Source organism: Pseudorasbora parva, chromosome 15, assembly GCF_024679245.1.
Source record: "Pseudorasbora parva isolate DD20220531a chromosome 15, ASM2467924v1, whole genome shotgun sequence".
Classification (NCBI taxonomy): Eukaryota; Metazoa; Chordata; class Actinopteri; order Cypriniformes; family Gobionidae; genus Pseudorasbora; species Pseudorasbora parva.
The window spans coordinates 42916658-42988746 of record NC_090186.1 but is presented as its reverse complement, the minus strand read 5'-3'; the positions used below and the strand labels follow the sequence as shown (position 1 = coordinate 42988746).

Genomic DNA, 72089 nt, shown 5'->3' with positions numbered 1-72089 from the left:
GACATTTGCTGTTCTCAACTGATCAAAATATATAACACTGGCCTAGTGGTTTGTGGATGTTGTGACTATGTAAAATGTTACATAGTGCACCTTTTAAAATGCCAATTCTTTATATCAGGAATTCAATTTCTACTAACAAAAGGGATTTTTTATATCAGGAATGACATTTCCACACTGTAAAAAAACATTTTTAAATACAATCAACTTGAATGTTTAAGTCATTTCAACTTAAAGTACATTAAACAGACTTAAAACATGTATTGAATCTTATATAACATTAAAAAAAGTAGTAAAAAAATTAAAGCAATGTAAAAGCATGTCATAAGTTATGCCATGGTTTTACATTGCTTTAATTTTTTTACTTAATGTTAATTATATAATTTTTACAGTGCACTAGTAAAAATATGAATTATTGATATCAACAATGACATCACTCGCAGAAATACGAATTATTGATTTCTGTAATTGTATTTTTATTGTTAAATGCCATAAGCTGCCATTCAAATTCAATTGCTAATACAAAGTATTGATTTCTTAGTTGAAATTCCAATATATCAAAAATACAGTTTTTTATAACAATAATTATTTACTTTAAAAAATCCTGTTATCAAAAACTAAATTTTCACAAGTTGAAATGTTAATTCTTGATATCTGTAATTTCAACATGTTACATTTATTTATTTGATATAATGGCTAACTAGTAACAATCACATTTGTGATATCAGAAATTAACACTAGCTGCGTTTCCATTACAGATTTGCGAAAAACTTTTGCGATATTTCTTAAATGTCGATAAAAAACTGTTGCGAAATGACAGCGTTTCCATAGCTGCAGTTATGCGACTAAAACATATTACTTTCCTCTCGCGATAGGTCAGTCCAAAATGATGGCACTTGGTAGGTTTTTATATCCCATCCATCACACTAGCCATTATTTTTATTGGAAGGAGACGTGTGTGTTATCCAAGCATTAATGGCAAGGAAAGCCCCTTAGGTTACTTAAGCGGCACGGATATGAGGTGTGTGTGTGTGTGTGTGTGTCAGATCTGCTTCAAGGTCTTCATGATAATGTAGCATTTCTGTGTTTAGAATCCAGTATTACTGTAATCCTATATTGTCTTTTATGAGTTTAATAAAGAACTCCATCTCGTCTTCTCTCCAAACCGAACCGTCATCTGTAAAGAATGATCGCCTTTTAAGCGCGGCAGGTTGACGCATATAGAGAAGAGCGAAATGTTTGAATTTGCATGTTAACTCAAATGTTTTATTTTTATTTTCACCACTTTCGTTATTTTGGCTAGATATTTCGTTTGATTGGCATTTGAACTGAATTTAGAAATGCTTTGGAAAAGAAAAAAATGGCATTTAATAAACAAAATAATTTTTTTGAAATGGAGACCGCGTTTGGAGTGAGTGCATGCAAAATAATTAGTTCCCCGAGTCCACAAATAAAAATAGACAGTTTATAGTATATAATTATGTCTTGAACTCATCTGTATAGCTAAAAATGACAAGAGTAATGTAAATTGTTTCATCTCTCTTAAAGGAAGAAGGAAAAATTAGAACGGTGGCGCTTTTATCGGCCGTGGGTTAAAGAAAACATAGCCTAACTACGAAACTAAATAGGCTGCGTTTAGGCCTAAACATTAGCCTGTAATATTATTATTTTAATGTATATGTTGGTTATGAAAAGTGAGCAGCATGAGTAAGAATCGCAATATGTTTGAGACCTGGGGAGTCACATGATTTTGATCACTTTGAGTTTTATTTTCTAGAAAGTCTTTCTTAAAAAATACATTTAGTTTTGTATAAATTGTATTTTTATTTTGATCGATGTTTCATCAAGTAAATGCCTGTTTATTAGATAAGAAGCAAACTAAGATCGTCTGGAATGGATTGACGTGCGTAACTGGCCTGTTTCCTCGGCCTTTGAGTAAGGCTGAAAATACAGGCTGCCTCTTTCTGCTTTAATACATTTCTTGAATATATGTCTTAATTACAGTATATATAGCCTGTAGTGCTTATTAGGAGAAAATATATGTCCTTTTAACTACATTATCTTGTTATTACGACACAATTGAGTGGAAAATATAATATATAGGCCCTATGTTGCAGCAATGCGTCATCGCAACAGGTGACATGTAAATGCGAAAAAAACGTTTCCATTGCAGTTTTGCGAAAATGTCCTTTTTCGAATCGCCTGAAAAACCACCTCATGAGAGCGTAAAAACTTTTTTGCGATATATGGGAGTTTTTGCGAAATTGCCGCGTTTCCATTGGGCGTATTTTCAATTCGCAATTTCAATTTGCGCAATTTGAAGGGTAATGGAAACGCGCTTACTGTCACTAGTGGCAATCAAATGATGGATATCATATGTTTTACTAGTATTGTAGCCATTCAAGAATTGAGAATTTTATTTCTGATATGTGAAACTGGAACTTTAAATGGTAACAAATCAATTCTTGATATCAGCAATTGAATTTGAATGGCAGCCTGTGGTGACATTTCACTGGTAAAAATACAATATCCGAAATGATAGTTTTTGATATTAATGCCACCTTCACATGCTATCGTAAATTTGATAATTTCCATCTCTGAAGTCGTGATTACTAGCTCATTGCATTCAAACTTTGAAATGGGAGGGCATTCATGTGCAGTTTTTACCTAGGAAACTCGTATTTAAGATTATTCCGAGAGCACTTGAAGGCAGCACAATAATTCGTAATTTTTTGCAAGTGATGACGTCATTTCTTATAACAAAAATTAACATTTTTATGCAATTTCTCATATCAAAAATAGCCATTGTTACTAGTACAAATTTAATTCCTGATATCAATAACGAGCATTTTAAAGTAAAAATGTAGGCGAAATGTTAATATCAAAAATTCATATTCTGGGAATGAATAAATGTAAAAACAGCTTGCCATATTACTACAAAGTTGATAACCGAGCAATAATTTAGCCAGCGGCTTACCTGGTTCGGTCCCTAATCCATACACAGTTTCCTCAAGTCGACTTAAACAATCAGAGCGTTTCAATAACGCGGTATCTCAGCGTCGAATAAAGAGCTGAACGTCCTCTCGCTTGAGTTCCGGCGATAATGAGTTCTCCCTCAGTTCTCTCTGCCTTCATTTCATCTGTGTTTCTCAACATTTCTGAAATAGGAAATAACTTTCTGACCCAATGATTCGTTTTCCGGTGAGGAGTTCTTCACGTTTGAGTACTGTAACTCTGGAAAAAAAATTCCAGTATTGATTTCACTTATTTCAGCTTCATTCATAAATACGGAACTTTTCAACGGTAGCCTAGCATATTTTAACAACAACAACACAACACGGTTTGTAATTTCGAAGCAGTTTCAGAATCGTCGTTCATTTATTTACAAAAAAATACAAATAAATACAATTGTACAATACAGGAATGATGAAGGATCAGCCGACAGAAATGACTGAACATTAACTCTTTAGTTGCCACTCGAAGATAAGACACGAGTCTTTACATGAGCGTTGTACGAGGATGAACTATGAACTTTATTCCATGAAGTAACCAAACTGCACTTGAACCAGTTGTTCCCATAAACTGCCCACTAGAGAGCGGTATTTTCCAACATTAACCAGGTGCAGAACATTGGCATATACTGGAAATATAACGTTTCGAACAACTGTACATTAATTTTGCATTGTGCAACTTTTTCCAGTCTATCGTAAAATTTTGCGTAAAAAGCTTTTGTATTGTATTTGCTACACGTTATCCTTCAGGGACCCAGGAATAGATTTTTTCTACTGTATAGTTTATAGCCTACATTATATTTTAGTGAATTTCATTGGTTGGTTACATGTCACAGATTTATGTACATTTCAGCATTCAGGGCTTTTCAGAAATATTTGGAGGTTTCACCAGGACAACAACTTCTCCTTTGTCTTTAAAAATCTCTGAATGATCAAATATAGCGCTCTTAAGATAATATTTTGTGATTATCATTATAATCTGACTCGTTTTCAAATTGTCGCAAATCAACATCTCAGGAAAATGTTATGAGGGACTAATTAAAATATGTTACAAAACCGGGCATTTAGTTCATGCATATCACTGTAGTGTAGAGGATGCTAAAATCATGTTTATCCAGCATTTTAGATAGAAATGATCAATATTCCTATGACATATTAGATATTATTATAAGTGTTGCCAATTGTTACTCCAATTACTACACTTTAATACATGTTGCCCCAAGAACACAAATGCAAATTAGATAAAGTATATAGATACCATTAATGTTAATTTCACCCTAATTGCATCAAGTAAAATGGTATATAATTTCATTCACATCTTCCATAACAGTTAAAGTCCCCCTGTGCATGGTGAACATAATTAAATGTTGTTTAAATGTCTATGTTGTGTTTTTATTATCCTTTAAAACAAATGTGTAAGTTCATGCCAACAGTATTGCTGAGTATTTTCTCTTTAAAACTTCAGTGAATCAAAGACTTTGAAATCTATTCTATGATGCACTGGGTCTCAGGAAAAGACCAGTTATTCTGGTATATTCTGCTGATGATATGAAAAATCGGGTAGATAGCAGGTGAATTATGAATGGTGTTACATTGTTATGATTAACAATATGTGATTTGTGTAACATTAACAACACATTATAAGCTATTTAATAAAGTAGTCAAGCAAAAGCCTGATTACCGGTGTCTCCAACATTGTAAAGAGTGCCATTGTGCCGCTACTTCAGTAAGTTGGCCGTATTTCTGAGCTCCTGCGAGTGAGTGGAGGCGGGGATTATTTGCATTTTCATGAATCTGCCTATAATAAACTAAGCAAGGATGTTGAGTTACGTGTAAGCTATTTCACAGGGGATAAAAAAACACGTTTAAACGTCATTTAGGTGAATTTTAGTACAATTGTTGACTACTTTAAGAATCATCTTTATATACAAAGATTTGGTAAAAAAAAAATCCTGAAACCTAAAATGTGATTGTTGACTAAAAAAAAAAAATCCATTGTTTTTGCTTATACATGTCATTTCATGTTCTGGTGTCCACTACAGAGGACATTTAAATAGGCTATATTTCTCAAAAATGCTTGTTTCTTATGCTAACAACCCGATCACACATAAATGCCTATAAATAGTACGAGTGTGCAATGTCGTGGAATGTATACGCCAAAACTCATTTTGGCGTGCATATGATACGCACTTTATGGCGTATATATGGCACGCGCTATAGGTTTAGGGTGGTGGGGTGGGGGGTTCCCCAAAACTTTTTTCTGGGTCTCGGGAGAATATCTGGATGTAGCAAAAATATAGAGAGTGATAACGAAATACTTTAAATTAAATTTGCTAGACGTTATAGGCTAATAAAATATAGCATTTATTCTCTTCCAACAGGAAAACTGACCTCCGTCCGACTTTAAGTGTCTCTTTTAAAATACCTATTAGGTAATGACAGTTCTGTGCTGTTTTTGTCAATGATCACCTGTTGAAAATCGCAGATTTCATCTTGGCCCTTGTGCACATTATAATTGTGCATCTGACAAAAACGTCTCATTGTGCAGTGCGCGAGGAAGACCAGTAGAAGAATGCAAACCACAATGCAAACCATTATTGCCAAAAGACTGCCCGATGAGATTGACATTGGCTTGTTGGTTGGCGGTCTGCTCGTAGGTTTAAGGATATCAAAAGGTGTTGTGCTGCCTGAACCCTCATAATCTTCTCCCACACAGATGCCATTGTCCAAAAGCACGAATCCTTCTATGCAGAAACATGTATATCCTCCAGCTGTATTGGTACAGTTATGGTCACATCTATCATCGAAGCATTCATCAATGTCAACGCACTTGTTTTCTTCAAGTAGGAAACCATCGGGGCAGGTGCAATGGTAGTTGATGTTGGGGTCACATTCAGGTGGGCACTCTAAGTCTGCACAGTGCATTTCACATTTGTTCATGTCCTTTTTCGACTGTATGTATCCCTCATAGCATTCGCATCGATAACTCCCTTCCGTGTTGATGCATTCATGCTCGCATGGTCCAGACTGGCATTCGTCCAAATCAACGCAAACGTTATTTTCTTTTCGAAAGCCGGGCTTGCAGTCGTCGGAAGACTTTTCAGATGCAACCTCTATCATCATCTCCGGCTCGTCCTGTTTGCTGCATGTGACTCGATTGCTGTCGAGTTTAAATCCAGGCTGACAGATGCATGCGTGGTTAACGCACTTATATTCACATCCTCCACCAAAAACCTCACAGCTCCAAGGTGCTTGAAGCCACGCGCCGTCGTAACAAATATGTCTGGTCCTCAGCGGCTGCACGGTCGCATTGGTGCCTTGAGGGATTTCTTGGAGGAGTTCGTTTGCCTTAAACCCAAAAGGAGTTTCATATTCGACTGCTGAATCGTTGCTCAGGGGCTGACAGTAACCGAGGTTGTTATATTCACACATATAACCCTCGAGTATGTCATCGCAAGGTCTTTCAGCCCATTTCTGAACTTTTTGTGATATCGAGGCACATAGAGGAGAACACACGGCTCGCTCGCTTTCCCAGTTGGTGTAGTGGCTTGTGTTGTCGCCAGTGACCCATTTGTATCCCTTTAACCCATCGGTTAAGTTTGAACACTGATATCTCAGCCCAAGCCAAAAGTTTCCAGAAGTGCCCTTCAATAACTTAGCAAGAATTTCGGCTGATTTTGTGGTGCGCACGGTCATCAGATGTCCTTCTTTCTTCTGACAGGCTCCCTGTGCCGCGTCAAAACTGGCTCTCTCGGTTTGGACGGCGAAACATTTCCCGTCCGCACAGTTACCGGCACTGATGTTTTCCCCGTGAACCTTCAGAACAACGAGAGCCAGCGCCATTCCCAAAATCTCTCTCATCTCTGCTGACACGGTATGTACCGATATTACAAGTTATGGAGAAGTGGCCGGCCTGCTGTGGAGTCCGAGAAGTGCCGTTCAGCATTTATAATGACATCCATGTCTCCAAAAATTAAAGGAAGTCCGTGTTATCTGGCAGAGATCCCGGAGCGCCACTAACTCCCCCTTATCCCTCTCTCTCTCTCTCTCTCTCTCTCTCTCTCTCTCTCTCTCTCTCTCTCTCTCTCTCTCTCTCTCTCTCTCTCTCTCTCTCTCTCTCTCTCTCTCTCTCTGTCTTAAAATGTAGTGGGCTGCCTACATAGACAGCCGTTGTGCTTTGTGCAGTCTAAATGCACATTACTGATTTAATCTTTCATTGTTTCATGGAGTGTTCAAGGTTGGTTTATTTGTTTGATTTTCTTAAATTGTTGTTTAACAAGTTAAATGAAAATTTTACTGTTCAGAGTTTTATTCTTGGCTACCGGTATGTAGCAAAAAACAGAATAAAATGTCAACTTTTAAATTTCATTGTAGGTGAAGCAAAAATGGCGATATATTTAAGCAGGAAGAACGAAATTGAAGGGTTAGAAGGATGTGAAGTTGTGTCTATTTTAAAAAACAAGATAAAATCAAGAGTGTGGATTGATTTTAATTTTTATATGATGAAGAATTTGACAGAAAGAAATCAGTGGTGAAAGAAAGAAATCAGTGGTGTTACAATGATGCAGTTTGTTTGGTTGTAGATGATGTTTTAACTTTTTCTTTTGTGTTACAATAAGTATCACTAATGTGATGTGTATTGTTGTTGGAAATGTGTTGTAATTAATAGGAATTGTAAAATAAATGTTTTGTTAAAATTCAAAAAAAAAATCTCTCTCTCTCTCTCTCTCTCTCTCTCTCTCTCTCTCTCTCTCTCTCTCTCTCTCTCTCTCTCTCTCTCTCTCTCTCTCTCTCTCTCTCTCTCTCTCTCTCTCTGCGCGCATGTGTTTGGATATATGATATCCATCCTGGGGCTTTAATTTCCAAATGAGTCACTAAGAATAGATGTCACCTTTTCGCCTAATATGTTTTGAAAGCTATACTCTTATTAAAATAGATAGATAGATAGATAGATAGATAGATAGATAGATAGATAGATAGGTGAATTAATCGGATGGATGGATGGATGGATGGATGGATGGATGGATGGATGGATAGATAGATAGAGAGAGAGAGAGAGAGAGAGAGAGATATAGATAGATAGATAGATAGATAGATAGATAGATAGATTTGAAACGTCAAATAGTGCTATTTTCATGATTTATCAATTTTTTTATGTGGTTCAGATACATTTCTATATTTATTAAACAAATTTCCTTCATTGTATCAACTCAAATTTTTAATTTCAATAAACTCAAAATTTTAAGGCAACCAGGTTACTTACTTTTTTAAGTTAAACCAACAAAAACAACCAACATTTTTTATATTCAGCAAGAGAGATCACAGTTTGATTAGTACTGGTATGTTTTGTACGAGTAGTCATTAAATTGTGTAATTAGGGTTTTGTGTTGAGGGATGTCAGTAAGGAAAACGCCAGCATGATGAATTTAATACATCTAAGTATAGATTGAAACAATTTCCAAGCGTTTTCCAAGTATATGCACAGTGAGTAAGTACCAAAGGGTGGAAACGGACACTTTATTTATCAGTGTCCCACAGTGCCATTGACGCTTATCACCGCTTCCATGACTTCAATGAGAATGGGTGGATAGCGGCGCCCTTAACAAAAGGAGTTTATTTTGATGTTGATACTACTGAAGGTGTGTAGGTGTGTGCATGATGACTGATTAAGAGTTGGTCAAAGGAAAAATACATCGCACCCTGACCCACCCTGAACTAGACTTCTCCTCATTTCCTTTCGCAGTCTGCCACTCCTTATACAATCATAGGAAGTTTTCTTAGATCGCCCCTCCAGAACAATCCATGAAAGGAAGTTAAGACTAGGACTGAAAACAGAAATGAAGTGAAGGATGCCCTGATTGAATACCACGAAAATCCAGATCTTGGTTAAAGACAGGACATTCTTAAAATGGTGTTCACGAGATGCTCCTGGTCTTATTTTGGCCTTTCCATGGCGGGAAATTGGAGGGAAATGTCTGAGACAGTCATTTAGTCCGTCACCACTTTTCCATTTTTTTAATCGGTGAGTCATCTCATCAAAATGTAAGCATGTAGTCAAATTCAGAAATCCTTCCTAAACGTGTATTAGTTTAAGTTATATTAAGTAGGGTGAGGTCCAATCCTTCCCGCTCAGGTATTGTCATTGCATGCTTTCTTTCCAGTCATATCCTCAGCAAGAAAGGAAGGATGTCGTTATTCTTTTTTTTACAGAGTAGTAAAATCTTTTGCACCTAAAAGAACCGAAGGGCTCAGGATCGGGATCTTAAAGGGGGGTGAAATGCTGTTTCATGCATACTGAGCTTTTTACACTGTACTTGGATTCTTGGATTCCCATCCTAAACATAGACAAAGTTTCAAAAACTAATGTTGGACGTTTGATGGAGTATTTCTGTGTTAAAAATACTCCTTCCGGTTTCTCACAAGTTTCGGAGAGTTTTTTTCGAGTATGGGTCGGCTTGACGTTAATAGATCGGAAGGTCCTTGTATGGGCCGTACGGGCTCTTCTCCCGGTAGGGTGCGCGCGCGCATGACTAGAGCGAGAGAGGAAATGCACGCCGTAAACAGTCTCTCAGATGCAGATCCAGTCGTCCGTGAACACTTATGTGGCGCCGCGCTTCTCTTTATTCCTATGGGTGACGTCGAGCGACTTCAACGCTTCAGCACAGCATTCCGGGAAGGCAGCGCTGCATTTGAACCGATTTGAACGCAGAAATGACGGGAAGCTTCACAACATCGCTTCAGTCGCGTCACAATAGTGGATCTCCACCGTTCTCTGCTGTCAGGACTTCACCAAATCATACCAAAGAAGTGTGTTTTTGACGGAGCAGTCCCAGCGATAAAGGTTCGGTCCTGCTTTGGAAGCAGCCGGTGAGTTAACTTAAACTGCTTCAAATGTCTGTGCTGTCGGCTCGTCGCGTGAGTAAACTTCAGTAAACGACACGATCGCGTGCTTCGTCATTCAAATGCGCTAACGGTTACTCCATTGTTGTTCTGTATAACGTTACAGTATTCTGACGTGCAAAACCGTTTTGCTTGCTACTTCTAAGGTCTAACGTTAGTCGCATACAATAGTCCATAAACCGAATCTTGTCCTCATACACTGCGAGTAAAGACACAGAAATGTGGAGAGGCCATTAAATACAGTAACTTACATACCACAGAGACGGACGTCCTGCTGCTGCCGTTTCTCCTGTTCAATTTATTTCTCCCTCAAATTTGATTCTGGATCATTATCTGTATTAGCTGAGATAGATGGGTTTCTCCACGCTTGAGGACGTCACCGCTTTGTTTGCGCTCTTGTCATTCTTTAGCTCCGCCCACACGATACGCCTCCAGGCGCTCGGTTTTTTCCGGAAAGACTCGGTACAGCCTATATTTCTTTTATAAATATGATAAAACTAAAGACTTTTCGGAGATATGAAGGATACAATACTACTCTATAGGTACTCAAGATTGACACGAGATTGACTGAAACTGAGTGTTTCACCCCCCCTTTAATGAAACAGTAAGATAGTCATTTGATAATGCTATCTTTTGTTCCACAGGGAAAGCATCACAGGTAAATGTTCTCTGATATATGACGTGTATGGAAAAACTCTATCAGGACGTGAGACAAATCAGACTTCAACTTTTCATTAATAATCACAATTATTTGAAGGTACTTTTTGTCATGCACTGAAAGTATCTAAAATGTAAAATATTTGAATTGCGAAAGCAACCAGGAAAATGGCCTTTATGTCATCTTTGCAAAAACACCTTTCTGGAATGTATATTTTTTTATTCTTTTTTACTCTTTTTTATTCTTTTTTTATTCTATAATTTTCCTGCTTTCCATGTTTTTACTGTTATAAGGTAGAGGCACTATCACACATCTTCTATTATAACATAGAAAATCTCCAGAACAAAACAGGCAACAAAAAAAACTGCAGAAACAAGCGATGAAAGCATTGCATGTTGAAGTGAAGACATTGATTGGTTCAGCTATCTGTCCAAATGTTGCTGTTTTTATGAAACGTACCCACATTCGAGTGTTGATTAAAAAAATAAATAATGCATGAAGCTAGAATAAAACCGGTGCTTCTTTCTCAATTTGCTTCAGCAACTCTTCACCAATGAGGGTGAAATATGAACTAACAATAACACGGATCTGATTAATTTCTCTTACAGCAGATGAGTTTTGGGCACAGAATGCCTTTCTTCATCACCTGAAAAATAAATAAAAGGGTCCTAGAAATATAAACATAAACAGGACTTCAATAAAGAGTTAAATCTCAAGCATCCATCTCTTCATAACCCTATCACACCACATGCCAGAGATACTGTATATTCAGTGAAAAATAAGACTTGACCCACAGATTCAGTTGATGTGGGAGGAATGCTGGGATATCCCAATACACATAACACACACAAAATTAGTTAATGGGACAATATTGTAGGCAATACTTATACTACACCCTAAAAGTATGAACTCCTTTTTGTGAAGAAAAAGTACATACTTTTGAGTGTGTAGCGATCTTTAGGAAACACTACTTCATCATCTTTAACAGATTCTTTTGCTAGTAAAAAGTATGACATTATATATTATGCTTAGGAATAGTGAAGTAAAAGTTTTCCAAAGAAAAACACTGATAAACAAGTATATATTTGAAAAATGTACTTGAGTAGAAAGTAAAAAATACTCCACTACTGTCCGCCTCTGGATTTGAGATGTACTCATTTTATTTTCAAAAATACTATTTAGGACAGATAATATGTGAATTGGGACGCACCGAGGGTTTATAAGCAGAGGCTCTGCTCTTTTTTTTGATATAGGCCTATTAAATGTTCAGGTATTCATACTAAAATATGATGGGGGCCATAAAAGTTTTGTGAAATGTTGAAAAAAAAACGCTGCCTGCTACTTCCCAAAAACAAAAAACAAAAAAATACAATGGTAAGGAAAGTGTTAAGGGGGTAAAAATATTTATACAAAAACGTATTGTTGTATTTTTTTATTGGTCTTCTCTTCACTCCATGTTTCTCTTGGATGATGGTACAGTACTTTCAGTAACAGTTCCAACAACAATCCCTTTAAAACAGCATCTAAATCACAGCTTCACTCGCCGGTACACTTATCACGCTGTGTGCAATGTGCACGTGGAGCCTGCATATTTTAGGAAGAAGTCATTCATCCACCCCCCAAAAAAATAAATGAACATCCTAAGTGAGGTCTGAGTGTTGCCTTCTACCCCAGATCTCTCCCGAGCCGTAAAACACATCCTCCCTTTCCGATCCTCTTGTTTTTGGAGCCTCCTGACTCCTGACATGGGCTTTATGGCTTTGACGCTCACAGATGAATGTTTGAGCTGCCAACATTATATGGCATCACTTTTGACGCAAATGCTTATCCTAAAGGTAGGCGACTCCGAAAATACCTTGTTGCAAAATAAACTCTTTTGCAGAGATTATAAAGAAATCCAATATTGTCCCATTAACTAATTTTGTGTGTGTTATGTGTATTGGGATATCCCAGCATTCCTCCCACATCAACCGAATCTGTGGGTCAAGTCTTATTTTTCACTGAATATACAGTATCTCTGGCATGTGGTGTGATAGGGTTATGAAGAGATGGATGCTTGAGATTTACCTTTTTATTGAAGTCCTGTTTATATTTCTAGGATCCTTTTATTTATTTTTCAGGGTGATGAAGAAAGGCATTCTGTGCCCAAAACTCATCTGCTGTAAGAGAAATTAATCGGATCCGTTTTATTGGTAGGTCATTTTTTTGCCCTTATTGGTTAAGAGTAAATTAAATGTACAAGTGAGCTGTACACTCTTACTGTAAACTTCTAAGTTTTAAAAAATACAATAAAGATTATTGAAGTACAGAAAAATACAACTTTAGTTTATCTACTTATTCTTAATTTAGGCCAATTCAATTTGTTACTTCTTTGTATTCTTTGTGAGATTTACTAGGAATTTCTGACAGTGGAAACTTAACACCAGTTTTTTTCTTCTCAGGGCTGAAAAACGACAAGGTTTGGTGGGGTGAAAAGCCAAATTAAAGGGGTCATGAACTGTATTGTTTTATGGTTTTATAATGTTTCCTTGGGTGCACTTCAAATGTGATATTAAAATTAATAATTTAGAAATAAACGGCATTTTTCCTGACCTGGTTTTAGCCTCTGAAACTCAACTGAAGAACTGGCAAGAAAGGAGAGAAACATTTAGAAATGAAACCATTAGAATATTCGGTAGACTTTATCCATTTTTGCTTAGTCTTTTTATTCTCTGAAATTTTCTGGGGACCCCTTAGAACCTTCTGGAGGACCCCTGGGGGTCCCCGGACCCCAGTTTGAAAACCCCTGCACTAACACACTCCAGTGGGCAGAGCCATAGTTACAACGATGAAGTATACGTTGATCTTCTTCAGCAGAGGCGATCTTCCACCGATCTACATTGTTATTTGTGGGGGATTGGTTACAATAAAAGCTGTTTTTTGTAATAATAAGAACGTTTTCAGTTCTGAAACTTATATTCTTATATAGTGTGATAAGCTCTTATATGTCAACAGCTCATGGGAAGTTTGATTTCTCAGTTCATGACCCCTTTAATGTTCTTTAGCTTTAATGTTCTGGACTGTGGTTGACAGACGGTTTGGCTCCAGGCTAGAAACTATTTCTGTGGCTTTTTGTTATGCAATTTTAAGAGTGTGAGATAAAATTATGTGATAAAAACAAGCATCCTACCCATGCAGTGACGACAGAGCGGCATAATTCACTCTAAATGCATCAATTGTAAAGCAGGCTGTTGCTCAATCTGACGCGTAACACATTCTTCAACGATACTGTTTTCTTTTGATGGATTGGATGGATTTTGATTCTTAATTTTAAATCTATTATCCAAAAGGATAAGATAATGCAGAATCTGATTCATGACTATAAATCATTTTTACACTCAGTACGGTCAGGCCAGACTTTTGTGATCATGTCTTGATAATGTGCCATTTTTCAAGCACAAGCTTTAGTAAATAATATGCATCACTTTTTCTTACACATATCTTACAGAGAAAGTGTTTTTGTCCATTTCTACCACATACAAACTTAAGGTTGATCTTCTAAAGCAGTGATTCTCAACCTTTTTTCAGTGATATAAATATTTTTTCAGTCAAGTACCCCTAACCAGAAAAGCAAAGCAAAGCTTTTTTGGTTGGAAAAAAAGACTTAAAACAGAGCACTGTGCCATCAGTGTCTGATTTATTAATCGTTGGAACAGATAAACACGTACAAAATTCAAACATTTGAAGAAAAAAAACTATTTAGAACATTTTAAATGATAATCATCCATAACTAAATGTATTGCAAATATTTCTCATCACTAAAATGTAGTGATTCAATCTCATGTAGTGAAATCAGTGACCATATAACCATTTAAACCTATAAAAAATAACCATTTAAAACTCCATAAATGTGCAAAACACTACTCATTTGTAGTGGTCTCACTTGAACCATTTGGAAATAAAAAATATAAAAAAAAAAACTTAATTATAAATAAAGATTTGTGCACATAAAAATAATTATCAACATAATGTGTCTTCTTTTGAGATCATAGTAAAAAAGATCTGGTCTCAGAAAGAAATCAATAACTTAATTTGAAATAAAAACAGAAATTGCTAAAAAATAAAAATAAAATATCCATCTTAAAATATATTTCATATTTTTAAGAATCAAATATAAAATTAATTTTATGACCTTATACTTATATTTTCCTGAAATATTTATTAAACAATTATTTTAAAGGGTTTTTGCATAGATGCTACTTTTTAAATATATGTATATTTTAAAATCCCACGTACCCCCTGGAGTGCCTTCACGTACCCCTATTTGAGAACCGCTGCTTTAAAGAATGCATGACCAGAGTTTCCCCGTGCATGCATAATGTGTTGCGAGAGCAGTTTTTGGGGTTATCTGAGGAGGATTTAATGCATTGCAGCACAATAGTAATAGTGGTGATTGCCTTCAGCATGCACTCTTCGACTATAAGAGAAACATGACTGTAACTGACCACATCATTTCACTGCTCTCTTCACTGTAAACACTGAGGCCCGACTGGGTTAAAAAGCCCTCGAGTCCACTGATGTTTTGGAGCACATCCAGTCTGGAGCTCTGCCAAACATCCTGGCTGAGCAGCCCACCTTCTGCTAGCATGATTTCGAAACCAGACAGCAGTAATATAGCATGTCATTTTGATATAAGACATATGCATGAGTGTTTACATTGGCAGTGTGCCTCAGAGTAAGGTGTTAATCACATGATCCTTAAAGAGATAGTTCACCCAAAAATGAAAATGTGATGTTTATCTGCTGGCCCCCAGTGCATCCCAGATGTGTGTGTTTCTTCAGTAGAACACAAATGAAGATTTTTAACTCAACCGTTGCTCGTATAACGGTTTGAACATCTGAACATATAATTATTTGAACATATAATCGGTGTGAACATCTCCGAGGACCTGACCTGGACTGCACATATCCAGTCTCAGGTGAAAAAGGCAGTTACCGGGTCTCACCAGCTATCCTGAAAACGTTCTATTCAGGGGCGATAGAAAGTTTACTGACTCAGTGCATCACAGCGTGGTATGGTAACAGTACCAGTCACGACTGCAAAGCCCTGCAAAGAGTGGTGCGCTTGTCCGAGCGCATCTCAGGGTCAGCTCTCCCGTCTCTGCAGGACATCTACATCAAACGATGCAGAGGTAGAGCTATAAAAATCATCAAGGACATTAATCACCCGGCCAACCCACACTTCACCCGACTGCCTTCTGGTTAGCGCTTCCATAGCCTGATGGCCAAAACTGAGAGACTCAGGAGGAGTTTCTTCCCACAGGCCATCAGACTCCTGAACGCTGTCACTTAACTACATGTGACTTCACCTCACTTCAGTATTAACAAACTCACATACTGATATTGCACTGCACTTTATTCTTGTGTTCATGTAACTACTCATTATAATGCTGTTTGCACATTACACTCCCGCACTTCTGTTATCCACAGATTTATTTTTATAGTCTCCAGTTTACTTTATCTCACTTATTTTATTCCACATCTCTTATTTCTTTTACTTGATTTATTCATAATTCTACATATGTATTTGTATATGTATATAGCACCTTATCCTATTCCTATTTTATAATTTATTGTGCTTTTTTTGTTAATTGTTATTTGCTGTCCATGGAGCGGACCTGTTTACATTTCACTGCCGGTTGTATTCTGTATAACTGTGTATGTGACAAATAAACTCTTGAACTTGAACTATAATGCATGTCAATGGAGTTTTTTTTTTCTATGAGAGCCACTATGAGAGTAAAAAACACAGATGAATCCATATTAAACTCTGCTGCTCATGACGACACTGATGTCTTAAGGCATGAAACGATTGGTTTCTGTGAGAAACCCAACAGTATTTGTTTTGTGTTTTTTCACCTCATAGCAGGCGAATCTCATCTAGTGTTCCCATCTGCTATTACTTCCGACTGGCAAGGTCAAACCAGCACAATCATAGATGTATATTATATAGATGCCTCATTCGGTCGATCCACATAGGGACTAATGAGGCATATATGTTAATATATTAGGGGTTGAACGACTTCAAATTTTTTTAAGTCGACATTTATGTGATGAAAGTCGAGTCGACGTCGACTAGTCGCTGATGACGTCATTAATAAACATATAAGCCTGAGCCTCGATCTGAGACGCGAACGCAGGTCTTCTTGAGCGCAGGACAGCTACGGCACATGACACAGCACAGCTCATAAGGTTATTGGTCCTACATAACAGCTTTTGTATCAGTTCTTTTGTCTTATGGTCGTAATATTTCTCACAGATTTCTGCTCTTTCTGAATAAAGTAGCACAATAAAGATCACATATATGAATGCATTAGTGAGTGATTGCGTGTGAATTCATTCTACCTGCCAGCGTCTCTACTAATAGGGAAGCTGTGAGTTTTAGTTATCAAGAAATATATGCTAGAACTTTTCAGTTTCTAAGATATTTTATTGATAAACCACAGAACAGTGTTGACAATACATTTCTGCGCTCCTGAATGGTTTTGAGCGAGGCGCGCGCGATCTATGTGTGTGCGTTGCAATGCAGCACGCAATAGTTTACCGCGATGATTAACTTGAACTTAACGTGAACAAGAAGCCTCCATTCTCCCGATCAATTTTGAGCATCCAGATGGTAATCAAACATGTCTCGTGGAGAGCTCACCGAGTATGCATTTATTTGTCATTTTTAACTGTTGAAGACAGAGCCTGCGTGTCAGAAGTTTGCTTATCCTGTTTCGCCCTCTATAGGCCAGCGACTAGTCGACGTCAAGCTTAAAGCGTCATGACGGCATTAAGGTCGACTTGTCGATTAGTTGACTAGTTGGTGCAACCCCTAATATATATATATGATCGTGCCGGTATTTTGACCTTCTCCAGCATAAGTAATGAGGTTGTAATACTAGTAATACTAGATGAGATTCGCCTGCTATGAGGTAAAAAAAACATAAATACTGTTCGGTTTCTCGCGGAGACCAATCGTTTCGTGTTTTAAGACATCAATGTGTCGTCACGAGCAGTAGAGTTTAATAGAAATACACTCCATTGACATGCATTATACGAGCAACGGTTGAGTTAAAAATCTTCATTTGTGTTCTCCTGAAGAAACACACACACCTCTGAGATGTCAGCAGATAAACATCACATTCTCATTTTTGGGAGAACTATCCCTATAAAGGAACAGTTTCTGTTAGTGAAAGAATGCTTGCATATAACTTGAGAAGCAGATATAAAGCTGCATTTCTCCAGGAACTAGGGGGGCTTGGGGGTGGTACTCGGTGTGTTTCGACCACAGGAGAGTGAGTACACGGCTGAACTTTTCCTTTAATTCCTGCAACATCCTGTGTCTTTGGGAAGAGCTCCCCAACTGTGCTTATCGGATCATAAATAAGGACAGCACAGCTCTCTCAGTATAGAGGATTTTTCCATGGCTTTTTATAATGGGGCTTTTCAATAAGGTCTATGCTGAACATTACTGGCGATTCATTTTATTCGACAACCTAAACTGCACACGCTCACAGCACAAACTGTCCAATAGTTACTTATTAGAAACTGCGTAAAAAAAAAACACAAAAAAACATAACAGCTTTAAAATTCGTGTTTTAAAAATAGATGTGTGTAATTTAGTCGACTCTGAACAAAACGTCCAAATATCAAGTTATGTTTACTACAGACATTATTTTACTAATAAATAAAAAAAAAAAACATAGGAACATCTTGAGGGAACCAGTGTTAGGCGAATTAGTCGTCATGTCTGAAGCTCTCTGTGAAGTTCAGGAAGTAATACGGCTTTAATATGCATGACTCAGAGCGTGTTTTATTAATGGATTTACCACACATTACAGGATTCCAGTAAGAGTCGAGAGAGAGGCAACAAAAACATTACAGATTATATAAAGTTAATTCATTCGAAATTCTAATTTAGACTAAAGTTTGAAATAATTATGTCTCTTCTGCTCACCAAGACTGCATTTATTTGATTAAAAATGCTGTAAAAACAGTAAAATATTATAATTTTAAATAACTGTGCTCTATGTGAATATATCGTAAAGTGTAATTTATTCCTGTGATCAAAGCTGAATTTATCATCATTACTCCAGTCTTCAGTCTCACTGATCCTTCTCTAATCATTGAGGATTTCTGCTCAAGAATCATTTATGATTATTATAATGTCATTATTCACACAGCCGCATGAAACACCAGTGGAGTGTTAAATGTAACACTGAAGCAGTGTTAATTAAGATCATTAAGTGATTAGTTGAATGATGATTGGGGATTATTGAAGACACATGATGATAACAAGCAGAATCCCTGAAGGAAAGAGAAACACAAGCATTACAACTGCCTTCCAGCCACACACAGCCTGATGAGATAACTGAAGATAAAAGACATTAGGGCCCCGTCCTCACGAGCCTGAAGCTGCTGCTTATCAAAGACCGGGTCCCTGAGTGGATAAATCTGAAAATAACACACTTGCGTTTTTGTGTTTACAGCCAATCACCATGAGCTGATAACTCACAAATATCGTTTTCCCTGTTTACATGCAAACCAGTATACTGACAACACAAGGGTTATTTCCTTGTAGTGATGTCAAAATTAATAATGTCTGTATCTGACTCTGAGTTTTCCAAATGTTATGTCAGCTTTGATGTTAAATAAAGCGTGTCAGCGGGAGATTTACGGCTCATATTATCCCTCATCAGTTATGCAGCATTTAGACTGAACCTCTTCTATATCTGCTGCGTGAGATGAGAACACATCTTTACACTGTTCTGGTTTTTAAAAGAGTCTGTGTTTGTGATATATGTCCTTATTTCATGCAAAACGCTCGCTCTGCTGGATGTGTTTAAAGGTGCACTATGTAGTATTTTTGCAGTAAAATATCAAAAAACCACTAGGCCAGTGTTATATATTTTGTTCAGTTGAGTACTTACAATATCCCAGATGTTTCCAACTATTTGTAAATTGTGAGAAAATTTCTATTTTAACTAAGGATCGGGACATTTCAGCATTGCATTTGAGGAAGTCGCCTGTCAATCGCATCATATCTGCGCTACCCTCGGTTTCGCCTTTTATTTGGCAGGAGCGCTTTACTCTTAGCAGTGTGAACAAGTGAACGCACGGAGTAACGTCATAACATCATTTTTAACACATTTAAATGTATGTAATATGATAAACAGAGCTGTGTTACCTCATCATAACCGGAAGAGCAGATCAGTGCAGGCGCCCGGCGACTGTGTCCCATCCCGTCATAAAAAAAGTCCCGGTATTCGCGAGGCGGGTGTTTATTTAACAATCGCTCCAGCAGCTGTGCTCAGCTCCACAACACTCGGTCCTGCTCTGCTTTACACTACAGTAACGTTAATAACCGCATCCATGAACGTGATTTCTGCCCGAGTCCCACCGGCTGTGAGGTGAAGACCACATCTCCAAAGATGCTGCACTCAAACTTTGCGTCATCAAACTACACATTTGTTTAGAATAGGCGCCCTCTAGTGGACGGAAAGTTGCATAGTGCACCACAAAATCTGCTCCGTTTGCGCTTTTGTCACCTATCACACATGCGCACCTTAATAAGCCGACAGAAAGCAGGTTAAAGCGTTTACAGGCCATGAAAAATCAAGGTAAGAGGCAAAAAACTAAGTCGACCGGTTTATGCTTACACTGTTTATGACCTTACTCCGATAAAAGAAAACAGGTTACCGCGTTTACATGACCATTCATTGTCGGCTTATTAGGTATAATCGGCTTAAGACCGTCCCTGTAAACGCACACACCCATGTCTTGTGCATGCTCCAGGTCGTCTTTTTAGTGTATCTCTGTGGCAGAATTATGCCACATCATTTTGAGTCAGTATCAGTGGTTTCGTGATACGCAGGTATTTCTGGAGACGAGAAACAAAGAAGAAGATTAGATAGGGAAAGCTCTGGCTTTGTGTGGATGTGGCCTAAATCTCTCAAGATCTCACCAGAGGAGGATTAAACAACTCCTCAAACTGCATAACCAGCCTTACCTATTAGGAATTATTGAGAATTAACAGAGGTTTGTATGTTAATGTTTTCTTGAGAATAATAGTTTGGTTTATGGTGATCAGTGTTTGCTTTCGATGGGCAGTTAAACTCCCTATATTTTAAGATATTATAAGATGATGTTGGCTATTTATTGGTGATACAGATGTAATCATCATGTAATAGTCACATTCACTGACCTCATTCAGAGTCTAATCTGGTGTTTTATGAATATAACTTTTTTGCTGAGATTAGCACTGATATTGCAGATATTGTTGAAGTTCGCATGCCGATTTATTGATGTCTGTTTGTGTCCACATGATGCAGCATTTCTTTAAAAAAAAAACTGAAACAAAACTGTTTAACATCCAGATGTGCAGCCACAGTGCTCCTCAATAAGGGTGAGAGATGTTTGAGGACATAAATCTAACGCTCATTTTATTTGTTGTTATTAAAGTGACTCTAGTGGCTCTTGTGCATCAGAAAACCAGACAGCGATCTAATTGCTTCCAAGACGTCAGGAAATTTCCCTTTCCCTTTCGCAATATGCAGAGAGTCTTGTTTTACTAAAATGATTTTGAGTGCTGTGTCTTTAGTGAGTAACTGTCTGTCGTCGTGACTAAACCACACACAGATCTGGAGTCATTACTCATTATTAAAACATATGGACCTTTCATAGTTTCAATCGTCTGTACGTAGATTGTAACTGATAACAGCTGTCTGGATAGAAAAGTCCCACCGTTTCTGCAGAATACGGGTGTTGTCTTAAAATAATTACAGTAACAGGAAGTCACAGAACGAGGGATATTTGAGCATTATTATAGTATCTATTCATATTTTGAATTAGCGTTTTATTTTTCATTTTAAGTTTTAGACGTTTTGTTTTGGATTTAGTTCGATTATTATAATTTTTATATTTTTACCTTTATTTTTTATTACAGATAAAAAAAGTGTAAGTACATCAGAGGTCTTGTCAGACTCATTGTCTCATTTTCCATAATTTATTTTTATTAAATTTCATGTGTATTTAAAATCTGCATAACTAAATTACGTAATATTTACAAAGAAAATAAGTAATTTTAACCTGGCCAGTAAAAGATTGATGAGTAATTTCTACTTAGTTGAAGATTTGTTTGCTATACATTTTACTCAAACAATACAATATAACCCTGATTTAAATCACACTTTTAAAGCGTAAGTTTAAGTAAATATATATTGTGTTGACACCATATCTATGTAATTCGCCACCATGATGTTAATCCCCCCAAAAAACCCAACATAACAGAAACTCTTATAAAACATGCATTAAACACTAAATCTCCCATTCATCCTGCACACGCGGAAAAAAACATTAACTCATATTTGCTCACTCTTTCTAGTTTGTCATGGCAAAGCATCCAGAAATAGAAATCCCAGCCCTGATTCGATTACAATTAAATCTAACTAAATTAAAAGAAAGAAGTCCATAAAACTCAAAACAATGAAAAAAAATCGAATTATTTAAAATCTGTCGGTTTTGTGACCTCTAAAGTAAAATAAAGTTCTAAAAAGCTCATAAAAGTGAATTTGTTTAATTTATGTTTACCTTACTCAAACCAAAATAATTATTTTGAATGTTAGATTTACAGTGTATAGAAGCACTTCAATTGAACACAGATATCTCAATATCCTCTACGTGATACACAGAGACCGTAACGTTACACTGTAAAATTTTGTAGTTTTTTGTTGGTTTAACTTAAAAAAGTAAGTAACCTGGTTGCCTTAAAATTTTGAGTTTATTGAAATTAAAAATGTGAGTTGATACAATGAAGGAAATTTGTTTAATAAATAGAAACTCAAAATATTATTGTATCTGAACCACATAAAAAAATGTGATAAATCATGAAAATAGCTCTATTTGGCATGTTTCACTGCATCATCAGAAATAAAACACACAATTACCCAATATGCTTACAAAATCTTTTAATAATATTTTAATAAAGGTTGTCGAATCTCAAAAAATGTTCATTGTATTAACTCAAAATTTTATTTTCAATGAACTCAATTTTAAGGTAACTTTTTTTCTAAATAATTTTTTTACAGTGTAGATGTATCGTTTTTGTGTAGAAAATGAACTCCAAATGTCACAGAATGGCAAGTTACTAATCCAACAACAAAAGCAATGATAAAGCTGGAAAACAGTGAGAAATCAACCTCCTTAATTATTCAATCCCCAGTGCATGATGGGACAACGTTATCAGGAAAGTTGAGTATACTGTAAAAAATTATTTAGAAAAAAAGTTTCCTGATTGCCTTAAAATTTTGAGTTAATACAATGAACATTTTTTGAGATTCGACAACCTTTATTAAAATATTATTTAAAGATTTTGTAAGCATATTGGGTAATTGTGTGTTTTATTTCTGATGATGCAGTGAAACATGCCAAATTGTGCTATTTTCATGATTTATCAAATGTTTTATGTGGTTCAGATACAATAATATTTTGAGTTTCTATTTATTAAACAAATTTCCTTCATTGTATCAACTCACATTTTTAATTTCAATAAACTCAAAATTTTAAGGCAACCAGGTTACTTACTTTTTTAAGTTAAACCAACAAAAACCAACAGCTTTTTTACAGTGTAGTTTTTGTAATTTACACTTTAATTTTTACAAGTAATAATATAGAATTTGCTTAGTGTGTTTTTTGTTTGTTTTTGTTTTTTGCCTGAACTAACTTCATTTAGAAATCACGTGTGTTTTAGTATTTACTTCACCACAGAAATATTATCAGTGAGGGTTTTAAAAAATTCTGTCTGAGTAATTTTAATTTGTATGTTTTTTCATTTGTAATCATGAACATGACAAGCATAAGCTATAGATTATGCATTTATTTATCTTATGAAGAGAACAGATGATCAGAAACATGCATCACTTTTTTTATTTTCAACATAAAGCAGATGCATATTTATTTTTCCCACAGTGACATTGGAGGTCACAAAAACACGGCCTTTGAGCCTCGAACAGGCGAATATGACCAAAGCCAAACTACAAAACATTGTGGAAGTAAAATGAACAAAACATGTAAAACATAATTTGAACTCAATTGACACAACCCTTGCATATAATGTGTTTATAGTATATATATATATATATATATATATATATATATATATATATATATATATATATATATATATATATATATATATATATATATATATATATATATATATATTTTTTTTTTTAAATTAAATTACTGATAGCTAATAGTTTTAGTTTACATTAACAATATACAATATTAAACCGGAAACATTCCTTTAAATTTCAGATCTTCTTATCATACACATTTCATCATAAATATACACTTATAGATGACATAAAGCTTATTAACATTTGCAAATCCATATTTCGTATAGATTTTTATCTGCAGAAATGTTTTGGTTTCTCAAACGGTGAACAAAAACATGCAATGCACCATTTTTGAAATGTAAAGAGCGAACTTTGTCCAAGTTAAATAAGTTCCTATAACTGCATTTCTTGACGTCTTTACAACTTGCATAATTTAACTAAAGGTCAAAGGATGTTATTTATTACTGATAAGCGAAAATGATTTTGGGAAGAGCGCTGATCTCAAACACAGATATTTGTGCATAATTCCCTGAATAGCGAGAACATCCAGTTTTTTTTCTAAACGTGGGAACAGATGGATAATAGGAAGCTTCCAAAAGTATTAAAAAAAGAGAGTGATTTTAGCAGAAAGTACAAGATTCAGTTCGTTTGTGTTTGTGATGTATATTTGTGCAATGGACAAATCAGATCTAAATATCTTCTTTTGTGTTCTGGAGAAGAAGAAAAGTCATCCAGGTTTGGAATGACATGTATAATAATAATGACACATTACATTTTTAAGTGATTTTGCCAAGTACCAAATGTGTGTAAAAATGGACATTGTTATGGGACAAACAGGAAGGAACAGTGGAGAACCGGCCACAGGGTCATGGGCGGCCAAGGCTCATTGATGCACGTGGGGAGCGAAGGCTGGCCCGTGTGGTCCGATCAAACAGACGAGCTACTGGAGCTCAAACTGCTCCAGAAGTTAATGCTGGTTCTGATAGAAAGGTGTCAGAATACACAGAGCATCTCAGTTTGTTGCGTATGGGGCGGCATAGCCGCTGACCAGTCAGGGTGACCATGCTGACCCCTGACCCCGTGGAAAGCACCAACAGTGGCACGTGAGCATCAGAACTGGACCACGGAGCAATGGAAGAAGGTGGCCTGGTCTGAGGAATCACGTTTTCTTTTACATCACGTGGATGGCCGGGTGTGTGTGTGTGTGTCACTTACCTGGGGAACACATGGCCCCAGGATGCACTATGGGAAGAAGGCGAGCCGGCGGAGGCAGTGTGATGCTTTGGGCAATGTTCTGCTGGGAAACCTTGGGTCCTCCATCCATGTGGATGTTACTTTGACACGCTCCACCTACCTAAGCATTGCTGAGACCATGTTCAGCCTTTCATGGAAACGGTATTCTGGTGGCTGTGGCTCTTCCAGCAGGATAATGCTCCTGACACAAAGCACAAATGCTTCAGGAATGGTTTGAGGAGCACAACGAGTTTGAGGCGTTGACTCGGCCTCCAAATTCCCCAGATCTCAATCCAATCGAGCATCTGTGGGATGAGCTGAACAAACAAGTCTGATTGATGGAGGCTTCACCTCACAACTTACAGGACTTAAAGGATCCACTGCTAACATCTTGGTGCAAGATACCACAGCACTCCCTCAATCGATGCCTCGACGGGTCAGGGCTGTTTTGGCTGCAAAAGGGGACCAACACAATATTAGAAAGATGGTCATAATGTTATGGCCACGTGTCACATTTACTCCGTATTTAAATGTATAATTACACTGTTACACCTTCAAATTGTAACCTAAATGAATGCAAAATGCCAGGATTTGCCATCGGATGGGTTGTGAACATGCTCTGATATGGCACAATAGTGTTTTTGTTTGAACAAGCCATGTTCAAATCCGGCTCGGGTAATCTCTGATCACTGCTTGTACTCGTCTGTGTTCTCTGGAAATCAAAGCACACTCTTAGAAGAAAAGCTTCTATCACACTGTAAAAAATATTTAGAAAAAAAGTCACCTGGTTGCCTTAATTTTGAGTTCATTGAAATTACAATTTTGAGTTAATACAATGAACATTTTTTGAGATTCGACAACCTTAATATTATTAAAAGATTTTGTAAGCATATTGCGTAATTGTGTGTGTTTTATTTCTGATGAAGCAGTGAAACATGCCAAATAGTGCTACTTTCATTGTTTGATACATTTTTATGTGGTTCAAATACAATAATATTTGGAGTTTCTATATTAAACACATTTCCTTCTTTGAATCAACTCAATTTTTTGATTTCGATAAACTCAAAATTTTAAGGCAACCAGGTTACTTACTTTTTTAAGTTAAACCAACGAAAACCAACACTTTTTTTTTTACAGTGCAACGTTAAGTACACTGTAAAAAAAAGGCAAATTCTGAACTTCTGCAGTACAATCGACTTGGATGTTTAAGTTATTTCAACTTAAATTATGTTAAACTGACTTTAAAAAAATTGTTACATCTTGTATAGCTAATAAAAAAAGTTTAACATTTCTTAACTTATTTTGATGAGTTAAAACAATGTAAAAACATAACTTATTGATCATTTAATTTTTTACAGTGTATTTGGAACCCCTAAAAGGTTCACTGCAAAAAAAAAGCTTTTCTTACTTTGTGTTTTTGTCTTGTTTCTAGTCCAAACATCTAAAAATTCTTAAAACAAGAAGTATTTATAGACAAGCAAAAGTAATTGTCTTATTTTGGGGAAAAATAACTCAAAATTAAGAGAGTTTTTGCTTAAAATACGCACAATAATCTGTCAATGGGGTAAGTAAAATAATCTTAAAACAACATTTTTGAGTTATTTTTCCCCAAGACAATATGTTTTGCGTGTCTAGCAGAGCTAGGGGCTAAAAAACAGCCCTGGACTTTCTCCCAAATAGGCCCATCCTCCGGCCATCCGCCCCTAGCCATGTGCAACAGACACTGTACTATGGTGTACTATGTACTACACTTGGCCCTCTTTTCTTTAACTTTTTCCCATCCACCTTTCTCCTTATGTCTTCTGCTAGCCATTCTGCTGCAATTTGATTCCGGAAATCCGGGGACCAATCACAAACTGGCTGGGTAAAACGTCCACCGGAGGCGCTAAGTGGTAATATTTTTTCTTCATTCCAGATGCGCAACATGACATCATGACTTCGCGTAAACATACACGCGCCAACCTGATCTCACAGAATGAATATTTATAGCCTAATTTATCATTTGGAGCAACTAACTCCACTCCTACCCTAAACCTTCCAACTCTCAACAATATAAAACACGTAACAGGCAAATAAATGTACAGTCACAGTTATTTATTGCAAAAACGGTCCAAAAAATCTGTATAAAAGTATTAACTCATGTTGCATTCCAAGTCATACGATATCTTCATGTGAAGAACAGAGTTGATCTTAATGTTTTAGTCGTTGAAATGATGATCACACACACACGCTCGTTCATTCATATTTCTGATTCAAATGATACGCACAAATTGAATGACGCGATCGGTCACGAGACACACAACAGCCAATGCTGTAAAAGCTGACGTGACGTTTCTTCCGCCGGCAATATTTGAAATGTATTATTAATCTTTGGTGGATGGATTCGACGTTACTGATCGCTTTTGGGGATTTTCTTCACACAAATCAATCGTTTGGCCTCAGAACACTTGGCATGTTTGTACTTTCTGAATAAATTGTGCATCTGCCTGTTATCCTGTTTTTTATAATACACACATGGGTAGGTTTAGGGAAGAGTTTGAGTTACGCGTTCAAAATGTGTCTGAATACGTGTGTGTGTCCACAAGGTAAATGCATTTATAAACATACTAAATAGTTTTTTTGAAAATGTAAAAATGCTGAATGTTTCTTGTGATGAGGTTTAGGGGCTGTGTGTGTGTGATGGGTAGGTTTAGGGGCTGTGTGTGTGTGATGGGTAGGTTTAGGGGCTGTGTGTGTGTGATGGGTAGGTTTAGGGGCTGTGTGTGTGTGATGGGTAGGTTTAGGGGCTGTGTGTGTGTGATGGGTAGGTTTAGGGGCTGTGTGTGTGTGCGTGCGTGCGTGTGTGTGATGGGTAGGTTTAGGGGTAGGGGCAGTGTAGGGGGATAGAATGAAACGGCGTTGATAAACACGCTAAAAAGCGATTATGCGTCTTGATAGCACGCCAAAATGGCATACGAATTGGCGTGTCGTACATACGCCATTTCATGAGATCAGTCTGGGAATGGAGAAAAAATATTACCACTTAGCGCCTCCGGTGGACGTTTTACCCAAAAGTGCAGGTAAACGTACCTGGAGGTACATAACTAGGGTGTTGCAAAAATGTAGGCAGAGTCACGTATTTCCAATGAGCCTGGGGGTAGTAGTATAAGTGATTGTATTAGTGCCCCTGCTGATGGCTGTTCATACTGTGTTATGGCCCTCGGTTGGACGGCCGTTCTGGACTTTTCCAGAACGCACAGATTGCCAATCCGTCCCTGTTATGTTTCTTAATGTAAGAATTTTAAGATATTTAGAAACAAGACAAAAATACTAAATAAGAAATGCATTTTTTTGCAGTGTAGAACCCTTTTTAAGTGCCAAAACGGTTCTTTCTTGTCATTATCTTTTAGCATAAAAGGTTCTTTATACTCAGCTATACCCTTTTAGGGTTTCCAAACACGTAGCGCTGGTAGAACCTTTTCTGCAGTGAGCTTGACTTGACCAGTTTACCTCAACACAAGCCAAACACAATGATTTCCCCACAGACACATTCGCTTTACAATAGAACTATACATTCTTATTCAAGCAGGGTTTTCCTGTTTCCACAATTTTCCTTGTTTGCCGCCCGCGTTACCATCAGGCACTACAGCCCAAGCTTATTTTTAGGATGACCTTACGATCATGTCCGTAACTTTTTAAAGCTCTTGAGAAGTTACAATAGCTTTCCGCGCTCTTGAGTTGGTACTTAGGGTTTCGGAAATGACTCTTTACCTTCACGAAATGTCACTTTTTCCGTCGCTATTGAGGAGTTAAATAATTGTACAGCATCTGCAAGCTCCATTTGGCCAAGCCATTGTTTATAATGATGTGTCCTCTGAGAAACGGCATTGAAAAATCGTGTTGGATCGGAGATCATTTCTCAAAAGTGCTGTAAAGTTAATGGAAGCTGGTGAAAGGTTGTTGATGTGAGCTAAACATAATGTTAACACAAAAAACACTGATGTTCATCTGGGATTTGGATTTACTTCTCAGTGATTTATTTAAAAAAAAATTGTAGAACAGCATAATTTCTTCAGTTTTAAGATGCACAGTCATACTTATTGACAGTCTATTATTGTTTGTTTGCAAGAGTGAAATAAAATATTCAATGAAAAACTGTTGTTTTATCTGTCAGAAAAAATGTTTTTGCAAGACATATCAATCAAAGGCATTTTATTTGTAGGTTTTGAGTACATGCACGTCATCTGGAAAGCAATAAAAGAAAATCCTGAAGATGAAAAACAGATGGAAGTTGTGTTGACTCCTTATAATGTTGAAATAAAGATTAAGAAACTTATCCATCTATTAAAATGAAAGCAACCTTTTTAAGACTTTATAAAAACGTAAACACTTTTTCAGCAATTTGGGGATGCAAATCACTAAAGACTTCAACATTTACTAATGGGAGACACTTTTCACCATCTAATCGGTTCCCGGTAAAATCCCACCCTTTCCTCCGTTACATGAACTTAATACGGTTTGTAATTTTAAGGGTTCATTTATTTTCCACAATGTGAATGTCTCAGCTGAGCATTATTTATTTGCATTCGGTACATTTCGCTGCAGGTTTTAACATGATTTCATTTAGATGCATAATTTTAATTTGCTGATTGACATCAACTAGTGAAGGATTCGTTTTTATTTGTTTAGAACTAATTAGGGTAAATGTAATGTAAATGCAAATACCTATTAAGCACACTACTAGGCTATATTTGAGCTCAGATAAAAATAAAATAAAAAATGTATCGTCATACTTTATATCTTAACCAAAACGGTTACCATATACCTCCTGATATGGATATTCATGTGTTCACACTGTCTGGCGGCCATTTTTTAAGCTGCACTTTTAAATGCTGGGTTAAAAACAACCCAAGTTAGGTTGAAAATGGACAAACCCAGCCATTGGGTATTGGTTTAAGCAAACATTTAACCCAACCGCTGGGTTAAAACAAACCATTCGCTGGGTTTCTCCATTTTTAACCCAACTTGGGTTGTTTTTAACCCAGCATTATATTAGAGTGTGTCTGAAAACTTTCACCAAAAGAGTAGCCCCTTAAATGAGCATTTTTTACATGTTTAAGCCTTTATTTTTGATAAGTATAACTTCTTACTGCAAACTTAAGAGATTAATATTTAGACTTATTATAACCTGGAACCTGTAGTAAATAATTACAGTTCGATCCAAAATATAGTTTAAGCAACATAGCGCAGGTGCCACAGAACATTGTTAGCTTAGCTGTATAAGATTGTGTGCTATAATAATATATCACTGCAGACATCACTGGCTTTGAATACATTATATTATACATTTACAGTTTATTAATGTTCTGTGGTTTTACACTTCTATCATTTTTAAAGATTTCATATAATTTTAAGGTGCGCTAAAGGGTGCATTACTATGAAAATCACAGCTGCAGTGTGACATCAAAAAGAAAAGTATCATTTCATAGATATTTTCAATAATAGCTGTTCATGTAGAAAATATTTAAAAACTTAATACATGACCTAGATTATTTATTTAGTAAAATTGTCCTTTTAAATTGAATAATATTTATTCATTAAAAAAGTTTTTCTGTTCCAGTTAAACTCATCCACACTGAATGTCTGTGTAAATACTTCATAAACAGACTTTAAATATTAACTGATGGTTGCCACTTCAAGTTAATCTAAATAAAATTATTCTTTAAAAATGTTGTTTAAAATAAAGAAGATTTTCCCCCAAAAAACATGTCGTCAGCTTAATGGGAACAGGGGTATAAAGGGTAACATGTCCCCAAGCACAGCCAGACTTTTTGCGTTTGATGTCTTAATTTAAACACTTTTGTCATTTAAAATAAAATATTATGTCATGTCAGAGATTAATATTTTATTTTAACATGACCTTGCGCACTAAAATGTCTTGATGTAGATTTTAGTGAGCTTAATAGGTAGCGTTACCCTACGTGTTTTAAACGTCTAATAAACCTCAGCATCAGGAATGTAACATTACAGATCAGATCAGATCAGATCTATATTTTAAGGGCAGATTTTGTCGACATTCTCATAATGCATTTCGACACCTCACCAAATCTGGACTTCATGAGTTTTGTTGCCGTGTCCAAGAACAACGCACAGGGGAGGAACATCCCATAGCCGTGCCATCTCGGTTCCTGGACAAAAAGCTGGCATTTCCTCAATGATAGCTGCTTCCTCAATCCATCTCCAGCTGACACACACAAGGTCCTTGTCAGAGTTTGAAGGTTTACTTTGAATTGCATTAAAGGTGTGTCATTTATCAAAAAACAGTACTCATAAAGGAGTAGGCAAAAAGTACCAGGATGATCTACTACTTCCGCTGAGAAATGCACAATGAAAAAAAAAGGAAATCACACATTGTCCAATTTATTTAATATTATTATTTGTGATCTACGCAACAAAATTGTGTTTCTCTCCTAAACGTGATTTCTTTGCTTTCGATTAATGTAACTCGCTAAAATGCGCATTCTACTAGATTACATTATTTGGGTGAATGTGAACCAGTTAAGTACTCCAACATGATTTTTGCTCAAACTGTAGTTCCCAGCATGCTTTGCTTAGGACTTGACGAGAAGAGTAAAATTGCTGAACTTAAGTGTTATTTTATGTGTTTTTTGGGGGAAATTAGATAAGGGGGAGACTTTATATTGTTTAATAGATTCAAGATTCTTTTATTGTCACTATATCAAGTATAGCGAAATTTAGTGCAATCCATTCAGTGCGATCACCTATAATTAGTGCAACTAAAACATTTATATGGCATACACAATTTAAAAGAATACACACAAAAACAGTGCAGCTAGGCGAATAGTCAATATTCCACACAGATATTACACAGTAAGCAGTACGAACTGCATGATATTACACACAAAATAAGTATAAATATAAGAAGTCCCATTAGATTAGTGCATGATTCAGTTATGTGTATGAGTGTGGGTTTGTGTGTGTGTGTGTGTGTGCAGGCGCTTGCAGTGTTCAGTTCCCTTATTGCACTGGGGTAAAAACTGTTTTTGAGTCTGTTGGTTCGTGATTTAATGGACCTAAAGCGTTTGCCAGAAGGCAGCAATTCAAACAGTTGATGTCCAGGATGGGACCGGTCCTTTAAAATGTTTTCCGCTCTACTAAGGCAGCGTGTGGTGTAAAGTTCAGTGTAAAGTAATAGTGTTTAATGTTTAATTATGTTGGAATAATTAGAACTGGGTAACTAAATTATACTGGGTTACCATAGTGGAGAAGAGCAGAGCGATTGCTTAGGCTGTGGACTGAGACTGAGCATTTCATAGCACTTGACATGTTCTTTATGTGCTGTTACTGTTACTGATTAACAAAATGAAAGCTAGTACAGTCTTATAAATCAGTCAAGTGACCACAAAATTATACAAAAGAAAATAAGCTTGTGATTTGATTAAAGAGGCAGTCTCCAGCCCCTCCGTGCACACCACTGAGTTAATGTTAGGAAGCCATATTAAACTCATTTTGAGATTACTCAGTTGGGTTAGTTAAAAATGACTGCATTCCATGATGTTGAAGTTATGTGAACAAATCATGTTTGATTAATTAATTGAATCATGTGGAACCGATGTACATGATTAAATCATGTAAATCCTACTCACCTTTTTTTCAGTGTCCGATGAACACTTTACTATCCCATGAGGCCACGGGAGAGGATTTATGAATGGGCGTGACCCTACACAAGCCACTTGTGGTCACATGACAGTGACAGTATGCCAGATTACATTCTACACACACTCATGCTATCTAGAACATACATTTTTTTAGCATTTGCAATGTAATTATTCAATTTAATACCAACTTGATATGATTTTAGATGCAGGTGGCTGCTGTGTTTGCACCGAGGTCTGTCTAAAACTGCATGACGTCTGCATTTATACATGCATTTGCACTTACCCTGCATGTCTTCACAATCATCTTTAATGTAATCCATATATTTCAGTTATAAAAAGAATATAATTGCGTTTAATTATTCACTTAAAAAGCTATTATTAATAATTAGCATGTTTATCATTTGAAAGAAATGATGTTCAATTAGTTTTATCATGCTCTATATTGTTAGCAGTGTTCATTTACTTAGTATAATCATAGTTGATAGAGACCTGATTTGTCAAGACGGAGCCGATGGAGCAGAAATGGCACAAGACACATTAAATCAGAGACTCAAACAGTGTCATTTCTGATGACACCAGTTCCTCATGATCACTGATCTGTGCGCATTTGTATAATGGGACTATCTGCTCTGAGGCAAGAGGGATTTGACAAATAAAAAATGAACAGTTTATTGAGGAAACAAACCATGAGTAAGTCTTTCTCTGGAGATGGTTTGTCAAGGATTTATGTGGATTTGTTCTTTTCCTGCACATCTGGCGATAGCAATGCCACATCATGGGTTTGATTCCCATACAGGGAGCTTTGAATAATAGCACGCTGGCCAGAATAAACAAAAAATGTTGTTCGACAGCATGACACATTAGAAAGTGAAGATAATCCCTGCAGGATCATTACACATCTCGAAATTAGTGCTGTCAAAATTAGCGCATGCAATTCATTTGTTCCGTTTAATTAATGCAGCATCCGGCACACGTATTCCTACCGGACCATTTTGGTACAGGACTTCCGGTATGGTACCGAATGCAATCTTTAACAGTTAACAGTCGGCTTGTTTACGCGGGAACACACTTCAATCTGAGGTCCTACACGGAAAAAATAAGTATTATGTCCATTTTATAATAAAATTCAAACAATCAAAGCCGTTTTGGCGCTCTTCATGTGACATTTTTTTACGGTCTATGGACGTGACTGATCACTGTATAGGCGCGTCATTTCCGGCGGTGGCGATCAAAGAATAAACATAAATTAATATCTTTGAGGATACATTAAAATATATCCTATGTTGTAAAATCTCTCAATCAGTGTTTCAACCGAAAAAACGTCAATAAAACAGCTTCTAAACAATGTCGGTAGCCAGGGCCGGCCCAAGGCATAAGCGAACTAAGCGGCTGCTTAGGGCCCCCTTGGCCACCAGGGGGCCCCCAAGAGCACTTGAAATGACTTCCTGCTGCTGCTGTATGTTCCTTTATGTTTGAAATCGCCTTTATGGCCTTAAAACTATTACTAAATAAACTGCAAAATGTTACGTTTTCTAATATATGCACGGATTGATTCTGACAGCGCTGCACGAGCTCGCGGTGCCATCGTCTGGACTAAAGCTTGTTCGTCAGGGTTCAAAGTCCACAGTGCGAGAAAAAAATCGGCGCTGAAACTGAAACCGCGCTACTCGTCAGTTGCCCAGTAACCTTTTTATGAATGGATGGATTTGAGAATGCGCTTTGGTTTAGTGCAAATATCTTATTCGACATGCTGTATGTTTTGGACGGAGTACAGCATAGCTTCCAGTTTCTGTTCACAGTAAATGCTTCTCTGCAAGCGCTATAGTCGAGTCGCTCAAAATTATCTTTTTTTGTTTGTTTGTTTGTTTGTTTGTTTATTGGGGAATGCAAATTCGTTCTTCCCAAAAAAAGCCTTCCCAAATTTGTAATGAGAATCATTTATAAATATGCTGTTGTCAACAAATAGCAGTAGTATATTCCTGCACAACCGGAGGCTGCAGTTTCAGGACCCCAGTTTCAGGACCCCAATTCTAGGACCCTCGTTTTTTGTGACAGCGCCACCTACAGAACTGGATGATATAGCGGTGTGCTGCAGTTTCAGGACCTCAGTTCTACGACCCAGGTGGTTTAGTTAGTAGCCTACATAGTATCAAGATATTTAATCTCAGGAGTATATTTTATGTGATTTTTTAAATTAAAAATGCATCAGAGGTTAATTACAAAGTGTGTAATACCTGCTTTGATGCACAATTTTAAATTTAAACAAATTAATTAACACAAAATATAAATAAAAAATGTATATCAATCTTTAAAAAAAAGTTGAGTACCTTAAATCTTAATTTCTTGAATTATACTCTGTATTGATTAACCTCCTTAAGTTTAACTAATTAGTTCATTATCAGGGAAAATAAAGATGGAATCAGTATATGCAGTCACTAAATTACAGTCAGATATTTTAAAGTTTGTAGAGAGGCAAGGCAAGACTCAAGAATGATTGAAGAATATATATTTGTCATTTTTGCAATAACAACAGCACCAAAAAGACCCCTTTTTCATCAGTTGCTGCACAGACAGAATGATATATATATATATATATATATATATATATATATATATATATATATATATATATATATATATATATATATATATATATATATATATATATATATATATATATATATATATATATATATATATATATATGAGTTAAGTTAACACTTTTGCACTGCACTGTTGGAGTTGTAGAGAGAGAAAGCCAAACAGAATATTAATGTTACTCATGTCTAATTCCAAACTCCAAATGTGTAAGTATATAAGAGCTATATCCACCAATTGAGACCATGGTGCTATACAGTTGAAGCTGCATACAATGTGAGGCAACTCACAAACTGTAAACATTTCCTATACATTTTACTAAGCTGGATGATGACTGACAGTCCTTATACTAATCTGGTGAACATGGTAATTTTGATAAATGAGCCAAGGCACAAAATGAACTGTAGATAAAATTAATAAAAAACTGCACAAGTTATAAAAACCAGCAAGTGTTACAGAGATGAATATACAAATATATATTGTTATAACCATCCTATTTTGAAGCGCTCCTTTAGAAGAAGACACCACCAGTTTCTAATGAAAGGCATGTCCATCTGAAAGATGTGTGACATTGACAGATACTATATTAGCATATGCTTGGCAAAACAAAAACAACAAAAAAACACTGATGAGACTTTATCCCGCAGTCATTTCTACAGTGATGGCGTGGCAATCCCTAAAAGCAAAAAAAAAAAAGGTAACACGTCAAAAGCCATTGCCATCTCGGTTACATTATGAAATTTACATGATATGCAGAATGGAATATAATAATATTTATTTGGAGAGGCTAAATATGCATTTATTAATTACTGCAATGTTATGCCCAGTCTTTTCAGTCTAGCTCCAAGGATAACAAAAAAACATTTGTGCAAGATTCATACAGAAAAATTATTTAAAAAAAATTAAAGGATTAATTTTCAACTTTTTAATCCTTCACAGATATCAGTACAGGCTATAAGAATGTAGCCAAAGTATAAATGGCTGAACTTGTCAAACATTATGCATCATTTAGACAGACTAATATTGTAGTGCAACAAGGCAGTCAGCGCAGTTATATTTTATTCTTAACTATGGTAAAACAATGAGTATTCAGCAAGTCTGCCCTCTAATACAGTAGCTACAGGTAATCGTACACACCCTTACCAACATGCTTTTGTCATCTTTTTAAGTTTAATTAATGTGCTGGCACCTGGCTAGATGCATTATAGTCATTAAAAATCAAAAAGGATTTAATAAATCTCAGCCACACCACGATCAAGAACATCCTAGCCTAATTAATAAAACTAGCACACAAATTCTTAATTCGTGTGAATTAATTCTTAATTCATAGCAGTTCACTTACGTACATTTTGTTTCATGTAAAAGTTATAAAATAAAATTTGATTGAATATCAGTACTCACAGTCTGATCGGTGTCCATAGTCCATCTTAAATTAGTGTTTTGGTGATTAAATTCGGTAGGTGGTGCTGTCACAAAAAACTAGGGTCCTAGAACTGCGGTCTTAGAACTGGGGTCCTGAAACTGCAGCCTCCGGTTGTGCAGGAATACCCTTCTCACAAATAGAAGTGCTAATGTCTTTCTGCGTGAATATCCGTCAAAATAAAAGCTCTGCTTAATGTTTGAAAGAAATCCACCATTTCTTGTTTTAAAAGAAGTCTCTGCTCACCAAAGGCTGCATTTATTTGATCAAAACTACAGTTAAAACAGTTATATTGTGAAATATTATTGCAATTTAAAATAGCTGTTTTCTATTATATATATATATATATATATATATATATATATATATATATATATATATATATATATATATATATATATATATATATATATATATATGATATTCGTATGTGATATGAATATCAAGTAAATTGTAATGTATTCCTGTGATTAAAGCTGTATTTTCAGCATCATTACACCAGTCTTCACTGTCACATGATCCATCACAGATTATTCTCATGATGATTTGCTGCTCAAGAAACATTTATTTTTTATTATCATGTTGAAAACAGTTGTGTAAACATCTTTTTTAGGATTCTTTGAAAGAATAAAGATAAAATGAAAGATAAATCCTGTTCTTTCTATTCATCAAAGAGTCCTGGGGTAACGAATTGTGAGCATATTTAGCATGAGACTTCTTTAAAAAAAAAAAAGTTTAAATCGTACATATTCGAGTCTGAACTGTACTGTAAGACTTTGAATATTAAAGTGCAAATGAACACCTGAGCACTCTTGTGGGTTTGCTACAATTAAAAACTGTATAAGGGTACAAACATGACAGACAGACATGATGTAAGCAACACAGCTACAACTAATACAATTGATAATGGGTGTGCGATTATTATCAAGAATTGACAAAAGTCAATCGGTACCGAGGGGCCCCCAAATAAAATTCTGCTTAGGGCCCCATAAAGGCTTGGGCCGGCTCTGTCGGTAGCATCACTACCTCAGGAGTCATTCACTGTCGACTGTCCATATTGAGTCCACCAGAGAAATCAACTCTCCCTTACGAAAGGAAAATATATTTACCAATATATTACTTGAAATATATTATATTGTAAAGACATGGAATAATATATTGATGGTATTATACAATGTATTATATATTCCTGTAATATATTGCAAAATATACAAATGATTGCTGCTTTCATATAGGCCTACTGCAATATATTGGAGAATATAAATATTAAATCCCATATATGTGAATATATTGCCTAATGTATTACATGATATTTTCCAATATACTGCAATATATTTTTGTTTCGTAAGGGCTTTCACTAAATATATGACCTATATTAGCCTATGATCATTATATTCTACTGAACCTGTTACGTCTGGATTATTTAATGTATGTTTAAATATATCTGACATAAAATGACATCCTCTGTGTATAAATGATTATATTTAAACAACGAATTGCTGTAGAAACTTAATTTTTTATAAATCAGTTTAGAAGTTAATGCAAAAAGGGCCTTATGTGAAGTTTACATGTTTGCATACACTATGCTGTTTTGAGTGTTAATCGTTATATCTAAAAATACATGGCAACTAAATTTAGGCTAATAGTTTGGGCTTTGTTGTTAACTTTATAGCCACGAACGCGTAATACAAGATGGCGTATCTCAATGGGATACAAGCGGCGAAAGTGATCTCTTGCGCGTATCTCTACACCATGTTTTAGCACTTTGAGATTTTGTTTAATATAAAGTGCATTATAAATAAAATGTATTATTATTATTATTATTATTATTATTATATTGTGTAATTTGACCTCACTTACAGGCAGTGATTGCGCGGGACAGCTGATGTACATTGTGCTGTATTTGAGGTAAAAAATTATATAAATACTGTTCGGTTTCTCAGACAAACCGATCGTTTCGTGTCTTAAGAAATCAATGTGTCACGAGTCGCAGGGTTTAATATGGATTCGTATGTCTGTGTGTTTTTTACTCTCATAGAAATACACCCCATTGACATGCATTAGACGAGCAACGGTTGGAGTTAAAAATCTTAATTTGAAGAAACAAACACACCGACATCTGATGCCCTGGGGGTAAGCAGATAAACATCACATTCTCATTTTTGGGAGAACTATCACTTTAATCAAAGAACGAAGGTAACCGAGAAAACTGTAGCGGTAATAAGAATGAATCTATATTTAATTTATTATTGATGCAGTTAAGAAAGGTATGTGATAACTTCATTCAATTTATGTATGTCTAACCATAATTATAATTGGTTTATGTGAAGACTGTTGTTCTTTTTAAAAGCCTAATACATTTATAATGTAATGTTGAATGGCATTAATGTTTTTTTTCCATTAAGGCATCAGTATTAGAATCAGTGATACTGGCCGTAGTTTGTTCTACATTAATTTGAAAAGTAACTGTGAAATTATTACAATATTAATTATTTTAAACTTTTTGATCATGATTAAAAATGATCATGCATTTTTTTATTGATTGACAGCACTCGACATACAAATGTTTAAATTTTTTTGATGTTTTTGAAATTACTATATGCTCATCAAGGCTGCATTTATTAGATCAAAATCACAGTAAAAACAGTAATATTGTGAAATATTATTACAATTTAAAATATCTGTTTTCCATGTGAATATACAGTAAAATGTAATTTATTTCTGTGATCAAAGCTGAATTTATCATCATTACTCCTTCATGATCCTTTACAAATCATCCTTTGATGATCTGATGCTCAAGAAACATTTATGATTAATAATAATGTTGAAAACAGTCATATTTCTTTGATTCTTTCATAAATAGATCTAAATGTCTTCACTGTCACTTTTGATCAGTTATTTATTTTAATCATTAATCTCTTACACTACATAAACAGTAGTGTATTTGGGATGGACGTGTTCTAACCGCAGCTCCATGTAAATCTCATGGGAAAGAGCGAAGTTAGAGGATTATGTGGCCATAGCTGAAATGATCGGAATGTGTAATGTGATTCATTGCTGAGTTCTTCCAGAACAGATACGCTGGTTTGACTTGGCCTCGTATTCAGGAAAAAAAGATTCACTTTGATCAAGCAGCATGGGACTATAATCTATTTGCATTAATAAAGAATTGACCTGTACTGTATTACTTCAACCATATATTACACAAACTTGATCCAGCTGACACATTGACACGTATTCTCGTGCCAGAGTAATTTCCGCCCATCGTTTTCAATCAGTCAAAGACCAGCGGACACTCCTGACCCGACCCACCGTCCAGAGACCAGCGCTTCCCATTTAGTTCAGTCACATGATGTTCTCACGTAACAAGTCTTCAGACGTAAACAGAATGTGTTTTCATGGGCCGAGAGAGTCAAGGGGATGCCAGACACACTGTTATTCTTCCCTGACAACAGATACATGTGCATTTAACTAGGAACTAAAAGACTAGTCTGTTTTAAACATGTGCAACTCTTTAGAGGAGTTATTGTCTAGCTCAGTTTCACAAATGCTTGTTGTCTCTCACAGATGAGGAACACATTAAAAAACTGGTAACACTTTACAATAAGGATCCATGAATTAAAGGCACAATATGTAATTTTTCACCACTAGAGGTCACTTTTTCAAAACAAAAATGCCTGGATTTCGCATAGCTTTTATTCTGCCGCAGACGAGCGCTTCCTCTTCTTTCACTCATGCGTATGTGGGGTAACGCAGCGCTGATGCCAATGATTAATAAATAACCATGTGCAATAAATAAATGCTCATTGTTAGTTTATGTCAAAGTCCCTTTAAGATGATTTCTCTCGGCTGCCATCTTTAAAACGCCTCTCGGGCATGCAAGTGCAGCTCCCATCTCTTTGAAATGGGGAAACATCAAAATCTCCAAAACTGTTCGATTCAATTTCATATTTGATGTCACCAATGAAATCTGACAAACAACTGTCTTGTAAATTTTGTTAGAAAAATGCTCTTATCGTGATAAAAAATGGCATTTTTCAGCCTGGACAAAGCTAATGCGAAGGCGCAATTCTCTCAGAAACTGCCTGTTTCTATAGGAACCAGAGTGATGCGATGACTTTACTAATCAACGATTGGCTCTTTTATTTAGAAGGCGGGGCTTATTCGCCATATTGGGCGGTGCACTTTCTTTGTTCGTTGTACCAAAGTCTTTGTTTATGTGTTAGCTAATGCATTAATAATGTTAACTTTATGGTGAAGTATTACCAGAAAACTTGCATACAATACATTGCAGGAAAGAAGCTTATTTATATTTTGTTATTGTATACTCTACTACAGTGTTACTCATTGCGCGGCTCGCGAGCCTCATGCGGTTCGCCAAGCTTTAATTTGCAGCTCGCATTATATCACATGTGAATGCGTATCAATAGTATGAGTGTGCAATCTCGTGGAATGTATATGAGTTTTGGCGTGCATATGATACGCACTTATGGCGTGTATATGACACGCTCTTGGATGGGGGTGGGGGTTCGTGCGTATAATACGCGTATCATATGCACGCGAAAAACTGCGTGCCATATGCACGCCAAATACATTCCACGACGCCAAGTTAGGACGATTCTAACAGAGAAACCGCCTCACCAATGAACATCTTGCATGCCTCACAAGGATTGCAACGACAAGCTACAAATACAACATGAAGAAAGTCAAGGAAATGCATGCTTCCGCTCATCCCAGCATTAATGTAATCCTGCTTTTTTGGATGGCGGGAGGCTTCGGCTTCGTCCCGTTTTTTTAGTCTGCGTGTTCTTCAATCCGCAGCGGCGCGGAGCAGAGCGCACGTCAGAAGCAGAGGTGTGTGTGTGTGTGTGTGTGTGTGCATCTGAGCCTCTGTAGCAGATATATGCACCTTTTGTAAAAAATTAAAGTTAAGACATCTGTCATTTATTTTTCTCTTGTATTGTATCTTCAATTTTCTTTTTGCGGCCAAGTTTTATTTTCAAGAAATATTCAGGCAAATTAATAAACTTTTGTCTACTCTAATTTCACAATTTTTAACTGAAAATATGCCTATGTGATTCATAATGTAGGCCTATAATGAACAAGAAATATTAACAAAGCCATTTTCATCAGATTAGGCATTTTTAGTACTATTGTTATCTAATTTTTTGGCCTTCAGAACATCTTAAAATGCACATATGTAGATCATAGAAATCTAAATTTTCTCGGGGGAGCATACCCCCCGAACCCCCCTAACATTTTGGATCTCTGTTATTATAAACATTATTGGATACAATTATTACATGTAAAGTATGAACATGCAGTAAGAGGGGAATATTTGCTTTATAAGTAATAAACAGCCAATATCGTTTGGGTATGCATGTTGTAAGCTACTAGTTAATGGCGCAATTTGGACACTACACTATGTTACGATTTTTTCCACAGGTTACCCTCACTGGGGGCTAAGCTCCCCTAAAACGAAAATCCTAGAAACGCCTTTGCAATAAAAGTGGCTCTCCTATTGATTTTGTGCTATCAGTGCGGCTCTCGTGAAAAAAATAGTGAAGACCACTGCTCTACTATATTATGAACTATGATGAATGATATTGCATTATGTATTTTATAATCTATAATATTTGTTATGGTCCAAAGCGGTTAGGCAAAACAATGGTTTGATATGTTCGTATTTGCTCACTTTTAACTCTTTCGTTAATTGATTTGTGTTTCATGAATGTTTATGGTGTGTGACATGCCCCGCTTTAGGGGTCTTTGTGTTTAATGAACTGAAGCTCTTTTTTTTCTTGAGCAATAATGGTGTAAATGTTCAAATGTTTTTTTTAAGGCTTTAAACTTTGAGTCTTCACAAAAAAAAAAAAAAACAAGAAGACTTGAATTATATATAAAGGTGCAAATTAAATGTGTGACAACTTACCCCAGTCTCCACAATAAAGACATTAAGTAACTCCAGAGCTTGTTCTGTTATTAAATGCAGTAATGAAATGATTTCACTCGTGCATCACTAATGACTGTAGCATGATTACGTAAATGTGGTGACATCGCCATCGCCATCATCATTATATTATTATTATTTGAAGTCTTTGTTTTTGTGGCAACCTGGCAACCAAGTGTGATCTCCACCCAAAAACTGCATGGCCAACACTGACTCTCCCGTGTGTTAGTCGCTGCTGTCGTAGTGTGGCTTCATGTGATACATAATTGGCCTATTGCATAAAAACGCACGGACAACGGTCATCTTCTGACACTCATGCTTCATCCGCTTATGTCCCAACCCTGGGGAAAACACACTGATTTAACCGTGTTTCCTTTTGTTTTCACATCCCAAAGTCTTCCTCGCTGATGCATACTGCTGTTTCTGAGCTGTGATTGAGAACAGATGTTTTGGCCTCTCGTAGCAAGACACAGAGATTCCTGTGCGCTGAAAAAACCCACAAACACTGCTATTTCAAAACCTGACATCCTTTATTACACACAAATACATGCAAAAGTCCAGTAATGTCACTACATCTCATTTTAGTTCCATATATGCATCAAAGGCTGCATTGCATATATTTCCATTATTGCTTCTGTTTGTGATTATTAGTAGCCTAGCAATAAACTGTGTGCGAATCAGATTAATGTCAGTGTTGTCTATAAATCTTCTTGGCTTCTCAAGTTGCAATGAAATATTTGAACGACTAATATTTGGCACTTTTTGTTGTGCTGGCGTCAAAATCTTTTTTCTTTTTTTCTGAGGGGCAAATGTTGGGAAAGTTTGTTCAAATGAGATATTAACTAACCAAAGCCATGAAAAACACATTTTTGTTACTTGAAATAAAATGCACATAAACTGACATAAAATATAATATACAAAAAATTATATTACTAATCATATGAGACATATCATTTTACATACTATATTTATAGTTGCCAAGGTGAGATTTCTAATTTTCATTTAACTTGATGTACAAAATTCCCTGTCTCACGCATGCGCGAGTCAAACTTGTTCAGACTTGTCTGGTGCATGCGCAAAGAGGTTTCGGTTTCAGCAGCATCGAGAGGAGTTCTCCTGGCTTTGTTTATTCCTTTAAAGTCTGTTTTGCTTTGTGTGGTATTACTGTGCGTTAATAACTCCGTAAGTAACAATATTTATTATCACTTTAGATGTGTTTCAGAGTGTGTCATTGCGTAATTCAGTTAATATTACCTCAGAACTAATATAAGGTCAATATATATTCACTCGGTGTAATGCTCACCTATTAGAAGAATCATCCAGTTATTGTGCTATGAACAATGTTTATTTGTTCGTAAGAAATAGTTGATTATCATGTATGTTGACAAAAACATTTTCCAGTGTCTGCTTGACATATTAACAATTGTTAATAAAGAGCGCGCGGCAGTGCTGAAGCAGCGCACACACTTTGTAATTCGACACCGCTTGTTAACAGCGGGTGCGGTAGCCCGCTCCATTTAATGTAGCTGCATTTAGCGGTTATATGTTACAAATAAGCTCAGGTTTACCGTTACAAATCTTATCAGTGTATAGTTACAGTTCTTATTGTAAACTAATATATTAGTATATCTTCTGTCATGTCATGATTATGTATATTTATCATATTTATTCTGTTCTCTCACAGAAACCACACACACATTTATGTATACCCACGCAATCCTGTTTATTCCTTGCAATTGGATGGCCTAATAAACATTACTATTGTCAATGTTCACTCTGGAGTAGCTGCTGTTCTTTCTAACCGAGGAATTAGGCCAGTTGAGTTCCAACCATCCCACTGCGCACAAAATATCCCACAAATTGGTCCTTCGAGCCGGATTTACGGGACATCAGCTGCGCTATGGCTACATCCAGAGATTTCTATGAGGGAGGACAAAAGCCAGATCCTCGTCCAAGTCGTACCCGGCGGGTGCCCACCTACTTGGAGGATTATGTGCTTGATTATCCATCTCCGTGTCATGTTTATTCTTCACCAGCAGAGGTCACTGAAGGAATATCTCAAGCAAACCAGGATCCCTATAGGGGCTATATCACTCCTGCTACAGGGAACAGAGAATTTGAACGGGGAAAGCTGCATCACTTAGAGGCCCGTTGGAAAGATTTAAGCAGTGAAATGAGAGAGCTTCAAATCAGAATGGACAGTGTACGACAGGCTGCTAGATCTCCTGTTTACGGACACTACCAGAGTCTTCCTCACATTGAACTCAGTAACCCTGGATTAGAACCCTCTGTGACTGTAGCATCATCCCCACAATATGAGGAGACACTTTACCACGAGCCAGCTACGCAGCCGCAGCCGCAGCCGCAGCCGCAGCCGCAGCCGCAACCAATCATGCAGCCACCAAATATAGGTCGTGGATCTTCCCTGCCAGAGCCACAGCCTCAGAGACAATTTGCAGAATTCCGACGATCAGACTCATGGCCCCACACAGCTGCTCAGCCTGTTCTGCCTGCCTATCCTCAGGTACAGCCACAGTATAAGCCGACTCCTTTGCAGGCTGCACCGGCCCGCATACAGCCAGCACATCAATCAGCTTCTGTACAGCCAGCACACACTTATGTGCAACCGCAACGTCAGTTAGCGGCTGTACAATCTGCACCAGCCGCACTGCAGCCACAGTACCAGCAGACGGTGCCAGCTCCAGTGCAGCCTGTACCAGCGCAACCAGTGATGCATCCTCAACGACCTTATCAACCACTACCTCTGCATCTACCTCCTTGGCCTGGACCACAACCACAGTATGATTATCCCATCAACCCTGTGGAACCTGGACTGATGGAAATGGCCATTGCGTCTTCCTACGGCATCCCCAAACCAAAGCTGGTAGTCTTCTCCTCAGGGAAAGAGAGTGATTTCCTTATGCTTAAGAAGGGACTGGACAGTATCCTTGGCCCACACAGACATCTAACAGAGGACTATAAATATCAAGTGCTCTTGGATCATCTGCATCTGCCTGCCGCTTACCAGGTAGCTAAAAGGTATGTCAACAGCCCATTTCCCTACACCAGTGCAATGCAGGCTCTTGAACAGCGATACGGTCAACCAAGACAGTTAATTCAGAGCGAGCTAAGAGCTATCCTCAATGCACCAGCTATCCGACCAGGTGATGCGCAGGGATTTGAGGACTTTTCTTCGGCTGTTAATACACTGGTGGGCATGTTGAACACAATGCATGGGCCCTCTAGATACGAACTGCAATGTGGCTCCCACGTTGACACCCTACTGACCAAACTGCCTGTCAGCTATAGAGACTCATTCATAGAGTACTGCCTCAACCAGCACATCATTGTGAGTGGCAGTTCCAGGACTTACACATTGCCAGAATTTGCAGAGTGGCTGGAGAGGAAGGCTCAGGCCATTCAAATATCTAGGCGTGTTACAGGGCCAGTGCATACAGAACCCTTCCGGCGAGATCAGAAACCTCCTTTTCAGCCCAGAGCCAGAGCAGCCACAATTCTCACAGGCAGTGAACAACCTAGAGCCATTCATTTGCCCACCAGCTCCCTCACAGACACCAAAATGGCAGCTACAGCTAAAAAGCGGGAGCGTTTCAAGCCCTTTTGTCCCTACTGCAACAACCATGAACATTATCTCAATGCTTGTGCAGCCTTTTGCAAGTTGAACCACACACAAAGAGGAAGCTGGATTAGTGAGCACAGTAAATGCTGGAGGTGTGGTCGAGGTCACAAACAAGACATCTGCACGCTCAAGAAAACTTGCTCTACATGTGGGGGACTCCACCTGCCCGTTTTGCATGAAGTTGCAGTCAAGGCAGAAAACCAAAGCATACTCACAGTGAGCACAACCACTTCTCAGGTTTATTTGGACCAGGCCAGTCATTCAGGCAGAGTAATGTTAAAAGTTGTCCCGGTAAGACTTCGCAGTGGCAAAAGGTTCCTGGACACCCATGCCGTGTTGGACGATGGGTCTGAAAGAACGATCCTCCTGCCAGCAGCAGTCAAACATCTAGGTTTGAAAGGATCTGAGGAAAACTTGACTCTTCGAACAATAAGACAAGACCTTGTTCAGCTAAGAGGAACCACAGTCTCATTCGAGGTATCTGCTCTATCACACTTAAGTGTTAAACATGTGATTCGGAACGCATTCACAGCCGCAGATCTCAACCTTGCTGAGCAGTCATGTCCCGCGGACGCCTTGAAGAGAAGATATGGACACCTCAGGGACATTCCCTTGCTAGAGTTCACTAGAGTGCAGCCTTTGCTACTCATTGGATCAGATTATCCACAGTTGATCACACCAAACTGCCCAATCCGAATGGGACCGCTTGGTAGCCCTATAGCGGTACACACACTTCTTGGCTGGACAGTTCAAGGGCCAACAACATTTCTCCAGCATCCCTCAAACGTAGATGTATGCCTCCACACTACCTTCCTTTCTCCAACGCAAGATTTACGTCAACATGTGGAGCGATTGTGGCAGCTTGACATACTGCCCCAGAGAAATGAGAAAGAAGTAGTCCGCTCCAGACAAGATAGATCTGCACTTGCCATGTTGGAGGAGAAATCGGTACGTGTTACAGTTGATGGTACAACCCGCTATGCTACCCCACTACTTTACAAGCGGGATGCAGCTAGACTGCAGGCAACACCCAACGCTGTCATGGCCCTTTTAAGAGCCACAGAACGTCGCCTGGTAAAGAATCCTGACCTGGCAAAAATGTACAACAAAGAGATACACAAACTTGAAGAGGCAGGTTATGCAGTACGAATAACTGATCCAGAAGCAGCTAATTCCCGTGATTTATGGTATGTTCCTCACCACATTGTGCTCCACAATGACAAAGCCCGGGTGGTCTTCAATTGTTCTTTCACTTACAATCAAATGAATCTGAATGACAATCTACTACCTGGTCCTACTCTTGGTCCACCACTGTTGGGAGTCCTGCTCAGGTTCAGGGAGTATGCCATTGCCATAAGTGGAGACATACGAGCTATGTTTCACCAGATCAGACTGTTACCGGAAGATCAGCCACTGCTTCGCTTTCTCTGGAGAGACATGGAAAGAGATCGCAGCCCAGACATCTATGAATGGCGAGTATTACCATTTGGGACAACCTGTAGTCCATGCTGCGCTACTTATGCCCTCCAGAGACATGTCAGAGACAACAAGGAAGGCAATGAAGATGTAGTTGAGTCTGTTCAGCAGTCTTTCTATGTGGACAATTGCTTACAGTCTCTCCAGTCTCAGCATCAGGCTAAGAAACTCATTGACAAAATTAGAGCAGTATTAGCGGCTGGTGGCTTTGACATAAGGCAGTGGGCTAGCAATGTTCCCGGTGTGATTGCACATTTACCCGCTGAAGCCAAATCAGTAGGCTGTGAGCTGTGGCTTTCTGCAAACAAAACTGATCCGCAAGAGTCAACCCTCGGCCTTGTGTGGCACTGCTCACAGGACATTTTAGGCTATAAGCACAGGTCTGTGTCAACAATTGGGGAAACCTCAATGAGAAGTGTCTATCGCATCCTGGCTAGCCAGTATGACCCACTCGGATACATCATCCCTTTCACCACAAGGGCCAAAATCCTGGTGCAGACACTATGGAAGAGGGTTGGAGGTTGGGATGAACCTCTGCCAGCTGACATCTTCTCAGAATGGCACACTTGGGAAGAAGAGCTTCCTGACCTACAGAGAATAACACTGCCCAGGTGTTACACACCAGCATGCAATAACACCACCTCTATTATCGATATGCATGTCTTCTGTGATGCCTCGGAGAAGGCATATGGCTCTGTGGCTTACCTACGGGTGGAAACGGGCGATGACATTCAAGTTGCATTCATCATGGCGAGGTCACGGGTGGCACCCAAGAAGCAACTCTCCATGCCCCGCCTTGAGCTCTCTGCAGCATTGTCGGGAGCTCAGCTAGCCAAGACACTGAACACAGAGCTTACACTTGATATCAGGCAAACGGTAATGTGGTCCGATTCAACCACTGTACTACACTGGATACAGTCTGAGTCATGCAATTACAAAGTGTTCGTTGGCACGCGAATCGCAGAGATCCAAGACCTCGTTGGATATGAGAACTGGAGATACGTGGACTCAGATAACAATCCCGCTGACGATATCACTCGCGGTAAGACCCTCATATATCTGTCCCATCCCAGTAGATGGAAGCAAGGTCCAGCATTTCTGCAACAATCTTCAGAACACTGGCCAATCCACCCTTCAATGGCAATTGAAGATTCAGAAGAACTCCGTAAATCCTCATTCTGTGGTAATATCTCAATCAGTCATGCCTCTTTACCGAATGTAGATGACTGCAAATCATGGGATGACCTCATTATGACCACATATCACTCTCTTCATGGGGCGGCAGCACCCCCTATGTCAGCGACAGAACGTATAGAGACTGAAACGGCTGTACTCAGACGTGCACAAATGGAAAGTTTTCCTGATGAAGTGCATGCTCTTAAAGCCAATAAATCTGTGCATTCAAACAGTCGATTATGTTCCCTTGCTCCAACGTTAGATTCTCACCTTGATCTGATTAGAGTGGGTGGTAGATTACGCAAAGCTGCAACATTATCAGAGGATACACTTCACCCTATCGTGTTGGCACCAGAACACCCCATAACAAAACTGTTAATCCAAGACTTTGATGACCGCCTGATGCACGCAGGTCCTGAAAGGGTTTTTGCAGAGTTAAGGCGAACCTATTGGGTTCTCAGAGGCCGCCAGGTGGTCAAAAAGCACCAGAGACAATGCGCTGAGTGTAGGAAATGGCGTGGCAAGCCCACTGTACCCAAAATGGCAGACTTGCCTGCTTCCCGTCTGAGGATTAACCAGCCTCCCTTCTGGTCGACAGGAGTTGATTGTTTTGGGCCATATCTGATCAAAATTGGCAGACGGCAAGAAAAGAGATGGGGCATAATATTTAAATGTCTCACTACAAGATGCATACATATCGAATTGTTATGCAGCATGGACGCAGATTCTTTTTTACTAGCCCTCAGACGCTTCATAGCAAGGAGAGGAAAGCCCTTTGAGATCATCTGCGACAGAGGTACCAACTTCAGGGGTGGAGAGCGTGAGCTCTCTGAAGCCTTTGCCGAAATGGAACCATCCCTCCAAGAGCAACTAGCCAAACAGAAAATATCCTTTCAATTCAACCCACCTCACGCACCGCACTTCGGAGGAGTATGGGAGAGGGAAATTAAATCCGTCAAAGCTTCGCTCCAAGTTGTTCTGAAAGATCATACCGTCTCGGAGGAAGTCCTTACCACAGTGTTGATCGAAGTGGAAGGCATCCTAAATTCGAAACCCCTGGGGTACGTATCATCTGATATAGCGGATCCTGATCCTATTACCCCCAATTTGCTGCTTATGGGGCGGCAGGACTCTTCTCTACCTCAGGCTGTGTATGGACCCAGCAATCTACTTGGACGGCGACGCTACAGACACAGCCAAGTGATTGCCGATCACTTCTGGACCCAGTTCCTTAGGAACTACCTACCCAGTCTCCAGCTTCGACAGAAGTGGCAGAACATCACACAAAACCTAGCAGTCGATCAGGTTGTATTGATTGTGGATTCTCAACTTCCCAGAGCCCAATGGCCAGTCGGTAAGGTAACCAGAGTCCTACCAAGTGACGATGGTGCAATAAGAGCCGTGGAAGTGGACATTAAAGGCAACACATATGTCCGCCCTGTTGCTAAACTAATTGTATTGCCTGAAATGCCTAAAAATTAGTTTGCAGCACTAGTAGTGGTGGGGCCTTTTGTGGACTTACAAATTTCCTACCTAAATTTGTGGGGCGGCTGTACAAAATTCCCTGTCTCACGCATGCGCGAGTCAAACTTGTTCAGACTTGTCTGGTGCATGCGCAAAGAGGTTTCGGTTTCAGCAGCATCGAGAGGAGTTCTCCTGGCTTTGTTTATTCCTTTAAAGTCTGTTTTGCTTTGTGTGGTATTACTGTGCGTTAATAACTCCGTAAGTAACAATATTTATTATCACTTTAGATGTGTTTCAGAGTGTGTCATTGCGTAATTCAGTTAATATTACCTCAGAACTAATATAAGGTCAATATATATTCACTCGGTGTAATGCTCACCTATTAGAAGAATCATCCAGTTATTGTGCTATGAACAATGTTTATTTGTTCGTAAGAAATAGTTGATTATCATGTATGTTGACAAAAACATTTTCCAGTGTCTGCTTGACATATTAACAATTGTTAATAAAGAGCGCGCGGCAGTGCTGAAGCAGCGCACACACTTTGTAATTCGACACCGCTTGTTAACAGCGGGTGCGGTAGCCCGCTCCATTTAATGTAGCTGCATTTAGCGGTTATATGTTACAAATAAGCTCAGGTTTACCGTTACAAATCTTATCAGTGTATAGTTACAGTTCTTATTGTAAACTAATATATTAGTATATCTTCTGTCATGTCATGATTATGTATATTTATCATATTTATTCTGTTCTCTCACAGAAACCACACACACATTTATGTATACCCACGCAATCCTGTTTATTCCTTGCAATTGGATGGCCTAATAAACATTACTATTGTCAATGTTCACTCTGGAGTAGCTGCTGTTCTTTCTAACCGAGGAATTAGGCCAGTTGAGTTCCAACCATCCCACTGCGCACAAAATATCCCACACTTGATGTACTAAAATAAGAAACTGAAACTGAAATAAAAATGTAATTTAAAAAACTTTATTTGTCAAAAACACAAAATTACTAAAACATTAAAATGAATAAAAAAATATGAATGAAAACTAATATCTTACAACACTCTGTTCAAAAGCTCAAAAAAGTCAAATATCATTGCAAAAATTAAAACAAATCCCTTATTATGCAACTATCAGAACGTCACATGTCTGTTGTCTTGTTTTGCACATGTGGTGTTTGGTTTATTTCTGGGCTATGTGCTCTTGTCTTCCCCACCCTTCTTATTATCTGATTATTGTTTAATTGGCCCCACCTTTTTCCTTCATTATTTCTGCCCTTTACAGTCTCCATCGTTGTCGTGTGTCTTCTGTTTCACTGTTGTGCTTCATGTTCTGTTCAAGTTGTTTTGGGATTTTTGTTTTGTTATTATGTATATTTTGTTAATAAATCCACCTTCTCTGCAATTGAGTCCTCACTTCAATTTTTTCCTTTGCGCAACGTGAGACAGAAAGTATTTTATTATTTAATGAAAGCTCATAAAGAGCAATGTTGGATGTCGACACTAAAGACAAATATCATAGCATTATGCAACAATCAGTATAGGTTTGTAAAGTGATGTTTTTAATCAAATCCAGAACTGTGAACAATACTCTCCTGTCTGACATGCTATGAAAATGTCTGCCAAAAGTTAGCATGAATTTTTAAAGGTGCACCTCGTATAAAATGCTGGCATCAGCAATGGTTACACTTTCTTTTGATAGTCCACTTTAGACATTCTACTAACCATAACTAACTTTGCAACTACACTATTAGGTTATAGAGATATAGGCTTATAATAAGTTGGCATACGCTCACACTGCAGGCAAAAATGGCCCAAATCCAATATTTTTGCTCATATGTGACTCATATCTGATCGTCCAGTTGGGCCACTTCCATATGCTTTCCTAAATTAGATACAGGTCAGATCGGATGTTTTGCAATGCGACCTCAGTCTGAATAGTCATATTGCAATTCATGCGCCTTTTACGTCACTCCAGTCTAGATCGACATTCATCACATTTCTGTGCTCCAATGATTTCACATGACAAATCGGTTCCTCATTCGAAACCGAAGATGGTATATTGCCAAAAATTTTGGGATGCCTGCCTTTATATGCACATGAACGTTAATGACATCCCAGTCTTAATCCGTAGGGTTTAATATGAAGTCGGCCCACCCTTTGCAGCTCTAACAGCTTTAACTCTCTTTTGGCCGTCCCCAAACAGTTCCCACAAAGTGGAGAGCATGAAATTGTCCAGAATGTCTTGCTATACTGAAGCATCAAGAGTTCCTTTCACTGGAACTAAGAGACAAAGCCCAACCACTGAAAAACAATCCCACCCCATAATCCACCCTCCACCAAACTTTACACTTGGCACAATGCAGCCAGGCAAGTCCCATTCTGCTGGCAACCGCCAAACCCAGACTCGTCCATGGGATTACCAGACCTTCAAAAAATAGGTTTCAAGTACTACACTTTCTGTTATACTTAAAGTATTACAGTGACAGCTCTATACAAGCCAAACTTGAGGGAAAACTGTACAAGAAAAACATTGCACTCTTTCTTCTCATCCTCGTCTGTGTCCTCCTCATGCACAAATTCACTGGCTTCCGCGGCAGAAAACCTTATACATGAATGCACAAATGCTGACTTCAGTAATCTTTGTGTTTACTTCCTTATGACAGCATGCGTGGCGTCTTTTTGTCTATGTCTGTTCCCATTATGTTCCTCCTTTGTTTCCTATGGACTAACCTACCAGTAACTTACAGGGAAACATAGGTAGCCTAGAGACGCACCCCGCGGCAGCAAATCTAATATGCCGCGAGTGTCGTCTAGCAACTCTCAATACCCTTCTGTGCTGTAAACACCAAACTCTGTATGGGGGGAAAAGACTTCGATATATGACCGTCTTTGAGCTGGTGCACACAGAACATGTTTTTGCTGTTAAAGACGTGAGAATCTCCTCCCTATCACTTTAAAGTATACGCTATTTTAATATATATTAATATATACAAAGATACAATTTCTGGCCTGTCCTGACATGATCACATGATCCGCTCTGTGCTGTGAAACCAGACTTCATTCACCCCCAATGGAAAGCATATTTACACATCGTTCCCTATCCCCTATATAGTGCACTGTCTGATCGTTCTCTATCCCCTATATAGTGCACTGTCTGATCGTTCCCTATCCCCTATAGTGCACTGTCTGATCGTTCCCTATCCCCTATATAGTGCACTGTCTGATCGTTCCCTATCCCCTATATAGTGCACTGTCTGATTGTTCCCTATCCCTTATATAGTGCACTGTCTGATCGTTCCCTATCCCCTATATAGTGCACTGTCTGATCGTTCCCTATCCCCTATATAGTGCACTGTCTGATCGTTCCCTATCCCCTATAGTGCACTGTCTGATCGTTCCCTATCCCCTATATAGTGCACTGTCTGATCGCTCCCTATCCCCTATATAGTGCACCGACTGATCGCTCCCTATCCCCTATATAGTGCACTGTCTGATCGTTCTCTATCCCCTATATAGTGCACTGTCTGATCGTTCCCTATCCCCTATAGTGCACTGTCTGATCGTTCCCTATCCCCTATATAGTGCACTGTCTGATCGTTCTCTATCCCCTATATAGTGCACTGTCTGATCGTTCCCTATCCCCTATATAGTGCACTGTCTGATCGTTCTCTATCCCCTATATAGTGCACTGTCTGATCGTTCTCTATCCCCTATATAGTGCACTGTCTGATCGTTCTCTATCCCCTATATAGTGCACTGTCTGATCGTTCTCTATCCCCTATATAGTGCACTGTCTGATCGTTCCCTATCCCCTATATAGTGCACTGTCTGATCGTTCTCTATCCCCTATATAGTGCACTGTCTGATCGTTCCCTATCCCCTATATAGTGCACTGTCTGATCGCTCCCTATCCCCTATATAGTGCACTGTCTGATCGCTCCCTATCCCCTATATAGTGCACCGACTGATCGCTCCCTATCCCCTATATAGTGCACTGTCTGATCGTTCCCTATCCCCTATAGTGCACTGTCTGATCGTTCCCTATCCCCTATAGTGCACTGTCTGATCGTTCCCTATCCCCTATATAGTGCACTGTCTGATCGTTCCCTATCCCCTATATAGAGCACTGTCTGATCGTTCCCTTTCCCCTATATAGTGCACTGTCTGATCGTTCCCTATCCCCTATATAGAGCACTGTCTGATCGTTCCCTATCCCCTATATAGTGCACTGTCTGATCGTTCCCTATCCCCTATATAGTGCACTGTTGATCGTCCCCTATCCCCTATATAGTGCACTGTCTGATCGTTCCCTATCCCCTATATAGTGCACTGTCTGATCGTTCCCTATCCCCTATATAGTGCAGTGTCTGATCGTTCCCTATCCCCTATATAGTACACTGTCTGATCGTTCTCTATCCCCTATATAGTGCACTGTCTGATCGTTCCCTATCCCCTATATAGTGCACTGTCTGATCGTTCCCTATCCCGTATATAGTGCAGTGTCTCATCGTTCCCTATCCCCTATATAGTACACTGTCTGATCGTTCTCTATCCCCTATATAGTGCTCTGTCTGATTGTTCCCTATCCCCTATATAGTGCACTGTCTGATCGTTCCCTATCCCCTATATAGTGCAGTGTCTCATCGTTCCCTATCCCCTATATAGTACACTGTCTGATCGTTCTCTATCCCCTATATAGTGCACTGTCTGATTGTTCCCTATCCCCTATATAGTGCACTGTCTGATCGTTCCCTATCCCCTATATAGTGCACTGTCTGATTGTTCCCTATCCCCTATATAGTGCACTGTCTGATCGTCCCCTATCCCCTATATAGTGCACTGTCTGATCGTTCCCTATCCCCTATATAGTGAACTGTCTGATCATTCCCTATCCCCTATATAGAGCACTGTCTGATTGTTCCCTATCCCCTATATAGTACACTGTCTGATCGTTCCCTATCCCCTATACAGTGCACTGTCTGATCGTTCCCTATCCCCTATAGAGTGTTCACCATGTAGAAAATAGTAAATGTGTAAACAAGTGAGCGATTTCAGCTTCTGTTTATTAGGTAGGGGGTGGGGCTTCAGATTCCAGAGAGCATTTGATTGGACAGAACATCTGATGAAAAGCTGAAGTGCAGAGTGATGTCATCAAAATCATTGATACATTTTTGTGGAAGTTAAATCTGCTAAAGGGAAATTTCGTCATTGTTTTGGAGCGCATAGCTTATAGATAACAGTAAGACTAGTCATTCTAAAAGCCAAAAAACGTAATATTTTTGGCTCTGATTCAAACTTTAATACTCCGAATAAAGGCTTAAGAGAGGCTCTCCAAAGACTGTTTTGGAAAGATTTTTTGTTTCTATCTGGTGCCAGGAAACAATAAAATCCACTATCATTTTTGGAGCTGTCTGCAGCATTGTTTCATATTGCTGTAAACAGAATGTTAATCATTGTGAAAATATTGAACAAGTCCAAAAGAGAAAAACAAAACAGGTGAGCAAAGGAGATAAGATAGTCTGAGCTATGGTTTGAGAAAAACATGTTGCAATAAAACAATCTTTGGCAGAACATCCATTTGGATATTAGGCCTCAAATCCATCCAGGATCACTTTTGAAGGTTTATAGGTGTTCAGTGTTGATTTCAGCACTCATAATATCACTGATCAAATAAATGTCAGTGATCTAATAAAATCTTTATACCCACTTCCTTTAACACATCAGAAGAAGTGGTTTCATCAGCGCTTCATCTAGAACCTTTAGTGTGGGTTTTAATTAGGCCTAATTACATTTTATTAATCAAGTCGTTTGAAAACAAACGTTATCAAAAGTAAACATCGAAATAAGTCATTGAACATGAAAGCATTATGCAAACATTTTAGGCATTTATCCTTATATAGAACCTTTTCGTCTGTTCATACAAACAGAAAGAAAGATTTAGCCATTTTGCTCGATTCAATGCAGCAATCAATGGGGGCTTGGGGCAAAACTGCCACCAAAATTAATAAAAATGCTTCAAGAAACCCCCCCAAGATTTTCGTGCAAAAAGGTCTTCACACAAGTTCTTGTTTTTAAAGGTGCCCTAGAATGAAAAATTGAATTAACCTTGCCATAGTGAAATAATAAGAGTTCAGTTCATGGACATCACACACTGTGAGTCTGAAACACCACTGCCTCCTCCTTCTTATGTAAATCTCGTAAATCAAAAACACCACGGAAAAAGAAGTGCTTCTCAACATAAACCCAACCGTGACACCAGCGTTGGGGATCATTTTATATGCGAGCCCCCAACATCTGTCCAAACAGATGCTCTCATGGACACGTCATGTTCAGGCTGTGCAGGAGAGGACTTGTCATATGTCAACATTCATGGTTGAGGTTTATTATAATCGGATACCACAACAAATCGTTCGTTTTTACGGCCTCTTTCAAGCAAGCTTCACTCAGCATCTTTAGGGGCAACATTCCTGCAAGCAGTAAGTAAGTTAGCTGTTTAAACAATTTCTGATTAAATTGAAAGTTTCTTAGAGAGACCGCATTGTCTAGATGAGGCAAGATGCTAGTACAGTAACAATAGGAAACACCAAGTACCATACCAAACTAAATAGTGTGTCTAATGACAAAGGTTATATTATTTTGTATTACAAAATACAAACGTAGATACCGTTCACTCGATCCTTCTAGCAAACGTCACCTTTTCGACCATATAAGTTAAAACGATAGTCAATGGAGATTGATCAAATGCAGCTTTTATTGGTGTTTTCAGATCGTCCGCGCGTGAGAGAGAGCTCGCATGCATATGGTTGCCAGATTGGACATGTTTAGGTAAAACACTGGAAAGTATACGTTTTTTTCCACAGAAAAGCTCTGTTTGGGTAGCCTAGAAATCTAGACGCACCCTAGCGGCAGCAAATTTAATTTGCCCGCAAGTGTCGTCTAGGCACTCTCAATACCTATCTGAGCTGTATTCCTCAGAATCTGGACGGCCCAATCACATCGTGTAGGGCAGGCTATAGAGTCGGCTGGCGGGGCCATAATGACGATGGCCGAGTTGCGTTTGCGTGCTTCTAGTAACACAGAAACCGGCGAACGGCGGCGGTCTTTCGAATCAGCTCTGACCGCGCCTCCGGAAGACTTGGAGTTAAGCTTTCCTCTGAGAAAAGAACAAAGAACGGCACTGAAGTCATTCTTAAAAAGGGAAGATGTGTTCGGAGTTTAGCCGACCGGATGTGGCGAATGTTTAATCAGTCAGCGAGCTCCCCTTCACCGTCGTTGCTCCGGTTGGTGTAGCGCTATCTTATCGCGTGCAGAGGGAGTTTGAAAAACAACCGTTTATCCGCCCCTCGGATTGAGCTGTCTATGGTGAGTTTCCAGACCAAACATCTTGATGTGGGTCTGGCTTGTCAGGCTACTGTTTGGGGGATTTAATTACTGAAATTTGGCAACCGCACAAACGCCAGCTCTCTCTCACTTGCGGGTGATCTGAAAACACCAATAAACAAGTAAGCTGTATTTCAGTAATCTCCATTTGAGATGTTCTGCTTAAAGTGTCATTCAGTCGGTCTGTGTTCTGTCAGGACTCACGAGCCGCTTCACTGAACTGCTGTGAGCTGCTGAAATAAGCCAATCAGAGCAGAGCTCAACATTAATATTCATGACTCTTTTAAATAAGGCAAAAACAGAGCATTACATCCTATAGGGACAATTTATAGGTTTGTAAATGGACCTGTAAATCTGTATCTGGACAATGTTTGCCCTTAAATAAACCACATACCCTCTATGTAGATATCAGAGAACAATTTAACATATTGTTTCAAATCATTCTAGGGCACCTTTAAAATGGAGTCAAGAATCCTTGACTCTAAAACTTATTATGATATTATTTCAGTGTTTGAGTAGTTTTTGTGTTACTCAGATCCTGGGCCAGACTTAACAACCCAGCGTTTGGATAGTTTTCGTGTGACTCAGTGAATTTTAGCAGCAGATGCATAATATTCACGAACATAGGCCTCATTGCACAACGAGCTGTTGAGTGTGTCGATGTTTTACAATCGATTAGTTCTGCATTGTGCATTTCTGAGCCTTTGAAAACTATTCAAAAAGAAGACATTGCTGAAGATCACATCTATGTGAAACTCTTTCAAAAACAAACGAATACAATCTCATGGCTGAAAGAAGCTTTAGCTTGGGCATTAGTGCCTGTCTCTAACCGCTCCATTATCATCAGCACATGTCCGTTTATATCACTGCTGACCTACACTAAACCCTCGCAACCGAATGAAACTGACGCCTGTTACGCCATAACAGTTTGACCTTTGATTTTAACTCATGAACTTTCTGGGAACTCTAAGTTATTATGAGTGTTTTTAAGAACTGCAGTTCCACCCAATAATTAAAAAAGCCTCTAGAACTCAGTTTATTGGCTTAATGGGCGAAACCAGTTCATAAGAATTATCCTGTTAGTTATTGGCCTACATAACTTTGACTGCATAGGTCATTGCAAATATTAAAAGGGGGGGGGGGGGTGAAACACTCAGTTTCAGTCAGTGTCATGTCAATCTTGAGTACCTATAAAGTAGCATTGCATCCTGCATATCTCCGAAAAGTCTTTATTTTTTTTATAATTATATAAGAAAGATGCGCTGTTCCGAGTCTTTCCGAAAAAAGCCGAGCGGGTGGGGGCGTGTCGTGTGAGCGGAGCTAAATAATGACGTGTGCGCGCTGCTGCTATTGTGTTGAGTCGAGTGCGTCGTAAAGCTGTGTCATCCCTAACAGCGGGAAAAAAACTTTATTCAAAATAAAAATATGGCTTTTAATCAGATACAGCCATACATCTATGATCCGGAATCAGACCCAGAGGCTGCAGTTGAACAGGAGCAGCAGCAAAAACGACTAGAGCAGGACGTCTCTATGTGGTACAAGTTATACACTAACTATATAATATGCTTAGCGGCTTGTGTTATTTACATATTTATACTTGAATTATATCGTCGTATTTTTGTCTTTGAAGGTGTACATGTGGGAAGTGCAGTTGTGCACGTGTGTTTGTGTGTTTACGCGTGGTTTATGTAGACAGTAAGCGGACTGGTTTTGCACGGCAGGTTAAGTTAGTGTTTACATAGAAAGACACGGAATAGTAGCGCATTTGAATGAAGAAGCGCGCTTATTTAGTTCAACATATTTCCCCCACTCTTTGTGTATGTTGTTTGGAGTGCTTTTACAATACACAAACATAAAGTTACACATATAGTGGCCAGCTAAACAAATGTACACGCACTACACATCGCATGCTCCATTGATCAATTAACTATACGTGATCATGTTTGGGCTACTTGATGAGCATAGGCAAAGACACAGACATTTGAAGCACTCTTACTCACAGCCTGCGGTTCTAACGTTGGGACCTTTATCGTTGGGACTGCTCCATCCTTCAGCATTAGGCGATCGGAAAATCCTGTGTCGAGCTGGGCCTTGTTTATGAAACAGTCGGCACCGAAATGCAGTGAACGGATATAAACATTCGCGCAACTCAGTTGCTGATCCGGAAAAGCAAATTACATCCACTGTTGCCTTAACGCGGGGTTTTGGGGAATCTGTACAGGACTGTCTTGGTCTGGCAACCAAAAACGCACTTTTTTGGTGACATTGTTAATTTCTTGAAGTCACATCACCTGTGCAGCGCAGCCTACGAGCCAGCGCTTTGATGGGTAGCCTGTTGCTTTCGCTCTCTCTCTCTCTCCCTCTCTCTCTCTCACGCTCTTCCGGTAGAATTGTCCGTAAGGCCCATACAAGGAAATTCCGTCAAACTTTAACGTCAAGTGGACCCATGATCGAAAAAAAATTGCCGAACCTTATGACTAACCGGAAGTAGTATTTTTGACAAAGAAATACTCCCATCAAATGTCCACCTTAACTTTTGAAACTTTGTCTATGTTTAGTATGGGATTCCAAGTCTTTAACAGTGTAAAAAGATCAGTATGCATGAAACAGCATTCCCCCCCCCCCCCCCCCCCCACCCTTAAGCTCATTTGTTCATCCTCACTGTCAGAAAAAAAGGTGCATTTCTGTCACTGGGGCGGTATCCTAAGGTACAAAACCGAAAAGGTACTAATATGTACTAATACGCACTCTTAAAGTACCGATATGTACCTTTTAAAGTACTAATATGTACCAATTAGGGGTGAGTAAGGTACAAATATGTCACTGTTGTTTGTTCTGAGAGTGCTCCTGCAGGGTATTTTTGTCTAAAACACACAAGCAAAAGCATGCAATAAACATTTATTAATAGTGAGTCCTGAATTATTAGTGGCACCAAACAGTATTGCAACACCAAACTAAAAAGATGTTTGTCTTGACAAAGCCTTGCAAGTCTATTTATTAAGTATGACAGCTCTTTGCTTTATGTATGTGAGTACTTTGCCAATAGGGGGAGTCAGTCTATGAGATTTTAAACTGACCTGTTGGCTTCCTGCTCCGTGATTGAATCACAGGCTACTTATTTATGCCAAAACTATTGCGTTACATGAAGTTCTGGTTTTTATGAAAGACAGATGATGTAAGCAGTGGGTTTAACATATCATATGATGATCTTCTTTTGCCATCTAGAGGTGATTTTGAATAACAAACAAAAGAGCTGCAGGCCTGGTTTCACATCATACAAAACTGGTTTCTATATGTCTGGACACAAAAGGTGTTTTATATTTGTTTTCTATCCTTATGTAAAGGTTGCACATCCCATAGTCCTAAAGACACACACACACACACACACACACACACACACACACACACACACACACACACACACACACACACACACACACACACACACACACACACACACACACACACACACACACTGGAAGTTCGGAAGGCTGTTTCTGGATGGTTTTGTATGTGACTTTTTCTTGACAAGACATTTAATATGAAGAATCATATATAAAAGCAGGAAATATAGGCCCAGATAAAGATAAAGACTGTATAGATTAAACATTTTTACTGTAAAAAAATATACAATAAACGTAAATATACTGATGAATTTCTGCCAGAATATTATCAAGATTTTTTTTTACAGAAGTGTTAAGCACAACACTATGCAATGCATAAAAATTAAAAACAGATAAAACACCTGTAAAAACATACAGTATGTTTTTTAAAAAAATGACAATATATCAATTTAAATCATCAATTGATTAGGAATATATAAATGCATAATATATAAACATATATTAGTGATATAACTAAAAGAAGGTAAACATGTTTTTGACTTTATTTAATGTCACGAGAACAAGTTATCACATTAGCTGCCAGGAAATAAAAAAATATATATATATTTTTTTAAATTACATAAATTCATAAAATAAATAGATATTAGTGATATCATTTTCTTGTAAACTTTTTTTTTTTTTTTTTTTTTTACTTGCCATTAGAACAATATGTAGGCCTATTACATACTCACGTTATTACATTAGCTACCAGGAAAAAAAATATTGCATACATTCATAATATATGTACAGATATTAGAATAGTGATATAATTTTTTTAATGTTTTTATTTATTTATTCAGTGCCATATGAGAACAAGATGTATTACATACATTATCACATTAGCTTCCAAGAAATTACTCAAATAGATAAAGAAATAAATAAACCAAAAATAAAATACATTTCTACATAAGTTCCAGTGCTTTTAAGACATAGCTTGTTCCAACAATTTACATATAATTTAAAGTAATTTTGTTTGCTCTGAGCACACTTCTTTTTATGCATGCTATTTTCCTAGTAAAATAAATAACTGTATAATATGTTACTGTTTAATCCCAAGCTTCGTTGTTATTCTGAGTATAAGATAAAACATAACACAACTAGAGTAGAGTAGCGGCGTGTCTCGTGAGGGAGTGAGGAGGAGCGATCACGTGCTCCTGTTGACTGTAGGTACACGTCAGCGGTAAAGACCTCCTCACTCTTTCTCAGATCACTTTCTCTTCCTGTTTCCAACTTTGTTGCACATGCCACTTTATCTGGGTGAGTAGTAGCTCTCGCTTTACAAACAACGCCATTTACGACAAATTATTACTATCGCGCGGTGTTTATTACGCGCGCGTTCACGTGATAAAACTCATCCTTGAACTTCTCTTGACAGAACCATGTTCGTGTGTGAATGGTGAAAATGCCCGGATTGTGTCCACAACAGACGCCTAACAGCAGTACATGACCCGGAGTTTAGGTTTCCATGGTGCTTTGACGTTTTAAAATGAGATTACGGTTGTTAAAGAAGAACTTTATTGCGTTCCTAGTCGTTTTTATCATCTGTATAATGTTGTTTTATTCCTTAAGAAGGACTAACAATGAAACAAACATGGATGTGACTGAAAAAGACAGCAGTCCGACTGCTGTAATGGGGAAATTTGAGTACAGCACTGTTCAGAATATGAGAAAGTCAATTTATGACAGCAACTACAGGCAGTTTATTCAAAATGGAGACAAGTTTCCATTGGAGCCGGAGGTGGTTGTCGTCATTCAAGTCCACAATCGTCCGGCGTACCTCAAAATGCTCATTCAATCTCTGGAAAAAGTCACCGGCGTAGAAAACATGCTTCTGATATTCAGCCATGACTATTTCTCAGAGGAAATCTCTAATATGGTCAAAGGTATCACTTTTTGTAGGGTGCTCCAGATTTATTTCCCCTACAGCGTCCAGCTGTATCCGAACGAATTTCCGGGACAAGATCCTCAGGATTGTCCAAGAGACATCTCAAAGGAGAACGCAATTAAAAAGGGCTGTTTGAACGCGGAGCACCCGGATTCGTACGGACATTACAGGGAGGCGTCCATTACTCAAACCAAACACCATTGGTGGTGGAAGCTGCATTTCGTGTTCGAGCGAGTTCGGGTTCTTCTGGGATACAAAGGATACGTCGTGTTTATCGAGGAAGATAACTACCTTCTCCCTGATTTTCACGCATTCTTCAAATCAATGGCCGAGCTCAGAAAAACCAGCTGCGGGGATTGCGACATCCTCGCGCTTGGCAACCACAATGGCTTATCCGAATTTCACGAACTCTCCAGCAAAACCGAGACGTCAACATGGCTGTCCACCAAGCATAACATAGGAATGGGAATCTCAAGAGAGCTCTATTACAAACTAATGGGATGCAATAATGCGTTCTGCACCTACGATGATTATAACTGGGACTGGACCCTCCAGAACTTGTCTGGGACGTGCATCTCGAAACCTCTCAAAGTCTTGCTAGCTCGTGGAAGCCGCGTACTTCACACGGGCGACTGCGGCCTGCATCAGAAAGAGGATTGCAGGCCCGAAATGGCTCAGGAAAGGGTGGATGCGGCACTTAAAGAGGCACAGTCGGCGCTTTTTCCTCCCACACTGGCACTGACCGACTACGGGCCGGTGGAGCATCAACCTCACATGAAAAACGGAGGCTGGGGGGACGTTCGAGATCACACGCTGTGCATCAACTACGCAGCTCGACTCTGAGCTGGACGTTTAAAATGTGCCATTTAGAATATCAGGGTTACAAGTTGCAGGTTAACGATTATGCTTTGACCAAAAATGGGAAAAATGTGAGCTATTATGGTATGTGTATATATGCAAAAGGACAAATGTGAATGCATCTCACGGAAGAAAATCGACTTTCTTTCTCCTAATCTTTTTTACTCATATTCTCATACTGAAGAATTTAGTACAAGATTTGCAATATTCACTTAGAAATTGCTTGTAATTTTCACAAATAATAACAAAGAAACATAAATCTGAAATAGTATTTTCTTGTGATATGCATTTACAACATATTTTTGACTTTTCACCCCAAAATCAATTGCTTCTGAATGTTTCAATCTTGTGTTTTACTCTAATTCCCATACTAAACATTTTGGAACAGGATTTACAATATTCACTCAGAAATGGCTAGTAAATTTCACTAATAATTATAAAGTAACATTGGAATTTAAGCCATGACATTTTTAATAGACTGAAGTTGTAGTTTCTTGTCCAATGTATTTACAAATTTTTTCCAAGTGCATCAACTTTTATTTTTTTTAAATAAATAATTATCATAATTTATTAATATATAAATATTTGCAAAAGGAAAAATGTGGATGCATCTCACAGAGAAAAAACAACAGATCCCCCAAAATCAATTGCTTCTGAATGTTTTACTTTAATTCCCATACTGAAGAATTTAGTACAGGATTCACTTAGAATTTGCTAGTAAATTTCACAAATACTTACAAAGAAACATTGAATTAAACATGATATTAAGACATAATTAACTTTTTCCCAATTCATCAACTATTTTACATTTTAAACTAGCATACATTAAAGGCACTATGACAAGATATGAAATAATGATAATAAGAATTTGGAGGGGAAATGTGCTAAACTGTGTTAGTAATAATGTCACTAAATAATATAAATGGTTCTGTGAAAGCTGGCTTCATTTTCATGCATGTTGCATGATAATATAAAACATCTGTCTTGTTGATTTTGTGGTGGAAAGTGAGCTGGATATGTTTCACGAGGCCACGACTGTACCAGCTTTATATGTCACAGACATGTCATGAGGTTTCAGTTGCAAACTCATGCATCCATTTTGTGCATTGCATACATTTTAATAATTCCTCTTCATCACAAATCATAAATCTTCCAGTGATAATCTGTTTATTTTATTACGTTTAAATGTAACATTCCTTTTGTCTTCCATTACTGGTGTTTCCTTAAAAATAGAAGATCTGTTTCCTTTGGGTTTTATATATTTTTAAACATTAGGACATATTTTGGTGGTATATATTTGGATCTGTGACGTTTATGAATCTATGATGAATTCAATGTGCCTTAAAAAACATTCTTTAATTTGCATATGACGGTTTGCATAATTTGCATTCGTGGTTTTCTCCTGTATTCCCCGTCCTTTCTAATCGGGGATAGTTTTTCTTCACAGACAATCATTTGATCATTTCCTCTTTTTTTGACGTGTTGTCTTACATTGTCTTTAATAACTTTTTTACATGAACATGGAAGTTCATTTCAGAAATGATCATGCAGAAATGCTTTTTTGAAGTTTCACGCCCGGTTTCAGCTTTAAAATGTGCCTTAGAGAAAACTGGTGTGCATTTTGAGACAAAACAATGGCAGTGATATATTTTAAGATGTCATAGCAAGTTGCTTTGAGTTAAAACAGGTCAAATATTCATTTTAGTCTGGGACTAGCTCAAGGCTGGTCTGTGAAACTGGCCATTTAAAACGAATGCTGTTAAACAGGTTTGACTCCAGACATCTATCTGTAATTGTTGTGCCTATAGAGTTTTTTAAAGCATTTAAATGGATAGTTCACCCCAAAAATTCAAACCCACGTGAGTTTCTTTCTTTGAACACAAAAGAAGATATTTTGAAGAATGTTTGTAACAGATTGGGGATGGGACATAATTGTATGGAATCTTCTTTTCGCCACAGAATAAAACATTATAAAATATAATGACACTTTTTTTTTTCTCCTCAGAATTGCAAGATATAAAGTCGCAACTGTAAATATAAAGTTAGAATTGCGTGATATAACCTCTCAATTCTCACTTTATAACATGTAATTACGACTTTACAACTCGAAATCAAGACTTTATATCTTGCAATTCCTACTTTAACACAATTAAGACTTTATAACTCACAATTCTGACATTGACACAATTTGACTTTATAACTCGCAATTACAACTTTATAACTCAAAATTACAACTTTATAACTCACAATTATGACACAATTTGACTTTAACTCCCAATTACGACTTTAAAACTCGCAATTACAACTTAATAACTCGCAATTATGACTTTATAACTTGTATTTCTGACTTTATAACTCGCAATTATGACTTTATAATTTGTATTTCTGACTTTATAACTCGCAATTACAACTTTATAACTCGCAATTATGACTTTATAACTTGTATTTCTGACTTTATAACTCGCAATTACAACTTTACAACTCGCAATTACAACTTTATAACTCAAAATTACAACTTTACAACTCAAAATTACAACTTTATAACTCAAAATTACAACTTTATAACTCACAATTATGACATAATGACACAATTTGACTTTAACTCCCAATTACGACTTTAAAACTCGCAATTACAACTTTATAACTCGCAATTATGACTTTATAACTTGTATTTCTGACTTTATAACTCGCAATTACAACTTTATAACTCAAAATTACAACTTTATAACTCACAATTATGACATTATGACACAATTAGACTTTATAACTCCCAATTAAGACTTTATTACTCGCAATTAAGACTTTATAACTCGCAATTCCGACTTTATAACTTGTATTTCTGACTTTATAACTTGCAATTCCGACTTTATAACTCACAAATCTGACTTTATAACGCGCAATTCTGACTTTATATCATGCAATTCTGACTAAGTCTCACAATTGCGAGTTTATATCATGCAAATCTGAGAAAAAAAATCCAAATTGTGAGATTAAAAATCACAATTGCCTTTTTTATTGTTTAATCTGTGGCGGAAACAGCATTGACTTCAATATTATGAGGAAAAAATACTATGGGAATTAATAATGCCCCACAAATATTTAGTTACAACTCTTCAAAATATCTTCATATATCATAAATGATGGCAGAGTTTTAAGTTTTGGGTGAACTGTCCCTTTAAGTGGAACTTGGTGTCACAGCAACACAAACTTTACTGGGATGGCAACATTTTGAAATATTCATCTTTGTATGTTGCTTGGAGAGTTTCCAAGGTTCAAAGGTGTTTAGTTTAGCTTTTTTCAGCAGACCTACTCTGCGTGTTTCCTCTCGGTTTCCTTCCTGTGATTTCTTTTATTCGTTCAGGGAGGAAAGGCTGACATGCTCAAAAGAGTTGCCAAATGTCTTTCAGAGGAAATGGATCTGAAATGCATTCTTTTATTGTGTAATTGAGCTTAAACTGAAGTGTGTATGAGAGAGAGGTTACTTGCTCTTTAGTACGGGTAGGAATAAGATGCAGATATGTATGTAAATCTTTTATTTTCTCAAAACAAGTCATAATGCTATATCTAAAAGCCATATTCATTTTTGATCTTTTAGCTATGAGCCAAAGATGCATCGATCATGTGGAGTTTAAATACCGAATTACATCTGTGTAATTCTGTTTTCTCTGATTTAATAAATGTATGAATAAGGGGTACTTCTTTTGATGACTAAGTTATTTTTGAGTGTTTCCCAAACATAATTTCAAAAAGTTTGTATGTCATATATTGGGTGTATAAATTCTGTGTATGTGTCTCTGTTTTCTGGAAGTTTTTTAAAGATATAAAAGTTGTTCAGATGCTAGCAGTGCATTAAAATATTATATCAGATTGTTAGATGATGTTGTTTCTGATGAAGGGGGTTGTGAGTAGCTTATAACTAGCATCTTTTCTTTTTTTAAGTGAATCAAATGAGAGCTTCCACTTGAAATGATTTATATTTTTTCTTCTGTAGATCATCATGGTCTGTTTTCTCTGTTTGTCTAACCGTGAGCTCAGTGAACTGATAAGATAACCTGCATTTGTTTACTTTCAGAGACGTTTAAAGAGCCACACTGAGCTTAGAAAGAAGAATTTTACTTTATACGTCAAGATCATAACCTTAAGGGTATAATGATAGGGTATGATAATCAAAAATTATATTTCAGAGTATTATCAATCAAGAAACGTGTCTAATATTGGTCTAAACCAATATTATGTTGCAACACATTTGTTTTTGTACTGGAGTAGTTCTTTCACTAGGGGTCGCTATATATACCCTGCCAACTGTAAATATAGATATATTACAGTTTTTAAAAAAAATGCTTACAGAGTTTTTGAAACTAGGGCTCCAGTCAACTCTCAGTCACCTTTCTATCAGAACCAGCATTAACTTCTGGAGCAGTTTGAGCTCCAGTAGCTCGTCTGTTTGATCGGACCCCACGGGCCAGCCTTCGCTCCCCACGTGCATCAATGAGCCTTGGCCGCCCATGACCCTGTGGCCGGTTCTCCACTGGTCCTTCCTTGGAGCACTTTTGATAGATACTGACCACTGCAGACCGGGAACAGCCCACACGAGCTGCAGTTTTGGAGATGCTCTGACCCAGTCGACTAGCCGTCACAATTTGGCCCTTGTCAAACTCACTCAAATCCTTACGCTTGCCCATTTTTCCTGCTTCTAACACATCAACTTTGAGGACAAAATGTTCACTTGCTGCCCAATTTATTTGATTTATTTTAGAAGTGATCAATTTATGTATAAGTGTCTTCACACATGATCATTGGCTGTAGGTCATCAGCAAATCAGTGTGGCTTTTTAAATGCCAGTGTTTCCCAAATTAAACACAAGAGCTGTAAGTTTTGAGAAATGTAGAGAACTGTGTTTAGAGTTTTGCAAAAAGTTTGTTTTACTATAGCAAACTGATTTTAAAGCCCGTAATGTGCTTGGTGACTGGTTTCACTGAGTAGGCCTCAAGTACCAATTTTAAAAAAACTAAAATTATTCTGCCGAGCACTATAGGGCTCGTTTTTTTTTTTTAATCTGGTCGATTCAGAATCGTTTCTCAAAGGCCATGAAATTGATTTTTTTTTCTTCCATTTTTATTTCCGCTAACATTGAACATAAGATTAACGTAAATCTAATGAATTTACTAGTCTTCTCCACTAGATGTCACCCCGTGATCTTACAAAGGAGCAACAGGCGCACATCATTTATCCATTCAGTGTTTAAATGGCAGCTTCCGGTGCGTTGTCGCCTTTTATAATCCTGAGGTGAAATGCTGTCGTAATACTCAAGGGGGTAATCTAGCGCTCGGAAAGCGTTCCACCCCTAGGGGCGGCCATTGCTAACCAAGCCATCACCTGCTGTTAGCATCCCATTGACTCCCATTCATTTTTGAGTCACTTTGACAGTGAATAACTTTACATCTGAGGCGTTTAAAGACTCCATTTGTCCATTGTTTATTTCTAAAGAAACACGACAATGTATAAAAGGCTCCATTGCCTTGTATCTTACACTATCGCCCCGCAGAAGCTGTTTTTGTAAAAATAGGCTAACGATTGCGTCATAACCAACGCGACTCTGTCGCACAGTTGAGAAATTACCGTATAGACCTAAGGAGACGCTCGCAGGCAATCTTTTACTGTCTAGGAGACAGTCGGGGGGACGTGGAGACATAAAGTCTGATAAAGTCAAGGGGGAAGAATGGGGAGAAGCCCATAGTGAGCCAAAAGCAACGGGAGAAAATATTTAAACAACGGGATTCAGATGTCACTTTCCACATCTACTAGAAGACTCACAGCTGTCAGACAGGAGGCTCACGTCACATCTACGTCGTCAAGCTCAGTCTGAGCCTGCGCAGTTCGCTCAGCCATCAGGAAGTGAGTGCCCCTAGGTTGACTTCATTCTTTCGCCGTAGACGTCAATGGGAACGCTCTGTCCATTTCTTTTACTGTCTATGGTAATACTAAAAAACTGCGGAACCATTTGGTCTGACAACACACACACAGCTGAGCACTCAACCGCGAATGGTTGCCTTGCGTTAGGATCAAACTTGAGCAGTAACTTATGTAGTTAGCCATTATAAGCATATTCAAATCATAGTACATAGACAGCGCAGGATCAATAATTCAAAAAGTTTAATATACAGGTTTGCAGGGACGTGCACAGGGGGGTTGCTCAGGTTGCCCGGGCAACTGCCCATATGCCCTTCTCGACTCACGTTGCCCTTCCGAGGTGGAAAAAAATAAATAAAAAAATCGTACAATGGATGCAGAGTTTCACGTAGGCCTAGATACAAAAAAAAAAAAAATCGCAAAGCCTCGTTCACTTCCATATTCGGGTACCTGTCCGAAAGTGAAAGTCAAGCAATTGCTTGGGGCACCGAGATGGCCTGGGGCCTCAAGACAGCGACAGGTTAAGAATAAAATGCAACGACAAACTGCTTGTGCGCCCCTTTGATAGTCAATGCAGTAAAGTGCATTGACACTGTTATCGGAATCCCCCTCAAGGGGGCCCTCTCAGTCGTCGCTGACAACAGCCACCCAACCACGCAATCTCTGCTGCCGGCAAAATACAAAACCTCCTCGGCGATCATGAAGCGGAATTATGCTTTAGGAAGCTAGAAAAGAAAAAAGAGAAAAAACAAGATAGTGGCAAGTGATAAATTACACTATATAAAATAGCTTTATTTGTACAAAAATGGTGTAATTTTGCAGCAGGTAGGCTAGCAAAAATATGTTTATGTTAGCTAACGTTACCTGCCTGGCAAATGCTGCTTGTAACGAACAGTTAGTGCAACTTTTTTTTCGAACGGATGGAATATGGTTACTTACTGTAATATGTTTTTTTTTTAACGGGATAAGGAAGACGCAGATCTGTTACAGAATAACTTTATCGTATTTAATGACATAAAATTGCTATAGCTTTGTAATAGGTTTTGATGAAAGTGGCATAGCATGCTATACTAACTATTTTTATGCTATGCATAAATAACCTGGAATAGTTAATATAGCATTAACTATTATTATAAACATTATTTAACCAGAAAGAGGCAGAGGAACATGATTTTTTTCATAGCTTATCTTAATGTGCTAGTGTCGGGATATTTGGTAGTAACAGTTTATGCAAATATGATATTATTTTTATAAGTTACCAATGGATCTTGAACAGTTACTTCATTCGGTGTGGCAATTTTTACACTGTTGCATTTTGAAGTACAGTATCAGGACAACCCACATGTTTTACTGTTACTGTTTATTAACTATTTGACAGGTATTATAGTCATCTGTTGCAACTTCATAATAACCATCCAGATAATGTTTATAGACAGTTTACAAACCAACTAGTAACCCTTAACAAAGTGTTAGGAATATTTGGTCTGTCTATCTATGTAATGTTTATAGATGTTTTAAAAATGGTTTCTTAAAGTTTTACAAACATTTTTTAATCATTACCCGTTTATCTGTAGAAGGTTAGCCATGTCCATTTGCTTGGGGTCCCCAAAATCCTTCTAACCGCCTTGGCTGAGCCTGCATGAGCGGCACTAGAAGGAGATTGTCGCCGTTGTTGGGTGAGACTTAACGTTGTCGGAAAGGTATAACAAATGGACGATCATAAACTGTTGATGGCAGTTAAATTAATATTGTCTTTTTTTATTAGACTATTGATATTGACTGGTTTGAGTTCTTTATTGGTATAGGCAAGGGAAATGGCCTCAAACGCACCAAAATGCAGGAAATCACATCTACGAAATAAAAAAAATTCTTGGGGGAGAAACCCCCAGACCCCCCTGAAAAAAAATAGCCCCACCTATAATATTTTTCCTGAGCAGAACATAAATACCACTAGGGGGCATTGAAATAATAATGATAATGGCAATAACAATAATATGTAATTGGACAGATCATGAGGGGTGGGTGGTTTCGGTTGGGGGGGTTCCCTTTTTTAGGTCAGAGCAACTGCCCCTCAAAAATCCTGTGCACGTCCCTGCAGGTTTGTGGCTCTTTATTTCTTTTTAATTAGGCTACTCATTTATGTTCACTGTTCTTTTTTATAAATGCCTATAGTAGTCTATTTGTATTAAATCTATAGCCTATTAATTTGAGTTGAATCGAAAATCGAATCGATTTGAGGGCTTGTGAATCGAAATCGAATCGAATTGGAACATCTGAATCGATACCCAGCCCTACCCGAGCACCAAATGCGAGTGAAAATTGGTGTGGCTGAGTATATGAAACAAT

At 37.9% G+C, this 72089-nt stretch overlaps 4 protein-coding genes across 4 annotated transcripts in view; 2 read left to right on the top strand and 2 right to left on the bottom strand.

The window, feature by feature from the left end:
* Nucleotides 1-5401, bottom strand: part of tlr5b (toll-like receptor 5b) — a 9307-nt gene extending 3906 nt beyond the window's left edge. The window contains exon 1 of the mRNA XM_067418237.1: nt 2975-5401. The gene's annotated coding sequence lies outside the window, so the exon portion shown is untranslated. The remainder of the gene's footprint in view (nt 1-2974) is intronic.
* Nucleotides 3507-7000, bottom strand: thbd (thrombomodulin). Its single transcript, XM_067418253.1, has one exon. The coding sequence runs from the start codon at nt 6867-6869 to the stop codon at nt 5412-5414; it is 1458 nt and encodes a 485-aa protein (XP_067274354.1). The 5' UTR covers nt 6870-7000; the 3' UTR covers nt 3507-5411.
* Nucleotides 7001-43669: 36669 nt separating this feature from the next.
* LOC137041673 (uncharacterized) lies at nt 43670-50387 on the top strand. Its single transcript, XM_067418227.1, has 2 exons — nt 43670-43746; nt 44249-50387. Exon 2 carries the CDS (start codon nt 44465-44467, stop codon nt 50336-50338), a length of 5874 nt encoding a protein of 1957 aa, XP_067274328.1. The 5' UTR covers nt 43670-43746; nt 44249-44464; the 3' UTR covers nt 50339-50387.
* Nucleotides 50388-62214: 11827 nt separating this feature from the next.
* Nucleotides 62215-67528, top strand: si:ch73-91k6.2 (alpha-1,6-mannosyl-glycoprotein 2-beta-N-acetylglucosaminyltransferase). The gene is made up of 2 exons (XM_067418262.1): nt 62215-62347; nt 62466-67528. The coding sequence occupies exon 2, from the start codon at nt 62577-62579 to the stop codon at nt 63816-63818; it is 1242 nt and encodes a 413-aa protein (XP_067274363.1). The 5' UTR covers nt 62215-62347; nt 62466-62576; the 3' UTR covers nt 63819-67528.
* The last annotated feature ends 4561 nt before the right edge of the window (nt 67529-72089 follow it).

What these genes read in the sequence shown, in the direction of transcription:
- thbd (XM_067418253.1), bottom strand. Translation starts at nt 6,869, where the DNA reads ATGAGAGAGATTTTGGGAATGGCGCTGGCTCTCGTTGTTCTGAAGGTT.
- LOC137041673 (XM_067418227.1), top strand. Translation starts at nt 44,465, where the DNA reads ATGGCTACATCCAGAGATTTCTATGAGGGAGGACAAAAGCCAGATCCT.
- si:ch73-91k6.2 (XM_067418262.1), top strand. Translation starts at nt 62,577, where the DNA reads ATGAGATTACGGTTGTTAAAGAAGAACTTTATTGCGTTCCTAGTCGTT.